The following is a 63,401-nucleotide window of genomic DNA, read 5'->3' on the forward strand; positions in this document are numbered from 1 at the left end:
AACTGGTTTTCTACTTCAGTTTTAAAAACCACAAACTTTTGTTCAACTTTGTCTTTTGATCTCAATAAGTAAATTTTCATGAAACAAGAGAAGTCATCAATAAATGTAATATAGTATCATTTTCCACCTCTACTTTCAGTGGTTTTGAAATCCGCTAAATCAAAGTGAATAAGTTCTAACACAGATGAAGTGCAGTGAATCACAATTGAAAATGATTTTTCTAGAAAATTTGGCTTCAGCGCAAGTTTCATATTGTGTGCATCCATCATTGGACAAATTTGGTAACATATTCATGTTTTTCAATCTATTTAAACACTTTGTACCGATATGTCCTAATCTATTATGCCACACATTAACTGAAACTGTAATATAACCAGAAGGAGAAGCATCATTCTTATTAAGTGGGTCTGGACCATGCCAATTTCGAACAAAGTCATGAATAGTTGGACGAAGACTAGGGCTCCCAACAATAGGGGGTTCAAGTCTAATTACAGTTACGTCTAACACAAATAATTCTCCACGTAGATATCCCTTCCCGAGGATTTTCCCACAGCGAGTCATAACCAGTCGATCAGACTCAAGAACCATATTAATCCCGACCTTATTGAGCAAGCCTCCGTAAATCAGGTTTCTACGAAGGGAAGGAACATAAATACATTATGCAACAACAGTTGCTTCCCAAAATGAAGCATTAAATCTACTTTCCCTCTACCACTTACCTCGGAGACGCTGGAGTTCCCAATGAACACTTAGCTTGTTCTCCTCCAGTGATAGGATCGAACACCTGGAACAGATCCTTGTTGTTGCAGGAGTGGCGAGACGTCCCCGTGTCCACAACCCACTCTTCTAGATCTCCAACTATATTGACCTCGGTTATCACGACAGCTATTATGTCAGAATTCTCCGTATTTTCCAGTAGATGAGCTTGGTTCTTTGGCTCATCATTGTTTGGCTTCTGGCAATTTTGGTTTGTGGCCCCTTTGCGGTGATAACACTGTGCAGCTCGGTGTCCCCGTTTTCCACAAACGAAGCACTTGCTACCTTTACCCTTTTTCTGAATTTTTCCACTTTTGAAGTGGTTATTGTTATTATTTTTCGCATTCCTCTTTTGGTTTTTATTTTGGTCACCTGCTTTAGGCCTGTCATAGCCAACAATAGTTTCAACAAAGTTAGCTTTTATATTAGTAGTAAGATTTGCAGACCTTTGTACTAGGCGATTTTCCTCCTCTATATTCTGGCTGTTGATCAGTTGCTGGAGTGTGTAATTGCGGCATTCATGCTTCATTTTGTTCTTGAATTCCAACCACGACTCAGGCAACTTGTCAATGAGTTCATCGGATAAAAATGCATCATTTACGTCAGCTCCTTCAGCTCACATATCTGAAACCAAGTTCTCAAAGCCGTGTACCTGTTCCACGATGGACTTTGAGTCGGACATTTGAAAATGCAGCCACCGTCCCACAACATACTTTCTCCTACCGGCATCATCAACGCCATATTTCTGTTGCAATAAGTCCCAAATGGCTTTGGCAAATTTTTGCCCAGAAAACATATCAAAAAGAGAATTTGTCATTCGTTGAAGGATAGATGTGCGAGCTGTTTTGTTGGCCTTCTCATATTTTGCACAAATCTCAGGTGATACACTCGCTGCCTTTGAAGCATACAACTTTGGGTCAGGTGCGTCATCCGTAGCAATGATTTGCGATGCTGCTGGCGTAGCTGGAGAAGCAGCGGGCGTACCTGAAGAGGTAGCGCTCAGCGTGAACTTCGCGGGGTCCTCATAGATGATGTAATCCATGTCTTGTTGCTCTAGCAGCATTATGATCTTCGCAACCCATCTCCTGTAGTTTAGACCGCTAGTGAGAGGCTCGACAGTGGCGATATCTGAAGACTGTTTGTTGAGCTGAGACATTGCTATCTTTTCCGTTAAATGCTTTTAATTGTTAGGTAAATAATCTGGAAAGAAAGCAATGTAGAACCCGTAGGTACAGTTGTTTGATATAGGCTGTATTTAGCGCTAGATAGTGGAAGGGATGGTTTCTGTGACGTGTTAAAAACACTATCTTAAAAGCATTTAACAACCAGGGAGAATTGTTATGCTCTCAACAGATTTACACAGAAATATACAGCTCAGGTGTTCAGAAATTGGGGAGAAGGAGGTCGAAAATTGATGTCCAGTAGCATGGAGGAAGCTGTATATATATACTATGAAATATAACAGCTTCCTTCTGTTAGCCAAAGAAAGAGGGCGAGAAACGTGGGCATGGACTGGGCATGCAGACACTTTCAGCGTAGCTAAAGGAAGAAATGGCAGACACGTTCAGCGTAGTTAAAGGAAGAAACGGACAAGGTGATCCACAAAGATAGGGAATAAAACTTGGCCGAGCAACAAAAGATTAACCACACCACCCAACAAGCTGTGCATGTGGGGTTTCCCATTATTTCCTCTCTGTAATACTTCAAACCTTCTAAGATATGTTGAGGTATAAAAGGAGGGAAAAGCTTAGATAGCTAAGCAATGTGGGACAACACATGAAGACAAAACTCACTAAAGAGCCTTTGCCTTAAATGCTTCCCAACTGCTATCTCGCTATTAAACATAAAGTTTGTCTCGTTATTCTTGAGTCTTGATCACTTCACTATTCGTTAAGAAGAACAGCTCCATCCAATGAGTTGGTGGGGGTTCTCTCTTCAAAGATTAATGGTTTGAAGATCAAAAGCTGATCGACACCTAAAGATGGGATAATTTTATTTGAGCTTTAGAGAAAGAATGCTTCATATTTATTTCTTGCTTGCTTTCTAGATTTTCAAGATGTTCATTGTCAATTCATCAACCCGTTCTCTCAGTTATAGTAACTTGTAGTAATAGTTTGCTAGAAATTTAACAAAATCGTTCCTTTGAATTCAAATCATTTTGAACTAACATTTCTATTGTATGTTGCTCTTTTCTTGGTAAAAGTTTTGCCTAAAAAGTTTAATTTATTCAATTTTTGAGTGTTCTTTTACTTGTTTCAAACATTTTTCTCTAGCTTTTCAATGCGTTTTGAGACCTTTCTTCTTTTAAAAAATAATGTAGATACAAAAACTAACTCTTCTAACTAATTAAGTCTTCTCGCAAAACTTCTCTTTTGATAGATACAAGAACTCTTCTAATTGACATTTTCTTCTGTACGACTATTTTTTATATTCATAATAAAACTCTATGATAAATCATGTCTTTTATTTAATTATCTCTTTTGTAAGACCGATACCTTCTATTATGGTTTCTCAACTCTTCTTATAATTGATGAAACTTTCTACTAAAACTTCTCTTCCATTAGGCTTTCTTTTATGAATAGTAAGTTTTGTTTAACTTTTGCAACATCTCGTCTAAAAATAAAGTCCTTTAGGAGTTCAAACATGAACTCTTATGATTTTTACCTAAGTTTTGTATGTAGTTTGCAACATAATATTTTTTGCTTTTAACAATTTATCTTTTTTTAAAAAATCTATCTAATATAGTAATATGGGAATCTATTTTATTCCTTTACACTATTGATAGAATCATAAAAATTTATAAATTACATTTATTCCTAATATCAAATAATATAAGAAATTTAATACTTAGTTACCATTTGGAATTAATACTATTTTTTTATTATAATAATGATATTTCACTTTTAACCATCAATTTGACCAAATTTAATCTATTATCTTTTTGAATTATCAAATTAAAATTAATCTAAAATATTCAAATACCATCACTTTTTGAACATTTTACCAAACAAAGACATTTTAAATTAAATTTGCTCGATTCAAAAAGTTATAAAGAAAAAAATTATTTTATCAAAATTAATACTCAACTCTATACTATAATCCAAAAATAGCTTTGCATTAAAAGCCTATAATAATTATTCAGCCAATTCCAATAAAAACAAATAATCATGTTAATAATTTGTCTGGATATTTAACATACAGAGTAGAATGAAAAGGACATGGAAGGTCGACCTCATTGTTGCAGTGCAGTACTCAACCACGTTCTCAACTTGCCATCATATATTCGTCTTCTTCCTTTGATTTCTCATATCCATTCCACACCTCAAACATCAACATCCACTGAGCTGAGGATGTGTTTCTACTTCATTTCCTGCCATTTGTCCCCCACCCCAACATTTTTTTCTTAATTTTACTTTTTTGCAATAATATATCTCTTTTCCTCTAGGGGCTTAGCGTAGTGGTTCGTCGCCTAATTTGATATCACGACTGAAGACAGTAGTGTGGGGTTTGAATCTCTCACTAAAAATATGAATGAGAAAGATGGAAAGTGTGGATTGGTACGTGAATCCTTGTGCACGATGAAGACTCGTGTCTAATTGGTAGATTGATTGTTGTGCCATTCACAATTTCTCTGACTCTAAAAACGAAATCATGTGAATTTAAAATTACTCCAACGAAACTGGTATCAACTAAATATAAAAATAATAATATACTCCTCTCATGGAAGAAGAATAATATACCTCTCTTCCCTTTCTCGTTATTAATTAGTTTCTACTTCATTTCCTGCCATTTATCCCCCACCCCCAACTTTTTTTTTTCTTAATTTTACTAATTTGCAATTATATATCTCTCTTGCTCTCAGGGCTTAGCGTAGTGGTTCGTCACCTAACTTGATATCACGACTGAAGACAGTAGTATGGTGTTTGAATCTCATTGAAAATATGAATGAGAAAAAGGCACAATATAATTGAAGGGGTACGGTGGATTAGATCAGTTGTATGCGCATGAAGACTAGTGTCTGACTAGTGAGCTTATTGCACGACTCGCCATTTGACTCTAGAAGCAAGGTCTCATAGGTTCAAAATTAGTCCAACAAAACTGGTGCAACTAAATATAAAAATAATAATATCTATTATGGTTGGGGTTCAGCCTTTTGGAAGAATAATATCTTTCATGGAGAAGGATAATATAACTCTCTTCCCTTTCTCGTTATTAATTAGTTTCTCCTGAAATCAATGATTGGAATTGATTCATGCATTAAATTAAAAGCACTTGTCAAACATAAAAGATTTCTTTTATGGGAAAATTTTTCTTGTCAAAAACACCCGGCCCAAAATTAGCCCAACTTGGATTAAATTGTTTTATTGGTAGGATAGATTTTTATTGGTTACGTTTAAGGATTTAATCAATTGTTTCTACGATCAAATAAGGTTGGAAGATTTTTATTCGGAAAAAAAAGTGATAAAGACCGACTTGTTTACTATTTTATTTTCTTTTTTTTGTTGCTTAATAATATTTACTCAATTCATTTCATTTCACATGTCTTATTCTCATTTTTAATTTATCTTAAAATATTTTCAAATCTCTTAAATTGAAATCCATTATTCTATTTCTTTCAAGAAAAAAAAATAATATATGAACTTTCATTTTCTAGTATTAAATGAAAATACAAAAAAAAAATCAGAAAATGATTCATTTTCTAAAAAATGTTCAATTTCTAGAAAATATTCTTATTTTCTGGTGTTTTTATTTAGAAAATTATATTTTTTTTATTCAGTCAAATTATAATTTTCATTTAATATATTTTAAAATGCATGGACATATATTTATTACAAAGTTATTTTTTATAAAATATTAATTAGTTTAATAATGATAATAATTATTGTTTAAATTAAAATAAAATTATAAATTAAAAGTAATAATTGTAAAGATTAATGACGACAATTATAATAGAAAACTGTAAATTCATAACTTTTAAATTTTAACGTATTCTAATAAAATAAGTATATAAATTGATAAAGATAATAATTTTTGAACTAAAGAAATTGAAGATTTTTTTTTAAGATGTGGGATTAAGATTTTTATTGTTTGACTCAGTCTGCTCCCACCAAACTCATATTTAATAAAGCATTAATCCATGTAATAGTTCTGAATTAGAGAAATTGAAGAAAATTTTAATCTTTTTTTTTTGGATCAAGGCAAGACTATATTTTAATTTATCATTGATAAATGTAATAAGTCTAAATTAAAAAATAATAATAATGGTTTTTAATATTTTGGGTTATAAGTCAAGTTAAGATTTTTATTGTTTGGTCCAACCCAATCAAACTCATATTTTAACCAAAGTACTTGAGTCTAGTTTAATAATATCTAGATGAATTGATAGACTAACACGTTCATTTGACATTACTTAGAGGGAGGGAGAGAGAATTGAGCGGTAAGATAGAAATTGGAAAAAAATGACCTTCAAGTAAAAATCTTTGGAGTGTATTAAGGAGTGTATTAAACTAATTGGCAAGACAGCTAGCTACTGATTTGAAGATGACTTCTAGCAATGTATGTCACTACCAGTTACCAACCCTTTTAATATAAATGAATAAGGTTCAAATTTGCCCTGAACGTAACCTGAAAATGTAATTAGGTCACTGAACGAAAAAAAAAATGCAATTAATACACTGAACACTCTAAATGTATGCAATATCACCTAATAGCAGGTTACCATCTATTTTATCAGGTTACCTGTTTACGTGAATGGTGAGTTGGCATTTTTAATAATTTTTAAAATAAAAATAAAAATTTTAAAAATTTATAAAAAAAAACGTCGGGATGGCCACAGGCCACCCCCTTCATCGCCGGTTGGAGACGGAGGAGGAGGGGGGCAGGGAAGAGGTGGTCGGCAGCCACCCCGGCATTTTTTTTTTTTTAATTTTATTAATTTTTAAATTTTTATTTTATTTTTGGTATGTCATGAAAGCAATGACCAAAAGAGCTCAACGATGACCGTTATATATAAGGAAGTATTTCTGAATTTGTAATATGTGATTTAATTGTTTTACATGCGAATTGTGTATTCTAATTCTAAATCTCATTAATAGCCATCATTTCTTGCTACGGGCCCGTAAGGGGGTTGTTCTTTTCAAGCAACTCAATAACATAACTTCTTTCGTTTATTATATAGATATATATAATCAAAAACATAATTTATATTATATGATGTTTACACTATATATATATATATATATATATATATATATATATAGTGGTTCTAGTGCGAAGAAGGCTGCATGTGAAACATGCAGATAAATTTCATCAGCCTTAAATCAAGTGCTCTTTAAAAAAAAAAAAAAAATCGCCGCCTACCATCTACAACAATGTGCACCGTAAGGCACAACAATGTGCTTTAGAAGGCACAACAATATGCAATGGAAGACAAAAATGTGCACTGGAAGGCACAAAAATGTGAAGCAATTATTGAAAAGACTAAATTCAATATAGGATCTTCAACACAAATCATAAACGACCATAAATAAAAAACGAGCAAACAAGAATCAACTCAAATTAGTAATGAAGATTAACTTATCTTTTTTAAAAAAAGTTTCCCACCTCTGGAAGGCTCAACAGTGTACTCTCTCTCTCTCTCTCTCTCTCTCTATATATATATATATATATATATATATATATATATATATATATATATATATGGATGAGATCTGGTGCGAAGAATCTCTTAAGTGCGAACATGCGATGAGATCTGAGTCGTTAATAAAATATAGATCAACGGCTCAAATTAATAATTTTTTTTAAAAAAAAAATGTGCGTCCTAAAAAAAGAAGTAAAATGTAAAAAAGACACACCTTAAATATTACAAAGACGCACCTTGACAATGTACTTTAAAGTTTAAGTAGATAATGTTTTTAAACTTTTTTACAGTGTTTTTATTTACGCACGGTCTAAAAGTACAATTGGGTCATGGAATATTCTTGTATGTTGATAAACGAAAAATATACTTCCACCTGAGAATAAAACAAGAAGAAAATAGAAAATACAGCAAGACAGATGATGCAGGCCCATTGAGATTGACGCAGATTGCCTAGGTTAGATTTCTAGTGGTTGACACTGCTGGAATTTTGTGCATTTATCGGCAATTAAAAAATATGTTGTTTTATGGAATTTCTTGAACCCAAAACAATGTTTCTACTTTCTAGTACACCAGGTGTTATATCGTGCACCGTGGTGCATAATTGATTATGTACCGTGTGTCAAAATCGTACTATTTTTGTAGTTATAATAAAATAATATTACAATGTGTCTAAACCAACAGTGTCTCACGTATTATTTTTATATTACAAATGAAACTGCAGTTATATCAAAATAATATTGTAGTTGTGGTGAAATGAAACTACAGTATATATAAAATGAAACTGAATAACATTTGACATATTTGAGTGTATATTGTACAATGAAGCTGTAATTATATTGAAATGATAATGAAGTTGTGTTTTAATAAACCTATAGTGTATATAAAATAAAATTAAATAACATTTTCACATATTTGAGTGTACAAATATTGAATGAAACTGTAATTATATCAAAATTAAACTGTAGTTGTGTTGAACTAAAACTGCAGTGTATACAAAATGAAACTGAAGAACAGAGTAATTTTTTGTGAAAATTCTATTTCTTTTTATTAAACAAAACGACGTCATTTTGATGCGCGGTACACGATCGATCATGCACCGCCGGTGCACGATCTAATTTGCGCTAGTACACAAAACTATGCATTATTTACATAAACCCAAAAAAGACCAAAAATGTATTGATTGGTTTTAGTGATGACTGATGAGTAATATTATATTTATTTTTACTTTTTATATTATTCTTTTACTTTTTACTCATCAATGATAACATTACTATGGGCAATTGTTATACACTTATACCGTGGATCATTATTGACATTGAAAGTAAATTACTACTATACATGTTTATTTTTAGTATATTATATGTTCATTTTTAATGTATTGCAAGTTCATTTTAATGTAATGAATTAAAATGATCATATAATATATTAAAAATAAATATGTAGTGTACTAAAAATAAATTTGTATCAATGTTTTAACTTACCATGTGAACTTGTTTAGTGAGTAATGGACCCACTGCTCCATCGAAATTTTTTAAAATACTAGTATTATATATTTTTAATTATAAATAAATACTAGAGAATTCAAAATCAGAAATTATTAGATATTATTTCATAAATAAATTATAATTTAATTATAAATGTTACATGATTAGATAATTTGTGTCTTAATTTATTAGTTAATTAGAGTTTTTTTTTCCAGCAATGCTTTGGAGTTATTTTAAAATATTATTTTTGTAATCTAATTAATTTTGAAAATATATCTATTAACCAATCTTCGTGTCTTATACTCGGTCCGTTTGAAAACTCATAAAATAACTTTCAAAAGCCATTTTCTGGATTTTTCAGTGTATGGATATTAAAGGAAAATGAAGTCAAATTAAAATATTCATTTTGGTCAATGAAAAAAATGTCTAATTTGGCGAAAAATGTCTTCCTAGATTTTTAGTCAGAATACATTTTCCAGATTCTTTATTTTCCCGTAATTATTTTCTCTCCCATCTTTTTGCGAGCTAGTTTTCAGATTATTATAACCACTACAACCACCACTAACATCACCAACACCACCACCATCATCACCACACCACCACCACCACACCACTTATTATTATTACTAGTTTTTTACGCACATTGCACAATTGTGATAATGCCCAATGTTTTTCTTAAATAAGTATTTTAAAGTATATCAATGCAAGATTATATTATAATTGTTCATGCATCGATAATTGAATGTTGAATTTGCGTATTTAAATTGGTAATTCTAAGTTTACAAATGCAAGATAATATAGTCAAGATTGATTATAATTTTCAATAAAATAATTGTATGGGTATGGTTAAAACCAAATATGGGACATAAGGGAGAGCAAATAAAAATTAAAGCATAAAATATTAAATATATACTAATATTGTTTGAGGAGATTCCGGCGGCAGTAGGATTTGTGGTTAGAGTTCTATTAAAATTTTAATATTAGAATTAGATTAATGTTGTAGTTATAATTCTATATTAGACTTTAATATTAGAATTAGACTAACGGTGAATTAACAGTACTTAATGAAAAAGTTAACGGATCGGATAATAATATAATTAAGGATAAATTAAGAAATCTCAAGGAAAAATTAAAACCTGAACAATCTGAACTATTCATTTGATTTAATAATTTGACGGTCATTTTTTCTACCCAATATTTATAATTAAATAAATATTTGAAAGTATATAAATGCATATGAGAAGTTCAACATAAGTAATTTAATGTCTAATTTATTTATTTAAATATGTAATTCATAGTATATGAATACAATGTAATATAGGAGATTCATTATAATTGTTACTAAACTTTTTTTAAATAGTAACCAAGTATTTTTGTTGCAAAGGGTTCTAATATATTTAATGAATGCACATATATACAAGATCAATGAATGAATCAATGGTACCATTCCTTTAGGTGTTTTGCTCAGTGTTCATTTAGTTCAACCATTATTGTTGAATAAATTATTATGGATAAAAAATATTCCTAATTTAAGGAATTTATATGTAGTAAAATTTTAAAATTTTTAATTATAATGTAACCCAAAGATATTGGACGATTGGTAAATATGATGTAAGCCAAAGATCAAAATGTTAAAGAAAGTGTTTTGGTTATTCAACAGTTTGAAGCAACAATTTGTTTCAAACCACTGAAAATACAAACATTGCAATTTACAATATTTTCACTTAACGTTTTTTAGAATGATTTTCCCAACACACATCTATATTTTTTTAAAAAAAAATATTATTAAAACAATTATTATTATTATTATTATTATTATTATTATTATTATTATTATTATTATTATTATTATTATTATTATTATTATTATTATTATTATTATTATTATTATTATTATACCCTTAGGTCATTTTAAATGTTAATTTAAACAGTTAATTTTTTCAAATATCTTTTTACCAATCGCTGATATAATTTGCTGGTCAAATCCGCTAACGCTAACCGCTAACTGCTGATTGTCAAACAAGGACATTGCGAGGTAGTCTCTCACTTCAATTTGTTGTGTGATTTGAATACTCTCTTTGTCAACAAATCCCTCAAATAGTTAATATAATTGACTTTATTAATTTACCTTTTTAAAATTTTTTCATGGTATTAATAAAATACTTGGTAAATAAATATATAGCATTATTTTGTATTATAAATTTGATATTTAATTAAAGAATAGTGAACAAAAAAAGATAATATACAATGTAGTAAATATAATCAATTGATGAATTTGAATGTAAAGAATTTTTACATTGGAGAAAAATAAAGACAATATAACTAATGGAATTATTTCTCTTAATTAATTTATTGATAATGAATATATTTTTTTAATAAAGACATTGTAGGGACAATGTAGCGAATATAATCAATTGATAAATTTGAATTTTGAATGTAAAGAATTTTTATATTATTGGAGAAAAATAAAGACTATAACTAATGAAATTATTTCTCTTATTTTTTTTTTGAATGCTTATTTCTCTTATTTAATTTATTTATAATGAATAAATTTTTTTGAATAAAGGCATTGTATAGACACATAATTCTAAATTAAAGAAATGCATATATAGGTATTATTTTTTGTTGTAGCTACTAAATTATTATTTTTAATTTAATAAGAGTAAAATAGAGTACTAACTATGCCAACTTTGATTGAGATGTGGTTCGAACCTAAGACCTTTCTTATTGAAATCAATGCGTAAATTAACGATGAACTAACAGAAATTAACGGAAAAGATAATATTTACCAGAAAACTTAACGGATAATCATATTCATTAAGGATAAATTAGGAAATCTCAAGAAAAAATTAAAATATAATCAATCTGAGCCATTCATTTGATTAAAAAATTTGACCGCCATTTTTTCTACCCATTATAGGCCTAACTCTTTTGGGCTCTTATTAGTATATAGTATAGTAGATTATTATTATTATTATTATTATTATTATTATTATTATTATTATTATTATTATTATTATTATTATTATTATTATTATTATTATTATTTAACAAATAATATGTTCCTTTTTCAAAAAATGAACCAAAGAAATACAATTTCTTAACTTTGAGTCAAACAAAAAAATATTATTTTCTGAACTTTAGCCAAGCAATAGAAAATTAATTTAGAAAATGAGTCATTTTCTGAAAATTATTTTTCAAAAAATATATTCCAAACAGACCCTAAAAGTTTATGTAATGTTTATTATCAATTTTTAATTCATTTTTATATGTTGTCATGTTTTATAGTAATTTTTTTTTTGTTTTTTGTTTTTTTTTTTGAAATAAAAGACCTAATTCTTTAATCATATGATGAAAAGTTTACAATAAGATAGATGGAATGATAAAACATTCTTACAATCAGACATTGAAACAAATTTTCAATGCTACACGAAACTTGAATCTCTGACTGTTTTTAAAGATTGAAGCTGAATCTGTTTGGAGAACCTGAAGCTTCTTTGATATTGTTAATGATATTGCTACCCAAGTCTGACTCTATTGCTGCTCTTCTGTCCATAGACAATATCTCCATGAACAGCATATCAAGGTTCAGATCTTCTTCGGTGCTCGGGATGAAGCAAACATACTCCATTATCAAATAAATTGTTTCATCTGATGAAAAAGAACTCGCTAAATAAATAAGAGGAAAACTCACTAAAGACACGAGAGCTCGCAAACGAAACGAGAGGGAATAACTTTAACAAAACAACATATATATATATATATATATATATATATATATATATATATATATTATTGAACCGCTGAAAAAAGGTAAAGAATCTTGGATCTGGAGTTGGAGATGGCGAGGGACGGTGGTGAAAGAGGAAGAAAATTGGTGAGGGGCCGGAAGAGATGGTGACAGTGGAAGAGAGGCGGGAAGAGGTGGCGGCAACGGAGGAGAGGTCGAAGGACAGGAGATTAAGGGACGGTCGGAGTAAGGGAAGAAACGACAGGAGGCTGACGCCGCCTCCGCAAAACGAGAGGAGGCGGCGACTGATCAGTGGAGGATGAGGGAAAACCCTTGCAAAGAGAATATTAGGTTAGAGAGCATATATTGTATTAATTAGGAACAGTAATTTTGTTTTTGAAAGTTAAATATTTTGATGGAGAATTAAATATGTTGCAAAATGGATAGATACCAAATTATTTATTGGAGGAATAATGTTATCAAAATTCTACCTATGTGTTTCTAATTTAGTTATGAAAAAATACTTCAAAAAATTTGCTTTTCATCTAGCCATTGGAGTCTATAGGGTCTAGTGTACGACCTTACCAATGCTCAACATTCTTTTTTTCTAGCTCTACCACAGCTATGTTGGAAAAAATAGCTTAAAATGACATAAAATAGCATGTTAAGTTGCTATTTTGTGGTACAATTATAAGTGGGTCCACTTTCGATTTGGGTCGGGTCAAAGTGGATTCAGATTCTTCGTAGTGAGACGAAGAGATTGATATATTGTACGCTCAAAATGGATAATGGGTGAATGGGATATTGATTCTCAAAGTAGACCCATTTGAGTTGGAAAATGAAGGGAAAATGTGAGCTTTTGTCCCACATTGGTTTGGGAAGAGGATTTGCCCAACTATTTATACAAAAGCTCTTTTTAAACTTATTGAATTATATAGCATAGAGGTTCTTTCTTGCACGCAGGGGAGGACATAATATATTTTCTAGCCTCTAGCCTCAAATCGTAGCAAATAAGGTTTATAGGAAGTTTTATCCTGCAAATAAGGTTTTAAGGAAAGAGTGATCGACTCTTCCTAAAAACCTAACACCAAACATGAGCCAATCTCTTCATCTTTCCTTCCCTTTTCTCTACAAGGAAAATAATAATTCTTCTTTTTTTTTTTTTTTGATTATTATTTGTTTTTCACCAACGGAATTCCAACAGTCTTAAAACCTTATTTTTTGTTTCCCGTTGGTTGTTTTCTCCGAATTTCCTTGAAGAAATGGAGAACCCCGTTCTGCCTATCATTAACAATGGGGAAGAGAATGTTGTCGAGGACAACAGTGGTGGGAACGGCAACAATGTTGCTAATTCCCAAGCACCACCAGTGAATGTTGGTTCACAGGACGGTGGGAGCACCGAGGGATACATTCCCATGACTCAGGTACCTTCGGTACCAAACGAATCGGCTGAAAAGCCGGAGAAATTCACCGATGTCGGATCGAACTTCAAGAGATGGCAACAAAAGATGTTGTTCTACCTAGCAACTCTCGGCTTGGAAAGGTTCTTGTCCGAGAAAGTTCCTGAGATGAAGGAACAAGATGCTCAATCCGTGATAACAGTTGGCATTTGGAAGGATTCGGATTTCCTTTGCCGAAACTACATCCTAAACGGATTGTGTGATGCGCTATACAATATATATAGAAAGATAAGCACATCAAGAGCGCTTTGGGAAACCTTGGATCACAAATATAGAAATGAAGATGCCGGCGCAAAGAAATTTGTGGTTGACCGATTCGTGGACTTCAAAATGGTTGATTCCAAGACCGTGCTAAGTCAAGTTGAAGATTTACAACTAATCTTTGACAAGATTCGTGACGAGGGCATGGTCTTGAGTGAAGCCTTCCTAGTGGGATCTGCTATCCACTTGCTGCCTCCAGGGTGGAAGGACTTCAAGAACTACCTTAAGCATAAGCGAAAGGAGATGAACCTGGAGGACCTGATCCAACGACTCAGAATTGAGGAAGGGAACAGGACGAATGATGGGAGAGCTCCTGTCATTAGTGGCGCTAAGGCCAATGTTGTGGAGCACGGTAAAATCTCCAAGAGGAACAAGAAGGACAAGCGAAAGCTAGGTCCGAAAAGTGTAACACCCCGGAAATTCATTCCCTAAAATCCGAATTAATTCCTTAATTAATTCCTTGTGGCTTTACAATTCTTATCCTAATTTCCCTTTGAAATTAGTTGAAGGACCTAGTTGACCAAATTCATTATCCTTTTAATGTGGTCAATGAGTTGTACCTTGGGCTTTAGCCCTTGTACCCTAGACTTTGTCTTTCTCCTAACTAGTTTTGGGAGGAAGGGGCCCTTTTGGTTATTTCACACAATGCTAGCATTAAAACCCTACCCTAACCAAGGAATCCAAATCATTTTTCAGGATTTCCCTTCTCTCTACATCTCTTTCTTGCCCCCTACTCCTCCTTCTCTCTAGGAAATCCTAGAGTTCATCTTCACAAGTTCTTCAAGAAATCCCAAGCCAAGATTCCAACTTTCTAACAATACAAGGCTAGCAATGGTAAGATCTATCATTCTCTATCTTTTCCTTACAAGATTCCTTCATCTTTTCTCTAAATCTTTCTTCCACCTTGTGGGTTTTGGGAGTTTGTAGAAGATCTAGTGGTGGGTGAAGTGTTAGATTGATCTAGAGGAGCTTTGGTCCTGCTTTGAGGTTGAAGAAGGTGTTCTTGGGCTACAAGAGGTAACCCATGCTACACAAAATCTATTTTCACTTGATAAGAATGATTATTGGCTTCTATGTGATATTCTTGATGTTTTTGAGTGATTGATGCATGATCTTGTGATAATGCATGTTTAGAGCTTGTATTTAGGGTTCTTGTATGCTATTGTATGAGCTATTCATGGTTCAAGTCATATCTTTGTTGTATGGAAGATTTGGGGTCATTTGGAATTGAACTTAACCTTAAAGAAGAAAAATCGCGAATTATGATTTTTGTGCATAGTTGTTCCCCGCAGGTGGGAGCCCCACCCGTGGCCCCACCCGCGGCCCCACCCGCGGGGTACATATTTGAGAAAGGGTGGGTGGTTGTCCGCCCATCGATTTGCTCACTTGTGTGTGTTTCTTTGGCCTCCATTTGATTGGATTGTTGAGCTTTTGTGTGTCTCCTTGATGTTACTTATGTCTAGAGCGATGTTTTAAGTGTACATGTTAGGATTTGGTGTCTTGGATCGTGCTAAGGGTCCAACCTTGTGATTCGTTGGACTAATATGAGTTTTGAAGATTCGTTGGGACCATTTTGGTTTACCCGTTTTGATGGGCATACTAATTTGATGTTGTTATGATAGTATGTATGGTTTGTTCCTTCTCGTTGAGGATTGGCAACTCGTGTTGCCAATCATGTTGGTGTTAGATTGTAATCCATTGTTGTTGAGTATTGCTTCATGTCCTTCATTGAAACCCCTTGCTTGGATCCCTTGATGTGATCCTGTGTTTATGATTATTCATTGATTAAGCTATTGTTGGGTTTATCCCTTGTTGTACACACTTTGTGTGGAATCTATGTGTTGTTGTATCTCTAGATTCTGTGTGTATTGACTCTTGTTGAGATGATGGATTGATGTGATGAGATGATTGAGCTGGTAAAGTGGACAGTGTGGGGACTTATGTGTGATTGCATCCGGTAGTGGGTTTAAAGCTCCGGATTGCCGTTTGGTTACTTGTGACTTGTGGGCAACATGGGAAACTCATTCCAGTTGCCAGAGATGGTAGCTAACCCATTGAGTTTGGAATCTCAATAGGGGGTGTATAGACTTAAAGTTGCTAGCTCTGCTTCCATTGGGCTGCGGTCCTTATCACTGCGATGACACTATAGCATGTGATCCGGGTCGTTGCGATGACTACGTGATACATGTTTGATGATTTGGAGCCCTCCGCACTGATCCACTATGAATCGAGCTGTGGTGCTGACTCCACGGTATATGACTTAGAGTGGTTGTGTCCTATGAGGACTTGGAACTCGTTATGGTATGAATCTTGTCTTCCATTGCTTAAGAGCATGTCTTTTATGAATCCTTCATTGTGGGTCGTACGTTGTACCTTATTGTTGAGCTTGTTGCTTGTGGTTCTATTGTCTTATTGAGTATGTTGGTCTTTGTTCTTTGTTGTGAGTGATTGATGAGTCTATTGATGTTTCCCCTCTCTCGGCTTTAAAATGATATATACTGTATTCCCAGTTTCAATTGGTTTTGATTATATCTATGTATATTATGATACTTAACGTGTGTTGGTGGGTTACCAGCATTATTCGCTGACCGAGTGTTATCCCCTTATCTTTTACAGGTTGAGTAGCTTTGGAGAGCACGCTAGTGGCCTGTAGATAGATTACATCTCTTTCTTTAATAGTTGTTGAGGCTTGTGAGCCTAAGTAGTTGATCTGTTAGACTGCTTAGTAGTTAGTGTTTGCCTGTGCACCTAATGTTGTGTAGGTGTGGCATAACATCTCCCGGATTTGTGTAGTTAGCTTCTGCTTTGCTTATTCTTAATGTTTAGACTTTACCTCTTTCATAAGCTTTAATTCGTTTTAAAAGTTGTTGAAATTCGGGGGTGTTACAGGTGGTGTTACCAAGAACAAGTTTCTTGGTGAATGCTACAATTGTGACAAGCCTAGCGACATAGCATCTGAATGCAAAGCTCCAAGGAAAAAGAACAAGAGTTCTGAAGCCAACATTGTTGGAGAGAGCAGTAAGAAGGAGGTCGAGATTAGCCTTTCGGCTATGGTAACCGAGGTGAACCTCGTGGGCTCTAACACACATGAGTGATTCATCAATACCGGTGCAACCAGGCATTTATGTTGCAACTGAGAGATGTTCAACACCTTTGAGACTGTTGAGGGTGAAAAGGTGTGGATGGGAAACTCTGCTCAGTCTGTTGTGGAAGGCATGGGCAAAGTGGTTCTAAAGATGACTTCCGGGAAGGAAATGACGTTGAACAGTATGTTCCTGAGCTAAGGAAGAATCTTGTGTCTGGCTCGCTGCTGAACAAGCATGGGTTCCGCATGGTGTTCGAGTCAAACAAAGTAGTTTTGTCTAAGTTAGGAATGTTTGTTGGTAAAGGATATGTAACTGATGGGTTTTTTAAGCTCAGTGTAATTCCTGTTATCAATAAAAGTAAAGTTAATTCAGTTTACTTGCTTGAGTCTTCCAATTTGTGGCATGTTAGACTAGGTCATGTTAATTTTAATTCTATACGTAGATTAATTAGCATGCACCATATTTCTAACTTTCAAATTAACACAAATGACAAGTGTGAAATTTGTGTTGAGGCAAAACTAACGAAAGTACCTTTCGAATCGGTTGAAAGGGAAACTGAACCACTTGAATTAATCCATAGTGATTTGTGCGATTTTAGATCGAACCATTTGTGTATTTGCTTAAGAGCAAAGATGAAGCCGTTGATAAATTCGTTCTTTATAAGAATGAAGTGGAAAAACAACTTAATTGGAGAATTAAGAAGGTTAGAAGCGATAGAGGTAGTGAGTACGAAGCACCGACTAGTGACTTCTGTGCAAGTGTAGGTATAATACACAAGCGTACGACACCTTACGCACCTCAATCGAACGGTGTTGCCGAACGAAAGAATTGTACATTGAAAGATATGATGAATACGATGCTCATAAGTTCGGGCCTACCTCAAGGTATGTGGGGTGAGGCGATTTTGACAAGTAATTACCTTTTAAATAAGGTACCCCCGCAAGAAGCTCGATAAGACTCCTTATGAGCTGTGGAATAGTATGAAACCTTCTTACCAGTACCTGAAAGTGTGGGGGTGTCTTGCTAAAGTTTTGGTGCCAACACCTAAGAAAATAAAGATAGGTCCTAAGACGGTGGACTGTATCTTTATTGGCTATGCACATAATAGTAGTGCTTAACGGTTCTTAGTACACGAGTCCCATAATCCGGATGTACATGAGAACACGACAATAAAAACAAGAAATGCATATTTCTTTGAAAATGTATTTCCTTGTAGGTCCAACGAGGGACCAAGTACGTCAAAACGGACGTTTGACGAAACTATGGATAATGATAGTGGGGAATCTGAGAAAGAACCCGAGTTCGAGCTGAGACGCAGTAAGCGGGCAAGAGTTGAAAAATCATTTGATCATGATTTTCAAACTTATTTGTTAGAGTATGATTCGGTCCTCTAACTTGTTTATTAGAAAATGAACCTAATTTTCTATCTTGTTTGATAGAGAACGAGCCTTGAATGTATGTAGAAGCAGTGACTTCTACAGAAGTACCAATGTGGAAAGAGGCTATAAAGAGTGAAGTGGATTCTATTCTACAGAATCACACTTAGGAACTTGTTGATCTTCCTCCGGCTAGTAAACCCTTAGGATCCAAATGGGTCTTTAAAAGGAAGATGAAACCTGATGGTTCCATCGAGAAGTATAAGGCTAGGCTTGTAATCAAGGGTTACAAGCAACGCGGGGGCCTTGATTACTTCGACACGTATTCTTCCGTGACGAGAATAAACTCCATTAGGATGATACTTGCCATAGCCGCGTTGCGGAACATGGAAGTTCACCAAATGGATGTGAAAATCGCTTTCCTAAATAGCGAATTAGATGAGGAAATCTATATGGAACAACCCAAAGGGTTTGTCGTTCCAGGCCAAGAAAGGAAAGTGTGTAAGTTGGTTAAATCGCTCTATGGTTTGAAACAAGCGCCTAAGCAGTGGCACGAGAAGTTTGACCATGCGATGTTAACTAACGAGTTTAAAATAAACAAAAGTGACAAATGTGTCTACGTTAAGGAAACGATAGACGGCTATGTCATTCTTTATTTATACGTAGATGATATGCTCATCGTTGGTAGTAACGATCGGATGATCAAGTCTACCAAAAACATGTTAAATGCGAGATTTGACATGAAGGATATGGGTTTGGCTGATTTAATCCTTGGGATTAGAATCATTAGAAGACCTTATGGTCTCGTGTTGAGCTAATCACATTATATTGACAAAATCCTTGGGAAATTCAACAAGGATGATGATCAATTGGCTAGAACACCGTTTGATACAAACGTTCATCTAACCAAGAACCACGAAGAAGGTATTTCACAAGTGGAATACGCTCGGGTTATTGGTAGTTTGATGTATCTTATGAGTTGTACTAGGCCGGATATTGCCTTTGCGGTTAGTAAACTCAGTAGATATACGAGTAACCCGGTGTTATGCACTGGAAGGCAATACTAAAGGTTATGAGATACTTGAGGTATACTCGTGACCTTGGACTGCACTACGGGAGATATCCCGCTGTACTTGAAGGGTATAGCAACGCGAATTGGATATCTGATATTTAGGACTCTAAGTCCACGAGTGGCTATATGTTTACACTAGCCCGTGCAGCCGGTGCATGGAAATCCTCTAAGAAAACTGTGATAGCTAGATCCACGATGGAATCTGAGCTGATAGCCTTAGACAAAGGTTGTGAAGAGGCTGAATGGCTACGCCATTTTCTAGAGGATATTCCTAATTGGGAAAGACCAGTACCTCCAATATGTGTGCATTGCGATAGTCAAGCCACAATTGGGAGAGTACAGAGTCATATATATAATGGTAAGTCTAGACATGTGCGTCGTAGACATAATACCATTAGACAGCTTCTCACAACTAGTGTTGTCTCGATTGACTACGTAAAGTCAAAAGACAATATAGCGGATCCCCTGACTAAAGGTTTAGGCAAAGAAGTTGTGGAGAAGTTGACTAAAGCCCTTGGACTAAAAAGTTCTATAGTGGATACCCAACCTAGCTGGCACCTAGGTTCAATGGGACAACTAAATTATGGAATAGAGCGTGTCACTGTGGGGGTCTCGGACTCCCTACCACTCCTCGTTGAAACAGTGACTACCGCAAGAGGCTAGCACGTTGATGCTTTAATGATTCGAATGTCGCTTGACATGTGTGAGTATGCGAGATACTCGAGAAAGAATCACCTATGTAAGAGAGAAGTGAGGGTCACTTCAAAGGAGAATTGACGGGCACAATTCTTTAGAAACTCTCGCAGAACAAGAAACGGTGACCCACGACCAAAACGGGCACAGTCATGAGAACAGAGCATGGTTGGGAGGTTCCTGTGTGAGATATGTCATCGTCTACACAAATAGCAGTTGGTTCAAAGACATCGCGTTCCACCGTACAGCCAGTAGAGTAAACATATCTTCACAAGGGAAGGTTCAAAGGGTATAGTATCCCTACCTATCCTATATAGGGATCGACCGTTAAACACAGTTGTTTCCGATTTCAAAATACCCTGAAAATCAATTTTTCATTCATGTGGGGGATTGTTGGAAAAAATAGCTTAAAATGACATGTTAAGTGGCTATTTTGTGGTACAATTATCAGTGGGGTCCACTTCTGGTTTGGGTCGGGTCAAAGTGGATTCGGATTCTTCGTAGTGAGACGAAGAGATTGATATATTGTACGCTCAAAACGGATAATGTGTGAATGAGATATTGATTCTCAAAGTAGACCCATTTGAGTTGAAAAATGAAGGGAAAAAGTGAGCTTTTGTCCCACATTGGTTTGGGAAGAGGATTTGCCCCACTATTTATACAAGAGCTCTTTTTAAGTTTATTGAATTGTATAGCATAAAGGCTTTCTCTCGCAACTTAACCTTGCACAAACACGAGCTAATCTCTTGTTAAAAACCCAATGCCAAACATGAGCCAATTTCTTGTTAAACACCAAACACGAGTCAATCTCTTCATCTTATAATAATTCTTTTTTTTTTTGGATTATTATTTGTTTTTCACCAACGGAATTCCAACAAGCTATACAGACTGACATGTTTTATTTCATTTAGAAAAAAAAAAAAAAAAAGGTCGTAATTTTTATCCACAATGTTCCAAATTGAACTTTGTGTGGGAGCTGCCTATTAATTTTTTTTGGTTTAAGCCAATCAACTATGAACAACTTAAGCTAGTTTAGGTCCTTATGGTTCTTTGTCAGTTAGAATTACAAGATGGACTTCATTCAAAACGCACCTTCAAATAGCGGCTACGAATTTTCTCATAAAAAAAATAAGTCGTAGTTTATATCGATTTACTTTCTTTCTTTAATAAAGTCTAGATACTTGGTAAATTGGCATAATTTTACCCTATGAGTGGTTGAGTACACTTATTATTTTACCATAGTGATGGATTTTTATTTTTATTTTTTCAGATTATTACTTTTGTATATATTGTTGAACTGGTTGTTGTAACAAATCAGTGATAGTTTGTTATCAAAGGCATACTAAGTTGCTTAGCAACTGATATATCTTTTAACAGTATTATGTAGTGTGAAAAGAAAAAAAAGTTGGTGTTAATTTAAACAAAATGACATAATTTTAGATCAGGGATCCATAATGCGAATTGAAAATCTTGGTTCATGATATAATTCGAGTTTTTTTGTATAAGTTGACTTTTATATCGATTAATGTCACAATATGCCCCATCTTAATTAAAAATATAAATTGATAATTAGATTGAACATTTATTATTTATATATTATATATACTCAACATCAAAAAAAAAAAAAAACAAAAAAAAAATTCATTTTAAAATATGGACTCAAAATAATTTTGAAATGGATTGAACTCATTCATGGTTAATCTAATCCATTATTCAATCTTCATAACAAAATTAATTAACCTATCCTATTAAATCTTCGAATGGATTGATATCTTGGCACCTAAAGATCATAGAGTAAAATTTAGTAAATACATTATATGCTAATATCAAAATCAAGATCTTTTAAGCACATAGTATCAAGAGGTAATATTCAACCATCAAATATACATACAATACAAAGATTTATTAGTTTAAAACAATTTTAATATTATGTTGTGTGAAAATTTTGCGCCAGACATTTTTAAATTGTTAATTTCATACCAAATTCAATTTTGTTCCAATTTTAACGGATCCTTTTAAAATTTTCAATTTCATACAAAATTTGAAACTCTGTAATTTTCACTAATTAATTTTGTATTCTAAAGTTTGATTTAAAAGAAAAACAAAAAAAAAAAAAACAAAAAAAAAACAAAAAAAAAAAAAAAAACAAAAACAAAAGTAAACCAAAAAAAACAGAAAACTCAACCCAACCTTGACTTTTGCTAACATGTGTCATTCAACTTTCAAGTTAATCACTCTTGATCCTTCAATTTTTAAATTTTAACCGTACCATCGTTGATTTTTCAAGTTTCAAATTATTTTTAGTTTCTTAATTATAATAAAATTTTCATTTTTATTCATTGGCTATTAATCTGGCCAAATTTAAATCTTTTACCTTTTAATTGAGCAAGTTTAGTTTTAAAAAAAATGCACAAAATAACTTCAATACTCTATCAGTCTATCTTGATATCTAATTTGATTATAACTATCTTTATTTATTTATCTACTTTTGTTATTCCATTATTAAATTTAAATCTTTTTTTTTTTTTTTGGAACAAAGAGAGGGCTTAAGCCCGGAGGGAAGGCAAGAAGATAAACTAAACGCCACGATACATTCTGGCCCCTGCCTTGTCCTCCCACATAACATCTTCGATCAAACGTGGCATGCTCTCCAGATGATGCGCCCCCAAATCATACATGAGGCCAGCCGAGGCAAGTCGATCCGCTACTCTGTTTTGCTCGCGTAAAACATGCCTAAACTCCAAAGCTTGGAACTTCCTCTGCTCCCGAACACACAGGTGGATGATGTTGCACCCCAACGCACTCTCCCCGGAGATTCCTTTGATGGTGTTCGCCGAGTCACTTTCCACGATGAGCTTGTCAACACCCCAGTCCGCTGCCATCCGAAGTCCAAGCAGCACCGCCCATCTTTCTGTTATATCTGCTGGGCAAGAACCAATATTACACGTAAAGCCACACATCCAATCCCCACGGTGGTCTCGCAGCACACCTCCGCACCCCGCCTTAGCCCCCCGAGTCTTTGCAACATCCGTCAACATTGAGCTTCACCCATCCGGGCTCCGGCTTTCTCCACGCCACTGGCTCCGTAGGTGGATGCCGTCCTGCGGGCTTTGGCGACCATTTCTTCTGGAAAGCCGCACGAGTCTCCTCAATCTGATTTTTAATCCATTCCTTGCGTTGAGCAAGGTTCATGCGCTTGTTCTCAAAAACTCTAGCGTTACGCCACCGCCAGCACCACCATAGGCACAGACCGAATGTGGCCGGCCAATCAGCTTTGAAACCTCCCGTCCTCGGTGCTCGCAGGTTTGTCGACAGCCAATCATCCCATGCTTTTGCTTGCATCGTCCGGGCGACATTCCCAGGCATGAACGCTTCCCAAAACCCAGCAACCTCCGGGCACTTTCTAAAGATGTGATCCAGCGTCTCCGGTGTACCTGGGCAACAAGAACACATTTGATCAGTCGTGAAATGGCACTTGAAACGCTCCACATTAGACATAAGTTTCCCTTGCTTAACCAGCCACAAGAAGTGGTTCACTTTGTTGGGGACTCTAATCCTCCCAATCCTTATCAATCTGAACTGCACTCCCCGTATTAAGCATGTCGTAGGCTGAGCGCACCGAGAAATTTCCATTCGCTTCTGCGTTCCACCCCCACCCATCCTCAACGCCTTCCTCTTCTAAAAGAACGAAAGCGTGAAGCTTCGCCTTCCATTCCCCATCCAGCACTCCCTCCAACATATCCCATCTCCAACCCCGGCCATGCTCCCAGTAATCCACGACCGGAGCATATAGCTCAGGGAGGCTCACAACACGTTTCATGTAGTCAAAGAGTCGTTTCCCATGGACCCAGTTGTCCATCCAAAACCTGGTGCTCCTTCCACTCCGGACTATCCGCGTCAAGCCTTGCTCGAGGACTGGCATAGCATTAATTATGCCTCTCCAGGTGTTTGAAGCATACTTAGCCGCATTAATAGTAGCCGCGTCTCCCTGGTAACCGTATTTGCTGGCTAACACTTTCACCCAGAAACTGTCTTGCTCGACTTTCATCCTCCACCCGAGCTTGGCCATGAAGGATGTGTTTACGTTCTGGAGCCTCTTAAGACCTAAACCGCCCTCAGCTTTGCCCGTAGTGACAGTTTCCCAATTAACAAGACTTGTCGGTCGTGACAGCTTCGAGGACGGACTTCGCCAAAGTGACACGTCCAGCAAAAGAAAGAGTTCTACTTTTCCATCCTTCGAGCCTGGCAGCAACCCGATTGATCAAACCAGCGAACGTTGCTTTCATAGGCCGGGTATGGAGGGAAGGAACGCCCAGGTAGCGGCCCAGATCGAAAGTCTGCACGATGCCAAGCTCCGCCGAGATTGCCTCTTCCAAGGCCGGCCCTGTATTTTTAGAAAAAAAATACTTGAGATTTACTCAGGCTCACACGCTGCCCGGAGGCCTCACAAAACCAGTCCAGGCACTGGCGAATGATGGCAACCTGCTCCAAAGTGGCTTCCGAGAACAGGACCATGTCGTCCGCAAAGCACAGATGTGATATCGTCGGCCCCGTATGAGACAGCCGGATTCCTTTCCAAGCCCCTCTGGCGACTTCCATCGAGATGCTCTGGCTCAATCCTTCCATTCACAAGACAAAAAGTGCAGGAGACATAGCGTCACCTTGCCGGATCCCTCGTTCGGGTTTAAAACGCTCCATGCGAGCTCCGTTCCAGATAATTTGCATATTGGCCGTTTGAACGCACTCCATGATGATGCGCGCCCAATGAGCGTTGAAACCTGCATCCAACAACGAGTCATTAATAAAATTCCAACATAGGCGGTCATATGTCTTTTCTAAGTCTATTTTAATAGCCATTAAACCAGTTTTTCCTTTTTTCCTGCGCATGGTGTGAACAACTTCCTGATAAACAACAATATTATCTGATATTTGTCTCCCATGCACAAAGGAGCTTTGGTACGGCCCAATGATCTTGGGCAGAATCCCTTTCAACCTATTAGTAATGGTTTTGGTGACCACTTTATAGGATACGTTACAGAGGCTTATTGGACGGAGCTGCTTAACAGTCTCAGGCGTAGATATCTTCGGGATAAGGACAAGCAACGTGTCATTTATCCCCTCCGAGAGCCTCCCCGTCGCAAAGGCCGAGCTCACTAGCTCAAAGATACTGTCACCCACAATGTCCCAAGATCGCTGGTAAAAGGCCGCGTGGAGGCCATCTGGTCCGGGTGCCTTCATAGGGCTCATGTCAAAGAGAGCCTTGCGTACTTCCTCCTTAGTTACTGGCCTATTAAAATGCCGCCAGTCATCCCCATTTACCGTAGGAAAAAGGCCCCTGACTGCGCTCGCTACGTTACACTCCCCTTCATTAGTAAATAGTTTCACGTAAAATTCCTGAACAAGCCGCTGTAATTGCACGTCCTCGGACACCCAGACGCCATCGTCATTCTTTAAACTAATGATCTTGTTTCTCGACTTACGGACCATTGTCGGAGCATGATAATACTTGGTATTTCTATCCCCCGACACAATCCAGTCCTCCCTGGAACGTTGAAACCAAAGTAGTTCCTCCTGATAGAGCACCTCCTCTAGTTCAGCTTTAAGCTTCTTTTCCAAAGTCCACAGCCCTCGGTGGTGAGATGACGCCAGTCTACTTTGAATTCCACCTATTCGGGCTAGAAGAATCCTTTTCTTCCTCTCCACACTACCAAAAACCTCTTTATTCCACTTGCTCAGACTTTCCTGAACCTTCCGAGTGTTTGTTTGTATATCCTGCCCTGTACGCCATGCCATTTGAAGGACATCCTTGAACGACTCGTTCGTAAGCCAAGCTGCCTGGAACTTAAAGTGCCCTCCTGACCGAGCACCCCTAGTTTCGCTAGTCTGGACCAAAATGGGCGCATGATCTGATGCGATCCTAGGTAGGTGACGGACCGTGGCCTCCGGGAAACGATGCTTCCACTCAATGTTGCAAAGCGCCCTGTCAAGTCGAGCCCCTTTCGTGGGCTGTCCATCCATCCCTTTCATCCAGGTATATCTTGGCCCGCCAAAACCCATGTCCACTAGGCCCTCACTATGGATCCAGTCCACAAAGTCGGCACTTCGTTGCCGTGCATATGCTGTGTAATTATAAGTCTCTTCCTCAGAGGTGACTGCGTTGAAATCACCCACCGCGAGCCAAGGTCCCACAATTTGCCTTTTGGTTGCTCGGAGTTCGCCCCAAAGCCTCTTGCGAAGGTGATGAGCCGGGCTACCATACACAATACCCACGAACGCCGGTTCCCCTCCGCTCTCAATAACCTGCAAAAGAATAAATTGTGGATGAGTAAACATCACTGTAACATCCAAAGGTTTGTTCCAGAGAACCCATATCCCTCCGCTAAAGCCAACCGCTTCCACTTGGACCCAATCTTCAAATCCATGCTTAGAGCAAATGCCATTAGCCTGCGCCCCAGACACCTTTGGCTCCACCAGGCCCAACATATTCGGCTTGTGAGACTTAATCAAATTTTTTAAAATGCGATGGAACTCCCTTCCACCGGCGCCCTGACAATTCCATGTTAATATAATCATAAAAACAAAATGGAGCATCAAAACCAAAGAACACAAAGAGACAAACAGAGAAAGCAATTAACCCCTGGTAGCCCCCGTCTGCTCTACGGGTCCTCCAGGGTCTCCGTCGTCTTCCATAACTGCGTCACCATCTTCATCGATATGATCAGGTTCATCATTATGATGTTCAAATATATCCTCTAGCGCACACACAGGGCTCTCGCTGTCCTCCTGATCATTTGCTACCCTTTCCGTCTCAATGTGCGCACCTCCCCGCGATCCCCGGACCACCACATGTTCATCTTCCTCAGCTGCCCGCCTTGAATTGCCCTTCTGAATGGGTCTTAACGTAGCCTCCTCCGTTCTCGCCGTCGGTGGGGCAGGCACAGTGCCGCTAGGTTGGTTCACTATCTGCTTCTCGTTAACAACCACGTTCGCCCGTCTCTGGTTCTGCCCCTTCACTGCGTTTTGCCCTACGGGTTTCATGATGGTAGCTTCCAGCGCTCGAGCCGCCTTCTCCGACCTCGGTGGTGGATCCTGTAGTCTGACGCCATTCAGCCTCTCTGTTTCCCCGTCCCTATCCTGCACCGCCGGCGTCGCCTCATTCTGCCTCTCTGTTTCTCCGTCCCTATCCTGCACCGCCGGCGTCACCTCCTCCGCCAGCCCAGCTAGCGGTAGAAACCTTGATTGTGTTTGGCGTGACTGGCCTCCTGTGATATGATTCCCACCGGAGCTTTCTGGGCGCTGCTTCGGTCGCCTATCCGTCTTCGTCACCAGCATCCACGACCCAAAGGGCGCTTTTCTCTCATCAGCGTCCGATCGAGTATTTATCGCATCGGCCGTTGCCGTCGGCTGCCTCCCTCCAGACTCCTCGGGTGCTGTATCCACCTGGCCCTGAGGTTTGCCACCAAAACGAGCTCTGTTTTCCGACGTGCATGCTTCGTGGATATGGCCATACATCCCACAATTGAAACACACAAGATGGATCCCTTCGTAGGCGATAAACCTCATGCGCTTGCGTAGTCGGAATTTGGAGATCAGCGGCTTGGCAAGATCGATTTCAACACACATGCATGCAAACTTCCCTCTTGATGCCAGACCTGTGGCGTGATCCACTCGGATAGGTCGCCCGACCTTCTTCCCAACCCTCTGCAAGAACTTAGCATTATAGTACTCTATAGGTAGACAAGGGAAACGAATCCATACCAGAACTTTCACGGTCTTGTCGGTCATAGGATCAAAATCCGGCGTCCATTCCTTCACGATGAGGTAGTGATCGAGAATCATCCATGGGCCTCCAAATTTCGCGAACTCCAGGTCGTCCGTCGATCCGAACTTAACCAGATGGTAGTCGTTGTCCAGCGCCACTAGGTCCATGCTTCCTTTTGGCCTCCACAGCGCACGCAGGCGTCTCAACAAGAACGAGTACCCCACTCGCTTTCCCCAGACCTTGACGATCACCGCTTGGCGCCATGGCTTTCGTAGCTCTTCTTTCTCCTTGGTCGTCAATCTGATGATCGGGCAAAGTGGATCATCATCCTCACCAGATTCCTCCCCATCGGAGAAGATATCATCATCATCGAGGCCGCCTGTTTGTGGATGCGGTTGGGGGTCGACCAGGCTAACCACAGTGTCCCTGTATGAAATGAGGGGCAACGCCCTGCATGGCTGTTCCTCAGTGGCCACATACGCCTGGATCACGTCCATCGGCGTTTCCTTCACCAGCTCCACCGCGTCACCTGCCTGATCCGCTTCCGATCGCGCGTCACGTTTCGATTTCTGCCATGCACCTGCTACATACACCTGCCAGAAGATCCTGATCTTGAGTCGAGAGCATCGTCGTCATTTTTCATAAAAATCCCTCAATGAATTTCTTAATCTATATTAAATTTAAATCTTTAGCAATAACAAAAAATATTATTCTTCCTTTTGGATTTTGAAATAAAAAAGGGGAATAAGAAAACAGAAAAATATAAAATCATCGTCCATGTATTGAATGTTAGACATACACATATCTATGCTAAAAAAAATATAAAATATAAAATATAAAAAATAAAAAATATATGTATATATATGTTGGGTAATAAGGTTGAAAAATCCCAAAAATAATAATCCTACAAAAAGATAAATATTATATGGGAAAATAGAAAATCTGGGAAGGAAAAGGTGGAGCGTTTGGATATAGGTTTAGCACGAGTTCGAACACGAAGTTCTTTTCCTTAAAACCTTATTTGCTACCTCCCACAAGTGCTAGGAGCGTTATAGCCTAGGTTTCCCAGGATAAAACGTGTTACGATTCCTTGTTTAAGCACCTAAACAAGGAACCCGGCAAACAAAGCAAAGCAGTGAACACAAGTTGGTAAAGAAGAGAGTAGAAGCAGAGTTTTGAGAAGCTGAAAGCTACTGGAATTTCTTTCGTTTTCTGTACTGTATAAAATGCTTCTGCCCTACCTCTCTTTATATAGGGCTGTTGGAAGGGATAGCATTCAACATGGCCTTTAATTGGTATTAAACCAATTGTGTAACACCTGTAACGGTCACCCACTAAGTAGGATTAAACTCATAATTTAAAATTGGAATTAAAACAGTATTAATTCCGTAACAGATGAGTTTAATCTGTACAACAGGCTGAACTTTCGGGTTTCAGACCGTTGGGGTGCAGGTTCACACGAGAGCACACGGACCAGGCAACACGAGAGTACATCTCTCGTGCGCACCACACCGTTGGGGTGCAGGTTCACACGAGAGCACACGGACCAGGCAACACGAGAGTACATCTCTCGTGCGCACCACACCGTTGGGGTGCAGGTTCACACGAGAGCACACGGACCAGGCAACACGAGAGTACATCTCTCGTGCGCGCTGTGGTGCAACCCGAGAGTGCACTACTCTTGTGGTCACAGATGCACGAGAGTTGTGCTCTCGGTGCACCACAACCTCTCGGACCAGGTAACACGAGAGTACATCTCTCGTGCGCGCTGTGGTGCAACCCGAGAGTGCACTACTCTCGTGATCACAGATGCACGAGAGTTGTACTCTCGGTGCACCACAACCTATCTTGCTCCTCTGTAGCACGAGAGTAGGTGCTCTCGGTTCGGTTCCGGCCGAACCAAGTGACTATACCAGTTGGAAAATGATACCGAAGTTTGGCATAACTTAGCCCGCAAGGCCAGCCAATTTCCAGACAACATTCGTGCCCGCGCACGCGAGCTCGGGCTTGAATCAAGCATTTTCGATCTCCTCTAGTTGGATTTTGATTTGCACCCCCCCCCCCCCCCTCGCCCCCCGCGCGAGAGAGCCTCTATGCTATACAATTCTATTTTCCAAAGGAGCTCATGAATACAAGGGGGGCAAATCTTGTTTCCAAACCAATGTGGGACAAAGTCCACTATTTTCCCTTCATTTCCCAACTCAAATGGGTCTACTTTGAGAATCAATATCTCATTCACCCACTATCCGTTTTGAGCGTACAATATATCAATCTCTTCGTCTTACTACGAAGAATCCGAATCCACTTTGACCCGACCCAAATCGGAAGTGGACCCCACTGATAATTGTACCACAAAATAGCCACTTAATATGCCATTTTATACCATTTTAAGCTAATTTTTCCAACAATATATACACCTTTTCTGTCACATTTTATCTATTCTATTTAATATTTACTGATTAAAACAACTACTTTTTTTGCTTATTTTTTAAATATTTTTTTATAATTTTAAATTGTAATTCTTTTGTATTTAATACTATTTTTAATGTAATTTTTAAGTATATAAATTATATAATTAATACTAAACTAAATATTAAAAAATTAAATTATATACCATAAATAACTTGAGTCAAACATCGTTAACCGAACCAAATAAATAAAATAAGACGGTGAGAATGTAAATAAGTGTGAGGGTATGTTACACTTTGGTCTTTTTTGGCAAATTATGAACATATAATTTAGTAATTATGAACATAGAATCGTGTCCACCTTGCAAAATGGACACGTTTCCACAGCATAATGATTGGTCTTTTTTTCATCCAAAATAATTTTACTTTGCATTATAAATGTTATACCTAGCCCGGCAATCAAGGTTGCTAGAATTTTTGAACAAATATTGATAGGACTAGAAAAATGTTATTTACCACTTGAATTTACTTTTTTTTTTTAAATGTGAAAATAAAATATTTATATTCATTAACTACTCATGAAATAATCGTTCTCACTTCAAATAAAAAAAAGGGTAATAATCAAATACGAGTTAATTCCAGCAATAGTCCTCCGACTATAGTGATTTTCCAAAAGTAGTCCCTGACTTTTAATTTGAACATTTTAGGTCCCTTGACTTTCAATTTCTTTCCAATTGAGGTCCTTTCGTTATAATACGGTTCATTAGACTTTAAATGAAGGGGTAAACTCGTCCTTTCACCTGCCTATGTATTATTCTTCGTATTTCTCCCTTCGTATTTCGCTGTTATACCTTGTAAACATCTCAATAATAGAGGAACGCACACACGAGTAGTCAGCAAATGGGGAACGACGAGGAACATTTTAGGGTTTCGACTAAGATTATCTTCATATATATCGCGTATACAATGGAGAAATACTAAGAATAATACATAGGCAGGTGAAATGATGAGTTTACCCCTTCATTTAAAATTCAATTAACTGTATTCTGACGAAAGGACCTCAATTGGAAAGAAATTGAAAGGCAAGGGACCTAAAGTGTCCAAATTAAAAGTCAATGACTAATTTTGGAAAATCAATATAGTCGGAAGACCATTGCTGGAATTAACTCAATCAAATAATCTGTAATATAAGATAACAAAGGTTATATTTGTTTGGTAATATAAGATTCTCATGTTTGGTTCAGGTTATGTAACTTTCTTAGGGAATGTCAGATAACATCCGCATTAAGTTTTTAGTCATTGAAAGGGAATGTGAGATATCCTTCAATTTCTTAGGTAATCTCACATTCCCTTGTCTTATTACTAATGTTGGGCTTTGGACGTTTTAATCAATTTATCTTATTACCGTTATCATATTTACATATCTTAGGGGGGTGTATTCAATCATGACTTTTGTAGAGTTTTAAAGACTTTTAAAATGATAGATTTTAATAAACTTTGATTGACTTTCATAGAGTCGTTCAAAACTTTTTAAAACTTTATAAGGCAAAGTCTATATAAAAAAACATTTATAAATTTTTATCAATTTTTTATTTTAAAAAGTCTACAAAAGTCATTGAAATTCTAAATTGAATGCATCCTTAAAAACTTTCAATGATTTTGATTCTTATCATATTTATAATTTTCTTACAAAACATTTATAATATATCATAAAGTTATTCTTATTATATAGTTTTTCACTCACATCAACATTCTCAACATTATTATTTTTATCCATAGTATGCTGAGACTTATATGCTAATTACTTATATATATTATTAATAAACATCAACAAAAAAAAAATCATTTTATTAGAAATTCATAACAATATTGAACAATAAAATTTATAATAAAAGAATTGATCAAATAAAATATTTAAAAATATAATTACAAGTTGCATAAAATAAAAAAATAAAAATATAATATTACTAATATATATATATATATATATATATATATATATATATATATATATATATATATATAAAATTATACTTCATATAGTGCTAGGCATCACGCAAAGATCTATTATTTGCAATAGCAATTTGAGATTGCGAACAACAACAAGGTGCTACTATTTTCAACCCCAAATTGTTGTTACAAACAGTAGTTCGTCATTCGTAGTAACCTATTGTTAAAAAAAAAAAAGGAAAAATATATATTACGAATATAAACATAAAAAGAATAAAAATCAAAATATATAAGTATTTATATGAATATTATGAAACATATACTAAAATTTGACGATGAAAAATTTACTTTGTTCATGTATTTAGGGAGAACTGGAGAAAGTTAGGGATAAAAAAATTCATAGAAAAATAAAAATCAATATAAACAAGCAATAATGAAGTAAAAATAATATTATTTCTAATTTTTAGAGGAAGATTGTAAAGTTTAGGAGAGAGAAAAATTGGTAGAGGTTAGGTATGATGAAAATATAGGATAATGAAGAAAAAAATAATTGTATTAAATTTATATAGGTTTATAAAGTTTAAAAGGGAGAAAAAATAGAGTTTAAACAGAGAGAGAAAATATTCAAAGTTGTTAGAAAGAAAATTTTGAAATCTTGGGGTTGATGGTTGGATTTCAACTATTTATATTTGAGAAGGAAAAGTCTACAAAAGTCCTAAAATTAAAAAGTCTACAAAAGTTCATAACTTTTTGAATACCACATTACTTTTAAAAACTCTTTAAAAGTCTTAATCGAATACCATACGACTTTTAAAGACTATTTAAAAATCTTGATTGAATACCACTTGACTTTTAAAGACACTCTAAAAGTTTGAATTAAATACCTCCAAACTTTTAAAGTTCATAAAAGTCTTTAAAACTCTATGAAAGTCATGATTGAATACACCCCCTTTAGTTTTAAACCAAACACAGGAATCTAACATTTCCAGTAATATAACATTTCCAACAATCTAACATTCCCTAAGTTAATCTAACATTCCGTGAACCAAAGGCCCCTTAAATGGAAAATTTAGGAGGGAAGTATATATGTTAGCCTTTTTTTATGCAATTTTGTTTCATCTATTGCATCAAATAACATGACATGTTAACTATTATTACAAAATGTATAATTTAATTACACATAATTGATCAAACATATTATAAAACATGGTATTTAAACCAGATTTGTATTAAATAATCCACCTAATAACGAAGCATGTAATAAGTGCTTTTTTAAAATCATTTTTATTGCTCATAAATTAGTCAATTCATCATAAAATCATATCAGATATTAAATTTTTTCCTTAATTCATACTCTTTTCATCTTATTTTATAGGACTTATTCCATATACTCATTACAAGACGAGAGTTATTTATAATATATACTTAAAAGTTTTGTTAAACATAAAAATGAAAGTAAAAATTAAACATTTTTTTAGTACTATTGACTCTATTACAATATAGTAACTATTTTCTCAACCTATCAAAGCACAAAGAGTTAATACTGGTCTCATTGAGAATCAAACTCATGACCTCCAATTTAAAAGAGTCACTCCCAAAATTAAACATTCTCCTACCAAAAATTGAAAAGAATGTAATGTCACACCAACTTTCCTAAACTTGTGGCATTTTTTCAAAAAATTCATATTTTTGTCATAATTTGAGAAAGCAAAATAGATCCCAACAACTTTATGATTCACAAAAATTCAAATACTTGTAATCTTGTATGGTATCTATAACCAGAATATATACAAAATACAAAATATAACCAAAAAAAAAAAAAAAGAAAAAAAAAAGAAAGAAAATCTCCGCCACCATTTCCAACTTCTTCGCCTTCACTCACTCCCCCTTCCTTTGAATCCTCCGCCACCACTGCTCACGCCCCTATCCAACTGAGTGGGAGGTTTCACACATTCAAACCACCGCCAGTGCCACCATGTCACGGCCATGACACGCTCCCGAGACACCTCTCCTTCAAGAACCAGTGGCGGCGGCGGCAGAGGCAGAGGTGGCGGCAGGGGAGAAGGGTCGACGACGGCGATGAGGGTGATAGTGCCCTTACAAGGCGTAGTACAAGGCCGCGGTGGGTTGGTGTTAGGCTCCGCTATACCCTGCGTTCTCTTCTACTTCTTGCAGCTCTACCTCAGGAGAAACCGGGGGGGCGGCCCAAACAGCAATAGCAATAGCAGTAGTAGCACCCCGCCGGAGACTTCGTCGTCGTCGATCCAATCGCCGGAGGTGAATTCCGGGCACGTGTTGCAGAGGGTTCAGTCTCGTTTATTGCTTTCTCCAAGAGCCAGTGGAGGGCAAGCTCAGGTGTCCTCCAGGGCTAATTCCGTCATTTCCAGACACACCGATAATAGCCCCTCTTATGTTGGGCTGCAAAGAGCTTCTGATGACCCTTATGATGAATCTTCTAACCCCAATGGCGTAATTCAACTGGGATTGGCTGAAAATAGAGTGGGTGTTTTCTATATTTACATTTAAATTCCTCAAAAAAGTTGTGATTATTAATTATTATGTTTCCTAGAACTTGTTAGCAGTTAATGACTTGTTCCCTTTTTCCCTTTTCTAGTTGTCTCTGGATTTGGTTCAAGAATGGCTGGCTGAGAATGTGAAAGAATCAATTATGGGGCCAGATATGAATATAACAGGAATTGCTACCTATCAGCCCTTTGATGGGTTGAGAGAGTTGAAAGTGGTAAAGATTATGACTCTTTGGCCCACTATTACTTTTCCATGTTGTTGTGTAATCATTGTTTTATGGGGTTTAAGTTTCTCCTTTTTTTCATTCAATGAATGGCTTATAGAATTGATTAATATGGGTGCTGGTTTTATAGAATTTGCAGATTGTTATGAACTTGAATAGCATGATTTTTGTGAGGTTTTCTGTGTGGCTGATTCTTGGCTTCTTCCAATAATGGATTAATCTTGATTCTTGATGAGCCATACAAACTATTCTTGAATTACTCTATGAATCTCTATTGTGTATTGTCATTGAAGCACAGAAAGTGCTAAGTTTTTGCTTTCATGGGTTGAAACAGTTTTCAGCAGTTGTTTGTATAATTTTTGGATGGTTAGGGTTCATTCCTCCTGTTTGGTAAATGGCTGTTAGCTGTTAGCTTATTAGGTTAATTAGATGGTATAACTAGTTGATAACATTAGCTGATTGTAGAAAGGTGTTTGGTAAATTAGCTGTTTGATATAATTTATTTTCTCAAAAAGCTAATTGAAAAAGTTGTTTTGAGCAGCTTTTTGAATTTTAGCATTTCGGAGTTACAAAAAGCTAATTAACCAAACACTTAATAGTGGTCAAATAAGCCAAAATTGGCTGATAAGCTAACTATTTTACCAATATATCTTTGCCCGAGTTTTAATTTTTTGTGGTGCTTCAGGCTGTGACAGGATTCATGTCTCAAGTCATGGAGGAGTCGGTATCCTTCAGTCCATCGCAGATAGTTCTCACGGCTGGTGCTACCCCCGCAATTGAGATTCTTAGCTTCTGCCTGGCTGATCATGGAAATGCGTTTCTTGTTCCTTCGCCATATTATCCCGAGTGAGTACCGTTTCTTGTATAAAACACTTGTCTCGTTTAGTCACGGTTTATCTTTCGTAAAACTAAACTTGAAAACACTTGTTAAGCAGTCTTGACTGGGATGTGAAATGGCGAACTGGAGTTGAAATTATACCCGTTCCTTGTCGCAGTGCAGACAACTTCGGTTTAAGTGTAACTGCTCTAGAAAGAGCGTTTAATCAGGCCAAAAAGCGAGGTCTGAAAGTTCGTGGGCTTATAATCTCCAATCCTTCGAATCCCGTAGGCAATCTGTTCAGTCGGGAGACACTTTATAGCCTTTTGGATTTCGCAGCGGAGAAGAATATTCATATTATTTCCAATGAAATATTAGCAGGATCAACTCACGGGAGCGAAGAGTTTGTCAGCATGGCAGAAATGATTGAATCGGATGATTTGCATAGGAACAGGATTCACATTGTCTATGGTCTGTCAAAGGATCTCTCTCTCCCGGGATTTAGGGTAGGAGTCATCTATACTTTCAACGAAAGTGTTCTGGCTGCTGCTAGAAAACTGACCCGATTTTCATCCGTTTCGGTTCCTTCCCAACGAATTCTTGTCTCAATGCTATCAGATACGAGATTCATTAGCGTGTTCATTAAGAACCATCGAGAAAGGCTCAGAAGGATGTATTCTGAATTTGTCTCGGGGCTAAAGAAGTTAGGTATCGAGTGCATGCAGAGTAATGGCGGCCTCTACTGCTGGGCTGACATGAGTGGTTTAATTCGCTCGTATGGGGAAAAAGGCGAAATTGAACTCTGGGACAAGTTGCTAAATATAGCCAAGATAAACGTCACTCCCGGCTCTTCCTGTCACTGTGTTGAACCCGGGTGGTTCCGGTTGTGTTTTACAACAATAAGCGAAAGGGATATTCCGGTTGTCATGGAAAGAATCCAAAAAGTGTCTGAAATTTTTAAGTCTCGCACTTGAAAAGTTTATATTGATTCATTATATTGGAAGATAATAAATTTGTGCAGATACTTTGGTGTGGAAAGTCCAAATCGAGGATTCCAATCGAGGATTATCAACTGATGCTGAAGCAAAAGAATTCGGTTTCTTCCCACTTTGATGACTCTTTGTGAATCCTGCCATTTTGCAATTTCTGGATTTTACCTTCACCTGGGTTTTTGAATACTGTAGGTAGTCAATTAGTTTGTGCAAAGGCAAATATGTAAAGGAGATCATATAATCCAGTTCCCATGTTCTTCTGCAGACTCATTGTGAGCTCATTCTTTTGTTTTTTACTTCTATAAGCTCAAGGAAATTATTTCTCTTATCCTTTGGAGTTGTACTTAAGTGTTATATAGTAGCAAAAGTGAAAGTAGAGGGGCAACCCAACCAAGTTGGTCACCAAGTTTCAATTCTTTACAGGAGTGGCCTATTGGTTAGTTAGCTATTGATAACTTAAGCTGATTTATCTCCTTGTAGCAGTGGTTGTGGGTTTCTCTCGTCACTCATGACTGTTAAAATGTTGTTTTTTTTTTTGGGTGATGTGGGAAACCCGCAATCGTTACCCGATGGTGTGTACGGAGTAAATCCTAACTTGTGACCCTAGCTGGCAAAGGACCATAAAGAGATAAATCAGCCTAGGTTGTCCATAGTTGATCGGTTCAAACCAAGAAGGTTGAGATTCAAACTTGTAACGTTGTGCCTATAAGTCTGTATCCTTAGCTAACTCTGGGCCCATAGCTGACCGGCTCAACTAAGAAGGTTGGGATTCAAACTCGTGACCTTCGTGATTATAAGTTTGTATCATTCATGACCTTGTGATTATAAATTTGTATCCTTAGCTAACCTGGCTGAAGTTAGCCCAAAATGTTGCTTTGATTCCCCCACTAGGTTGAAATTTTGCATCATGGCACTAGAATGCAGTGGATATGCTACTCTCTACTTTTATGCTACTTTTCTACTATGTTATATGTAAAAGAAATGTTCCTCTTATTAAATTGGGAACTTGAAAAAGAAGAGTTGATAAATAATCCCAAAATGAATACAAAAGAATCTTTCTACCCAAGAACACCTACATCCTCTCCTCCAATGTTGTTATGATTCTGAACCATTTCTGATGGACTCAAGCACCTGAACAACCTCAGCCATGCTTGGTCTTCTCAAAGGAATTTCACAAGTACAAATCAAGCCTAATTTCATAACTTGAATCAACTCATTTTCTACGAACCCCCGCAAACTCGTATCAAAACAGTCTGAAGCCGCGCCCCTCTCTATCAACCCCCTAACATATTCACACAAAATCACTACCTCGTTCGCTGCCGGGCTCTCCACGGGTTTCCTCCCGGTGACCAGCTCCAGCAGGATCACTCCGAAACTATAAACGTCACACTTGTCGCTCAGTCTCATACTCTGAGCCAACTCGGGTGCAACATACCCAACTGCATTGTGGAATTTGGTTAGCCCGTAATTGTCAAGAAGGGGGAGTAGCTTTACCAAACCATAGTCCGACAATTTGGCCTCGTAGTTTTCGTCCAGGAGTACATTCGTGGACTTCACGTTGAGATGGAGGACAGGAGGCTTGCAGTCGTGGTGAAGGAAGGCTAGCGCCCTGGCTGTCCCCAACGCAATCCTGAATCTTCGGGGCCAGTTTAGTTCGGGATTACCCACACCCGTGCTGGTTCCGGGATAGTTAACCCCGTGTAGATTCTCGTACAGGTTCCCGTTTTGAACAAACTCGGATAGTATTAACTGCATACTGGAAGACCAGTAGTAGCCTTGTAAAGGGACAAGATTAGGATGTTCGAGGTTTCCTAACCGTCCGATTTCTTGTTCAAATTCATCTTGGTTTCTGATTCTTCCCAGGGTCTCTAGCTTTTTAACGGAAATGGAAACCCCACCTTCGAAGCTGGATTTATAAACCGTTCCAATTGATCCCCCGCCAATCAGACACTCCTTGTCAAGCAAAGCCTTAGTGCCAACCTCCCAATCCTCGTACTTCGATGGCAAAGTTTTGCTGAAAAGAACGAGCTTTCCAATAATGACATTCGAATCGGATGAAGCGAGTGGAGTGCTCTCGACGATCATCGTCTCCTCTACTCTTCTCCGCTTACGAGCCTTCATATTGATAATCGTTATTACAATGACACCCGCAAGAATTATAGCAGCAGCAACAATAGCAACGATTGTAGAAGGGCTCAACTTAGGCTTCCCGTTCCCGCCTTCTGAAGCAGTGCCACCGGGGGAGCATGGATCGAGTGGGGGCCCACAGAGACCGCTATTGTTAAGGAACGCTGAGGCTCCAAAGCTTTGGATGGTCTCGTTCGAAGGGATCTCCCCGGATAGAAGATTGTAAGAAACATTGAAATGAGTTAGGTTTTTCAAGCTCCCGAGACTAACTGGAATTGATCCAGCTAACCGGTTTTCTGATAAATCCAAATAATGCAAGTTAGACAAATTCCCTATTGTCGTCGGAATGCTCCCATCAATCTGGTTATGATGTAGGTCGAGAATCTTGAGGTTCGACATGTTGTAAAGCTTCTGTGGTATCTCTCCTTGTATCCGATTCCCTGAAATATCCCTGCACCAAGATTCAAGAATTCAGATTTATATTCAAAGTTCAACTAAAAACTATATTTTTGGAATAAACAAACGAGCAATTGGGGATGGTTTATGGACTCACATCTCAAGAAGATACTTGAAGTTGCTAATCTGATCTGGGATTTCACCGATTAACAAGAGATTATGCAAATCGAGAACTTCAAGCAACTCAATGCTCCCTAACTGGTTCGGGATCATCCCCGTAATAGTATTATTTGCCAATCGAATAAGCCGGAGGTTTTTCAGATCTGCAATCCCAACTGGTATAGTTCCATTGAGTTTATTATACCCCAAGTCCAAATACTTTAGAGAACTGCATTTCGCAATGTCCGAAGGAATTTCCCCATAGAAATCATTCCTCGAAACATCCAGAACTTCTAATCTCTGATTACACGTCTCAATATTCCGAATCTCTCCCTGAAACTCGTTATTAGAAATATTGAAATATGTGAGGTTTACCGACGAAAGGACCTCAAAAGGGGCAATACCAGTAAACAAATTGCTTCCGAGATCCAAAAGCTCTAATCTTTGACAAGACGAGACCTGTTCTTGAACACTTCCTTCTAGTACATTGTTTCTCAAGGACAAGTACACCATTCCAGGGATATCACAGATTTGTGAAGGCAAATTGCCACCGATATTGTTAAACGAAAAATCCAACCCTTCTAAACTCTGGCAGTTCCCAATTGATTCGGGAATCGAACCAGAAAGGCCATTGTGTGAGAGCGAGATGAAACGCGTTTTGGTGCAAGTCTTGAACAAAGCTGGAGGAATCTCCCCAGTGTACTCATTTCTAGACAGATCAAGAAACCTTAAATTTGGCAGACCCCCAAGAGATTCTGGGATTGACCCGGATAAGGCATTGGAGCTCAAATTAATCTTCCATAAAGATTCAATCCCACCATAATCCCCGGGAATGTTTCCTGTGAATCGATTCCCGAACAACATAAGAGTGCGCAAGGATTTCAAGCCTGATAAGGCAGGAGAAAGCTCTCCCTCCAGGCTAGTATTATACAACACAATCTTCTCTACCTTTCCATCTGAATTGCAGGCCACACCACTATAATCTTGGCAAGGACTTTTACTAGGGTCCCAAGAACTCAAACTTTGAAATGGGTCAGTGGAAATGTTACCCTTGAATTGAAGCAAGATCTCTTTCTCAGTAATTGTAAAGACAAGATGAAACTCAGACAACCAAAAACACCAGAAAAGAACAAGGCAGTAAGCATATGTACCTATTCTTTTCATGTTCCCAGCAAAACCACCCCAGCATTATATTTGCTGGATCGAATCTTGAAACCTTATGATCTCTGGTTCTCCTCTGCATATACACTAATGCTCTTGAAACAAATAAAGCTCAATTCTTTTTTTTTTTTTTTTAAATCAAGATCTTGACCTTGACTAAACAGGAACATTTGTCACCACTCATAAAATTACTATATAATCATAGATGAAAAAGGGTTGAAATTTAAGTGCATTTATCGGCCTACTTCACATCTTGCCATAGGGTACAAGAAACAAGGGAGATTTGAGTGGTTTGTGCATCTGGGTTTGTGAAAAGACTCAAGATTTAAGAACCCTAAATCCATCCCTTCTTCTTTCTTTCCCAGAAGGATTTGAAGAGTTGAAGAAAGTGGGGTTAGAAAGAGAAAGAAGAGGTGGTGTTATGCTGGGTGGGTGGCAATGACATGCAAAGAGAGAGAGAGAGAGAGAGTGATGAAAAGAAAAATGGGGAAATTGCCTGGCTTACGCTGGAAAGGAAACCATGCTTCTCAATTTAATACTCCTCTGATCTAGCAGGAGTTCTTGCAGGAGACAGGAGTCTACCCCAAATCTTGCTTAACGTAGACTTACATTAATAAAATGTTGATTTCAACACCTCAATTCATTCTTGGGATAGATTAGTCTTTCTATCTAAAGATTCTTGAATCACCGCAATTTACCTATTTACTTTTCAAGTTTGACGGGTGTTTGGTTGGAAGGAAGGAAATGAATTGTAATTCGGTGGGAAAAGAATAAGGTAGGAATAATATAAGAATTCAAATTACATTGTTTGGTAGGGAATAATAGAATTATTGGGGATGAGAAAAAAAAAAAGTGGTATAAAGACTAAAATGTCTTTGTGTAACAATAATAATAACAATCAACAATGATATTTTTGTCATTTCTTACCATTTTTCCTTTCCCAAAAGCATTGAATTATAATTTATGGGGTTACCCTATGAATTGCAATTCAACAAAAGGAAGGAATTAGGTGGAATTGCAATTCCCTCCAACCACACTGTAATTAAAGCCTTCATTGAATTATAATTCAATTACATCCAATCAAACACCACCTAAATGTAGAGATTGGAACGAGAAAATTTCACTTTTTGCGGAGAATGAAATATTGATTCCTGATCGCATTAATATTAAATGTTGATTTATATCCAAAATTGCAAATTACTGTTATGATAATTTCATTTCGTGAATCCTACCTTTTTTTTTTATATATTAGAAAAAAGTAACTGAAAAATTTCTCTTAAATTTTCATTTTCAAGGACTAGGTGCATTTTATGTAGTTTTGACTATCAATTTTTTAAAAATCACTCATCTTCCTTTCCTTTACTATCGAGTCACATTTATGTGAGACCGTCTCACGTATCTTTTATCCGTGAGATCCGTCAAATCGGATCGGGTCAATATGAAATTTAATACTTATACTAACAAATGTAAAACTAATTAAGAATAAAATGTTTATTACTTAAATAGAAAACTGAAATACTTTTGAAAGAAAATGTAATACTTTTACATTTTGATGTAAAAGTATTATTTTTTTCGTATTATATTTTCCTTTAATGAAAAAAATAATACTTTTACATCAAAATGCAAAAGTATTACATTTTCTTTTAAAAGTATTACTTTTTTATCCATATAAGAGCATCACCATCACTGTATAATGTGGGAATAATGTCAGAAAATGAAGCCATGTGGAAGAGAGAAGCAAGAAAGAGAAAAATGGGGTGCATCTGCAAATGTGGAGAGAATTCAGAAATATGGGACCCATCTCTAATTTTGCCCATCTGTGACAGCCATGTGTGGCTGTCACCATTGCGCCCAGCGGGCGCGTGCACTGCACGGTTAAGGCGCGTCTGACAGTAATTAAAGTATTATTATTTTTTATTTTAAAATTCAATTTTCCTTTTTTTTTTCCCTTTTTTCTCTCCCCTCCCATCTTCTCTTTCCTAATAACTCTCCTACATTCTCCCCCTAATATCCCAACTGATAATGTTGCTCTAAGTAACAAACATTTTATTCCTAATTAGTATTACATTTCATCTTGACTTAACCCGTCTCACGAACAAATATATATGAGACGGTTACACACAAATTTTTGCCTAATTATATATGATTTTACCGTTCAAGCTACATCCTTTAATTGTGAAGCTAATCACCCATTTCACATGAGCATCACGTTTATTTCCTCCCATGAAATTCAGGTGGTACTAAAAACCACTAACATATATTGTCTTTGTGTGCTCAACAACCTCAAGTACTGTGTTGTAGCTTATGCTACTACATCTATCTTAACTTCCTTCAAATTCTTTCATCCTCTTAATTGCTAGAAAGAATTTGGATAGTAAACATGATTTACAATGTAACTCAACTCCATCGTAAAAGAAATTTGCTTTACAAGTGATACTCCGCAATGGGAATTGACCGTGTAAATTAAAAAGTATTTTATTAATTTATAACATTGAGAGAAATTTGTATTCTTGTGACAAAAAGGTACTAAAATCGTGCACCCCAACATTCTCACACTTAAACCGACAAGATTGTGGCATAAAATAATTATAATGACTCAATTAATCAATAGAGTCTAGACTTTTACTCACTGCGTACAAGGAGTCCTCCTCATTTTTAGAGGTTGCTCTTCAATACTGCAGCCGGTACGACTCAATCATTGGTCTTTTGTGACAAATTTCACCTCTGGTGAGAAGTTTATATTTTTGTGACAAAAGGTGGAATCACCCACTCCAGGTGCCCCACACCCCGTCCACGACAATTTGTGGAGAGATAAACCGTGGTGAGTCAATTGATCATAAAGGTTAGATTTTTTTTTTTTTTTGGGTATACCCAGAGTTTCCCCTCACTGAATTGTAGGTACCTCTTTTAAGTGGGACAGCTAACCTGGAGATTTAAGACTGCTCCATTTTCAAAGTCAAAGATCGAACCTTTGATCTTTGATTAAAGATGGATGAATCTCTTCCACTCAATCACACCCTCGAAGTTATAAAGGTTAGACTTTTGCTTATTGTTTTTTTGCCCTTCCCACCCTTCCTTTTGGTCCCAAACCCCCCATTGCTAAGAATCTCAATCTCTCTCATCCTCAATGTTTTATAACGATAATAATACCAAAATATTTGAGGTTACAAACAAAAGAAGAAGCCATTTTGTCTGCACTAACCCTCCTTTTCCTTTCACAAATGTGCCACCTTAGGGTATAGAGTATTGTATTGTATTGAATGTTGTGTCTGTTTCAATACAGAACAGAAGCATTTATTCCTTCCACCAACCAAGTCACCAAACACCGCCACCCTATTCAATACCCTGCGGGAATGATGATAGCTACCTTTCCTACCAATCAAAATTTAATTTAAACCCTCTGCTTGCCATTATTGATTCAGTTCTATGCTACAAAGGTTAAAAAACGCTTTCATAACCTCCAGTTTTAGAATGTTTCCATTTTAAAGTAGCAGTAGAAGTGTAAAATTATTCTAATATGATTAGAGATATAAATAGATTGGGGAACTAACATTACAAATTAAATTACTCCTCCTTGTTGCGATTTGTATTGAAATTTGGTTTGATTTTAACCGAGATGGGACGAGTAGTTTTACAGGTTGAGCTTAAGAGGTTTGAGTAGTGTTATGAATATAATCTCCGGAAAAGATTATTTCCACGAATTTTAACAAACACAAAATGTAAGAGACGACAATCTCTATGCTATACAATTCAACATGTCTCTCTTGTATATATAGTGGTGCATATTTTCTTGTTTTTTTTTTTAAGTGGGACAAGTGCTTGTTACAAGTCTTTCCACATCTATTTTCAATCTCAAATGGGTTACTTTGAGATTCAATTTTTTATTCGTTCATTATCCATTTTGAGCATACAATATATTAATCCCTTCATCTCACAACAAAAAAATCCAAATCCACTTTGACCCGACCCAATCGGAAGTGGACCTCACATATATTTGTACCACAAAAAAGCTATTTTAATGCTATTTTTCCAACATGTAGTAGGTGGATTTTTTTTTTTTTGAAAAAATGGAAAATAAAGTTTTATGGTTAAAATCAACAAATTTGTAAATTAGAAAATAAAAAATAAAACTAGAGAATTTTCAGTTTAATAGATTTTTTTTTAATAAATTTTTTTTTACAAAAATTTTTCCAAATATAAAAGCATACCTTTTTTTTTTTGTCCCAAAAATATCATCCTTTCCGGGTTTTTCTCTGTCAATTTAACGGTCCAAGTCCACTCAATTCGCTCTAGGGGATCGTCACGGTCCAGGTCCACTCAATTCGCTCTAGGGGATCGTCACTTGTGGAAATTGAACCCGGATCATCCCGGAATTCTTCCCCACAAAGAGAGCTCATTTGCCACTTGAGCTACCCTGTTGGGTTCACACACAAATTTACTCTAGCAACACACCCACACTCTTTTCTACCTACTATTTACTCCACCACCACTCACTATATTGTTATGGAATAAGGGTCAAATAGGTCATCGAACTGCACACAATAATATAATTAGACCACCGAACCTAAAAAAGCTACAATTAGATCCCTAAACTAACAATTTTCTTGCAATTTATCTATTTTGTAAGTTTTCTAGGTTGTTAGCAGGTCACTTTAATACAAAATATTTTTAAAAATATTTATTATTTAAATAATTATTTTAAATTTAACAAAAAAAAAAGAAGAAGAAGAAAGAAAGATGCAGATCGTCTCCAGCCATGGATTCGTCTCCATGGCCGGAGGCGGTCTATTTTTTTAATTTTAAATAACAAATATTTAAAAAATATTTTAAATATATGGTGACCTGCTAACAACCTAGAAAACTTACAAATTAGACAAATTGTAAGTAAATGGTCAATTTAGGGATCTAATTATAGTTTTTTTAGGTTCAGTGACCTAATTGCATTATTGTGTGCAGTTCGATGGCCTATTTGACCCTTATTCCTATTGTTATTTATTACACGTATTCATATTTTTACATTAAAAAAAATTTGAACTCAACTTTTTCTTATAAATTAAAAATAATTGAATTTCGCCATTTTTTTTCCTTCAATTGTGATTGAACATAAAAATTAACAAATTTGAAAAGAATTTACGTACACAGAAGTCAGAACCAATGAGGAAATGAGGATGCAATATAGTTATATATGCGGCACTAACTTCAAAAATTTTAGAAGAATTTACGTACAACATATTTCCAGCGAAGTTGTGTTATATGGTCGGTCGAATGGTATATAAGAAATGACTTTATAAATAGTTTTTATTCATCACTTTAACGTAAACAAAATGAAAAAGGCCCCACTTTTGTTTCTTTTTGTACTTTAAATTAAAATACCACAAAATTATTGTACTTGTATAGTTTAATAATAATAATAATAATAATTATTATTATAATAATATAATAACAATAATAGTAGTGGTAGATTAACGACTTTTTAAAGTATGATGTACGTACTTAGGGGAATCCTTAATTTTATTTTTATTTATTTAAATATTGTAAATATTTTAAAAATATTTTTGGGAGCATCTTTTGGTTGATGCATTGCAGGATGTCCCATAGTTACAGTTGGTTGTCAGACCTTTCCTATTCATTATAGTTTCTTTTAACTATCAACGGAAAGAAACAATTATATCAAAGAACACAAACGGTGAAGATTTATTTATTGAAATAAGGTGAAGATCTATTTTCTATCATCCAAAAATGAGAATATATATATATATATATATATATATATATATATGTTCAGGTGCATTTAAGTTTATCCTGTGCGATTGTGTGGGTGATTAATGTGCGCGAGTTTTGTACTTGCGTAAGTCTTGTACTGAATGTGCGTGAGATTTGCTCTTAATGTGTGTGAGTGTGTAATGTTTAATGTGCGTGAGTTTTGTACTTAATGTGTTGTATACGTTAAGTGCGTCAGATTAATGCTTAACACGCACACGCACACGCACACGCGCGCGCACACACACACACACACACACACACACATATAGAGAGAGAGAAAGGTTCCCGTGCGGATGTGATGTGCGGTGGATTAATGTGCGTGAGATTTGTACTCAATGTGTGTGAGTGTTGTGCTTAATGTGCCTAAGATTTGTACTTAATGTGGGTGAATGTGTAAAATGCAGCAGAATATATTGATGTCAGCTTCTTCCCCATCCCCAGTAGCCATTGTCCCCTCCCTGATGATGATGATGCGGAGGCGGGCTATGGTGGTTAAGAATTATGGGAATAATACAACAGAAATCCACACTTAGCTGTTGTGCAAATTTTACTGTGCGTGCGTCATCTATATAAACATTCAACTGCACTGAAGGTAGCTGATAATCCAGAATCCATGGCCAAATTGAAGGAAGAAGTAACAAGTAGCATGGGCGTTAATGTGCGTGAGTTTCTGTTCTGCTTCCTTCTGAGCTCATAATTCTGAAATATTCACGCACATTAAGCACAAATCTCACACACATTAAACACAATACTCAGGCACATTAAGTACAAAACTCACGCATATTAACATGATGCACATTAAGTACAAAACTCACGCATATTAACATGACGCACATTAAATACAAATCTCAGGCACAGTGAGTACAAATCTCACGCACATTAAGTATAAACCTCACGCACATTAATCCACCGCACATCTGCACGGGAAGCCACAAATGCACCCGATCCCTTCCCTATATATATATATATATATATATATATATATATATATATATATATATATATATATATATATATATATACTATACTATACTATACTATACTATACTATACTATACTAATAAGAGCCCAAGAAAGTTAGGCCTATAATGGGTAGAAAAAATGGCGGTCAAGTTTTTTAATCAAATGATTGGCTCAGATTGATCAGATTTTAATTCTTCCTTAAGATTTCCTAATTTATCCTTAATGAATATGATTATATGTTAAATTTTCCGTTAAATATTATATTTTCTGTTAGTTCACCTAACTTACTCATTGATTTTAATAAGAAAGGTCTTAGGTTCAAACCTCATCTCAATCAAAGTTGGCATAATTAGTACTCTATTTTACTCTTATTAAATTATTATATAATAATTTAGTAGCTACAACAAAAAATAATACATATGCATTTCTTTAATTTAGAATTATGTGTCTACAATGTCTTTATTCAAAAAAAATTATTCATTATCAATAAATTAAATAAGAGAAATAATTTCATTAGTTATATTCGCTACATTGTCACTACAATGTCTTTATTCAAAAAAATTATTCATTATCAATAAATTAATTAAGAGAAATAATTTTATTAGTTATATTGTCTTTATATTTCTCCAATGTAAAAAATTTTTACATTCAAATTTATCAATTGATTATATTCACTACATTGTCTATTATCTTTTTTTGTGCATTATTTTTTTAATTAAATATCAAAATTATAATACAAAATAATGCTATATATTTATTTACCAAGTATTTTATTAATATCCATGAAAAATTAAAAAAAATATAATTAATAAAGCTAATCATATTAACTATTTGAGAGATTTGTGGACAAAATTAGTATTCAAATCACACAACAAATTAAAGTGGGAAACTAGCTCGTAATGTTATTGTTTGGCAATCAGCAGTTAGCTCTTCAATATTAGTATATATTTAATATTTATGCCCTAATTTTTATTTGATCTCTCGTTATGTCCCGTATTTGGTTTCAACCATATCTATACAATTATTTTATTGACAATTATAATCAATTTGACTATATTATCTTGCATTTGTAAACTTAGAATGACCTATTTAAATACACAAATTCAACATTCAATTATCTATGCATGAAAAATTTTAATATAATCTTGCTTTGATATACTTTAAAATACTTATTTAAAAAAAAAACATTGGGCATTATCCCAATTGCGCAATGCGCGTAAAAAACTAGTATATATATATTCATTCGTACTTTTATGAATACTTTCTCTTTCATAACCCAACATTCTAAACTTCTGCCTTTATAGCCATCATTAAACTATAACATCACACAATATAATGAGTGAATGGATATGGAATATTTGGTGTGCGAATATTGAATTGTAATTTTGAGAATATTAATTGTCTTATCAAAGTTATGACGTAAGTTTCATTTATTTTCTTTTTAGATAATTTGATAATTTTAACATATTTATTGCACAATATATACTTAGGAATCCAATACTGATAATATATATATACGTAATAAGTACCGTTTATCATGTTGATCAGTAATGATGTTGATTAAGACATAGTAGCATTTGTATAATATTATAGTGGTGGCCCATAGTACTTGATTGTATCTAGTATTATTAGAAATTATTTTCAATAATATAATATTAGGTACAATAAAAAAAAGTTTTGAATAATGTTAGATACAATTCATCAATCATGGATTGTACATGGTATAATCTAGAATGAATACCGGGATGTACTCGATACAATCCATGATTGTACTTGATATTCTTGGAAATGATTTTCAATGTTACCAGGTATAATTAGAAATCATTCCAATATATACAAATGCCACTACGCGCGTTTTAGGCCTTGTTTGGTAAAAAAATTGACTTATAGGTCAATTTTGGCGTGTTTAACCACTATTAATTGTTTGATTTAGTTAAAATATCAATATAAGTGTTTAGTTAATTAGCTTTTTGCAACTCCAAAATGCTAAAATTCAAAAAGCTACTCCAAGCAACTTTTTCAATTAGTTTTTTTTTTTTTTTTTTCAAAAAAGAAATTATACTAAACACTTTTCTACAACAGCTAATATTATCAACTAGTTATACCCTCTAGTCAACAATATAATGCTGCAGCATTTTCTATACATAATAGTGCAATATACTTTTATAAATATTATATAGAGTATGTATTAACTTTGAGAATATTAGTATAATGTTTTTTTTTTTGAGTGTACCTAGGATTTTCAGCGTCGGACACAGTAATTAATTAATTCCTGAATTGTAGACAACTCTTTTAGATGAGACAACTAGCCTGGAAATTTAAGATTGCTCCATATCCAAAGTCAAGGATCCAACCCTTGATTTTTGGTTAATGTTATTAGTATAATGTTGTGTGCTAATATGAGATGATTGAATATTACACATTATTGTTGCTAGCTAGTCATACTTGAGGGATTTAGTTTAGTTTAAAATGTAGTTTTGGATGAAATGATTTTGAGAAATGATACATGTAGGATGATGTAAAGTTCAAAAGCTAAGCTATTATAGCTTCTTCGTTATTTTTACCTTAGGATTTCTCGGTAGTGTTGAAAGCGAAAGAAAAAAGAGAGTGGAGAGAGGGAGAGGGAGAGGGAGGCAAAGAAGCATGGGAACCAAAGGGACATTATTATATATTTGTTTCAATTCATCTACTACATTCTTTAATTTTTATTTTTATTTAAATTCAAATTCTTTTATTTGAACGAAATAAACACTCCTTATTAAGGATATATGAGACTCACATTTGTTATCTATGTTTTGTTATTTTTTAGCTCCTGTTGAATAGGTGTATGATAGGTTAGTTGTTGTAACTTCCTACTATCTTTCCTCCTCTGTACACTATTTATAGCTGCCTGAGTTTGCAGTGGTTAATTCATTCAGTTCTATAAACTCTATATGGTATCAAGAGCCCGGAATCTCCTACGAAAGATTTTTTTTTTTTTCCTAATCAATGGCTTCCACCAACACTAATGAGATCATCCAGCTGAATGCTCCCACTCACTTTCCTATCAAATTCACCACCACCAACTTCCCAGTTTGGCGCCGGCAGGTTCATGCCACCCTCGTTGGTCTCAATCTCCTGGGCTACGTTGAAGGTTCCACCAACGAACCGGCTAAATTCTCGGACGATGCTCAATCCGTCCCCAATCAAGACCAAATTATTGTTAGTGCACTTCTAGGAAGCTGATACAATCCAGCCGCTCATCTCGTCGGCCACGACGGCTCATGATGCATGGCAACGCCTTGTTGCAGGTTATGCTAGTACCTCCCGAGGACGGATTATCTCCCTCAAGGCAAAGCTAACCAGAAACCCGAGAGGCATGCGAGCCATAGCGGACGATCTTGCCTTGGCTCAGTGTCCGGTGTCTGATGAAGACTTGCTCGTGTACATCCTGACTCAGCTAGGAGAGGAGTACAACTCCATTATTTCTGCAGTTCGTGTTCGTGAGAAACCCCTTTCATTGGGTGAGTTAGCCGATGTCTTAACTGATCATGAACGTGAGTTGAAGGACGCAGATGATTCCCGCCAGCTGCTATTGGCAACTGTTAATGCCACTCAGCGGACCTCGTCTCCTCGGAACAACCGGCAACGAAATACCACTCGTACTGTTCGTACCAACACAAGCAACCACGACGCCCACCGGTCGACTTGGCAACAAGGGGGGACTGCCAGCTGTTATCTGTAAGTTCTGTAACTTCGCAGGTCATGAAACAAAGGTGTGCCGAAAGCTTGCTAGGTTCCTAAAAGAGCATAATGTCCTCACCGCATAGACTTCGTCTGCGGTCCAGTCCTCGCCGGCATCTCCACCCTGGCTGTTTGACAGCGGTGCGTTGCATCACGCCACCTCGAATCTCGCGTCACTACAAACACTCTCCGAGTACAGTGGGCCTGATGAGGTTCGCCTGGGTGACGGTAATTCCCTTCAAATTTCTCATATTGGTCGATCTGCTATTCCTACTCCTTCTTCTGTCCTTGCCTTAGAGAATGTTTTGCATGTCCCTCAGTTACACACTAACTTGGTTTCCATATCTAAACTCTGTCAGACTAATCACGTCTCTGTCGAATTTTTTGGCTCCCATTTTCTTGTTAAGGACCTTCGAACCGGGACTGCGCTGCTGAAAGGAGTGAATAGTAATGGTATATACTATGGACCAGTTGCTCCGCACCCAACTGTTCATGCTACACAGTTGTCGTGTCTATCTTAGTGGCACCAACAGCTTGGCCATCCGTCAAATAAGGTGTTGCAACTTGTGTTGCAACGCTGTAATGTTCCAGTTTCTATGTCGTCTCTACAACAATTCTATTGTCCGCCCTGCAACATACATAAAAGTCATAAATTGCCGTTCGCAAAAAATACTTTAGTCAGTACTAACTGCAATTAATCTACAATGATGTGTGGGGGCCAACTGAAAAATCTATTGACGAATTCCGCTATTATGTAATCTTTGTAGATTCATTTTTCAAAATACATTTGGCTATATCCCATGAAGCGTAAGTCGGATGTGTTTTCCGTATTTACTCAGTTCAAAAAATTAGTGGAAAAATTTCTTGGCCTTTCGATTATTTCCGTTTATTCAGACAATGGGGGGAGTTTATAAAACTTGTACCATTTCTAAATGATCATGGTATTTCTCATTTCACTACCCCACCACACACTCCTGAGCATAATGGTGTTGCAGAGCGACGGCACAGGCATGTCGTCGAAACTGGCTTGTCTCTTCTTCACTCTGCGTCTTTGCCATCCTCATACCGGACCTACGCCTTTCAGACAGCCGTATATCTTATTAACCGGCTCCCTACTCCAATTTTAGGTAATCAATCTCCATTTTATGTCTTGTTCCAACAATTGCCTAATTATGCCAAGTTACAACCCTTTGGTTGCTTGTGTTTTCCCTGGTTGCGTCCCTATAACACCAAGAAACTACAACCAAAGTCACGTCCATGTATTTTCCTTGGCTACTCGAACACCCAATCTGGTTATAAATGTCTAGATTTTGGTTCGAATCGTATTTATGTATCTAGGCATGTTAGATTTATGCCCCATGTGTTTCCTTATAACGATTTGCAGAAGTCATTTAACAGCTTACCTTCTGCTTCTAATGATTCAGAATCACGTCATATTTTGTATAAGTCATCTCCTTTGTCTACACAGGTGGAACCCGTGGGTGTTCCAACACCAGTTCCAACTCCAGTTCCAACTCCGGTTCCAACACCAGTTCCAACACCAGTTCCAACTCCAGTTCCAACTCCGGTTCCAACACCAGTTCCAACACCAGTTCCAACTCCAGTTCCAACTCCAGTTCCAACACCAGTTCCAACACCATCGCCGTCGGCTGCGTCCAATTCGTCTTCTCCCACTGTCTCAGAAAATGGCCAACATGCATCTCAATCCGTGTCTGACTCACAACCTGTCTCCACCTCCGAAACGTCTCAACCGTTGAATAATGTTCGCCATTCCACTCGAGAGCGTCGTCCTAATCCTAAGTATTCTGATTACGTCATTAACCACGTCACTTCCCATCCCTTGCCTCCTGCTTTAGAACCTTCTACCGTCGCCCAGGCTCTTAAAGACGCTCGGTGGAGGAAAGCAATGGATGAGGAGTTTGAAGCGCTGCAACGTAACAACACGTGGCAACTGGTTCCCCGGGGAGTGGCGGTTCCGATTGGCTGCAAATGGGTCTTCCGTGTTAAGCGCAAATCGGATGGGTCGGTTGATCGCTTTAAAGCGCGACTTGTCGCTAAGGGATTCCTGCAGACTGCTGGTCGGGATTATTTTGAGACGTATAGTCCGGTTATGAAACCGGTCACGGTCCGTATCGTGCTGACCATTGCTTTGAGTAATAACTGGGGTCTGCGCCAGCTAGATATCAATAATGCGTTCCTTAATGGAACATTGCATGAGGAGGTTTTTATGGAGCAGCCTCCCGGATTTGTTGATCCGTCCTTTCCAGCTCATGTATGCAAACTGACCAAAGCCTTATATAGTCTTAAGCAGGCTCCCAGGGCTTGGTACTTGGAACTTTCTCAGTTTTTGTTGCGTTGTGGGTTTTTGAAGTCACAGGCAGATGCGTCTTTGTTTGTTTATTCTGCTAATGATATTATTGTTTATTTCTTGGTGTATGTCGATGATATTATACTAACAGGAAACAATGTTGCATGGCTTGATCAATTTGTTGACATGTTGTCTGCTCAGTTTGCTCTTAAGGATCTTGGTCCCTTGCATCATTTCCTGGGTATTGAGGTAGTTCCAACACCTGGTGGTGTGTTCCTGTCTCAGAGTCAGTATATCATGGATATTCTGGTCCGGTTCAAGATGGATGGTGCAAAGGCTGTTTCAACACCGCTGGCTACCTCGGACAAACTGCTTCCTACGCAATCTGGTGTAGTACCAGTTAATGTCACTCAGTTTCGGCGTCTCCTTGGCTTGTTGCAATATCTTGTCATCACTAGGCCAGATGTGTCCTATGCGGTCAATCGACTTTCGCAGTTCATGCACGCACCTACGGAGTTGCACTGGCAGGCTGCTAGACGGTTGCTGCGTTATCTAAAGGGAACAGTTTGTCATGGTTTGTTCCTTCGTACCAGGCAGCCACTTATGCTAAATGTGTATACAGATGCTGATTGGGGAGGCTGCACCACTGATGGTCGTCCCACTACTGCGTACTTAGTATATCTTCGTTCCAATCTCATTTCTTTGAAGTCTACTCGCCAGAACTCTGTGTCTCGGTCGTCCACGGAGTTTGAATACCGAGCCCTGGCGAATGCTGCTGCTGAAGTTCTGTGGATTAAAAATTTGCTTTGTGAGCTCCGGTTGCAACTGATGGAATCTCCAGTCCTGTTCTGTGACAATCTTAGTGCGACATACGTGTGCAAGAACCCTGTGTTCCATTCCCGTATGAAGCATCTAGCGCTTGATTACTTCTTTGTCCGTGACTTAGTAGCTAATGGCTCACTGGTGGTTCGGCATATCCCTTCGTCCGCTCAGCTTGCTGACTTCCTTACCAAACCGTTGGGCAAGGCCGTGTTTCTTCGGTTTCGGTCCAAGATTGGAGTCTTTGATGGGTCCTCAATCTTGCGGGGGCGTATTAAGGATATATGAGGCTCACATTTGTTATCTATGTTTTGTTATTTTTTAGCTCCTGTTGAATAGGTGTATGATAGGTTAGTTGTTGTAACTTCCTACTATCTTTCCTCCTCTGTACACTATTTATAGCTGCCTGAGTTTGCAATGGTTAATTCATTCAGTTCTATAAACTCTATACTCCTAACGTACATAATGAAGTCTTTGGTAAATAGTTGTTAGCTGATTGGATTAGTGAGTTTGACTAGTTGATAACATTAGATGATTATCGAAAAATATTTGCTAAATTAATTGTTAGTTGATAGTTGATTTAATGCAAAATGACTTTCTCAAAAAGTTACTTTGTGCAGCTTTTTGAATTTTAGCATTTTGGAGTAATAAATTGTTACAAAAAGCTAATTAATCGAATACTCATATTGATTGTTTAACCAAATCAAATAATTAATAGTGGTCAAATAAGTTAAAATTAACTGATAAGCTAACTATTAATTGTAATAGATGTATAAATTATTATATGAAAGTATATAATAGGTTAATTATTACAAATACATAATAGGTGCATAATTTATTAACTAGAAATACATAATATGTTAAACTGCATATACATAATATGTTAATTCTAATAGATATATCATTTATTAACTTAAGATACATAATATTTTAACTGTAAATACATAATCTAAATAGGGTCCATCATATGCATGACCTTGTTCCACCACATAACAATTGATTAATTTTATACGCCACTCGATCTAGTAATACTAATGTTACAATCGTTATACCCTGCACCACGGTGCGCATAGCACTGTGCGCCCGCGCCTCTCAAAACGACGTCGTTTTGGTAAGTTATGTAGGGAGTTGACGTGATTATGGCACTGTTTGGTAAAATGGCTGTTAGCTGATAGCTGATTGTGTTAATTAGAGGATATAAATAATTGATAACATTAGCTGATTGTAGAAAAGTGTTTGGTAAATTAGCTGTTAGCTGATAGCTGTTTGGTATAATTTCTTTTCTCAAAAAGCTAATTGAAAAAGTTGCTAGGAGTAGCTTTTTTAATTTTAGCCTTTTGGAGTTGCAAAAAGCTAATTAACCAAACATTTATATTGATATTTTAACTAAATCAAACAATTAATAGTGGTCAAATAAGCCAAAATTGGCCTATAGGCCAATTTTTTACCAAACAGGGTCTATGTGTATTTGTTTATAAGTTATGTGTATTTGTTTATACAATTATGTACATTTTTTTTATACAATCATGTACATCTTTTTTATTTTTATTTTTATTTTTTTTATACAACTAGTATTTGCGCCCGTGCGTTGCACGGAATGAATTTGTTATAATATTTTAAAAATATTTAGATCGATATACAATTGTATAAATTATAACATCGAATATTATAAAATATAATTGAAGAATTGAGTTGCACCGATTATGTTTTATGATGTTATCAATACTTGAATTCGAGTAAATAATTGCCCAATTAATAGTTAACGTGTAGATATACGCATTCGGTGCTGCAACTTTAGAGATTTTATATATCAGTGTTTAGAATTTGTATTAATTGGACTAATTAGCTCGTTGTCTAGCAACTCAGTTATAGAAATTATTTATACGGAAGATATATTTTCTATGTAGATATATAGCAATTTTGTCATCTTTGTATATAAAAAACCATAATATCAATAACTTGAATTATACATTATTGAAAATCTCTTTGTAGACAGCATTGGTAGTAGTAACGGAATTTTATCCATCCTCGTCTAGAGTTAAAACCATCAGATCATCAAGATGGATGACTCGGAAAAAATTTACATACAATTAACCGTGATTAAAGACGAGTTTTTTTAGTAATAACTCAACGTGAGTTAGTGTTTGACCCTGACTTTTGTTGATAGTCATGGCATATGCGAGCATCAACGTGAATTGTTTTCGTTAGAACTTGAATGACAATCTCGTATCAGAAGGGCGAAAGACATTTTAATTGAAGATTTTACTTTTATTAATAGTATAAATATAGATTGGTGTAAATAATAATTAATAAATTATTATTTTCTTATAAAATTACATATAATTTCAAATGGATTTTCTCATTTATTACGCAGAATTTGTTTCCATTATTCTCACAATTATAATGGTTTAATTATTCTCAGCATTTGATAACCATCATCCATTTTTAAGTACACATTGACTTCAATGTGTGATAAAAATTCATTAGATATTAGTTAATTTTCATATAAAATTTTGTTACCAATTAAGCTTTATTAAATTTTTTTTACCAATTAATTAATATTCATATTCATTTGGGCGGGAATGTTGAAGATGATAATTTTACTTTTATTAATAGTATAAATTGGTGTAAATAATAATTAATAAATTTTTATTTATTTATAAAATTACGCAGAATTCCAAACGAATTTTCTCATTTGTTACGCAGAATTTGTATCCATTATTTTTATGATTATAATAATTTAATTATTCTCATAATTTGGTAACCATTTTTCATTTTTATATACATATTGACTTTAATGTGTGGTAACAATTCATTAGATATTAGTTAATTTTCATATAAAATTTTGTTACCAATTAAGCTTTATTATTTTTTACTAATTAATTAATATTCATATTAATTTGGGTTGAGATGTTGTAAAGGAGGATTTTACTTTTATTAAAGTCATTTCACTAAGAACTTGGAGGGTGTGGTTGAGTGGAAGGGACACATCCATCCTTATTAACCAAAGGCAAGGATTTGATCATTGCCTTTGAGAATTGAGCAACTTTAAATCTCCAGGCCAGCCCTTTCACCCAGAAGAGGGGCATTAGTCACTTTATCTTTTTTTTTTTTTTTTTTTTTTTTTTTTTTTTTTTGAAAGTAGTCACTTTATCTAATCATGTTATATTAATTTCATTTTGAAATCATTGGTTCACATATTTGATTTATTTATTTATTTTTTAATTATTCTCGTTGTAAACATAAATGATATTACAATAATTAATTAATAATATTTATCAAATTGTATTTTTTTTAAATGTAAAATTTTCTCATGTTTAGGGATTAAAAATATTTTAAAATTATTTTTTATTAGTAAGTATTTTTATTTCTAAAATATTTTCCAACAACCCAAACACTCCCTTAGTCTCTAATAAAAAACTGAAAAATAAAAGTTATTTCATTAAGAAAATTAAAACTAATTAAAGTAAATATAATTATGCTATATTTATTTGTAACTGTATATTAATTTCATTTTGAAATCATTGGTTCACATCTTTGAATTATTTATTTTTTTTCTTTAACTATTATAAACAAAAATTATGATATTTATCAAATTGTATATATATATATATATATATATATATATATATATATATATATATATATATATATATATATATATATATAAAACATTTACACATGTTATGAGGGGTTAAAAAATATTTCAAATTATTTTTTATTAGCATGTATTTTATTTTAAAATATTTTCCAGCAGGATAAACACTCCCTTAGGCTCCCATAAAAAAAACTGATAAAGAAAAGTCATTTCATTAAGAAAATTAAAACTAATTAAAGTAAATCTAATCATGCTATATTTATTTGCAATTGTACATTAATTTCATTTTGAAATCATTGGTTCACATTTTTGAATTATTTATTTTTTTCTTTAACTATTATAAACAAAAATTTGATATTTACCAAATTGTATTTTAAAAAATATATAACATTTACACATGTTATGAGGGGTTAAAAAATATTTTAAATTATTTTTTATTTGTATGTATTTTTATTTTAAAATATTTTTCAACAATCCAAACACTCCCTTAGCCTCCCATAAAAAAAACTGACAAAGAAAAGTCATTTCATTAAGGAAATTAAAATTAATTAAAGTAAATCTAATCATGCTATATTTATTTGTAACTGTATATTAATTTCATTTTGAAATCATTGGTTCACATATTTGAATTTGTTTTTAATTATTATAATTTATAAACAGAAATGATATTGTACTAATTAATTTATGATATTTATCAAATTGTATTGTTTAAAAAATATAAGATTTACAAATGGTATGAGGGGTTACAAAATATTTTAAAATTATTTTTTATTAGTAAGTATTTAAAAAAAATAAAAATTCCACCAACTCAACACTCCGTTAGCCTCCCATAAACAACTGATAAAGAAAAGTCATATCATTAAGGGAATTAAAACTAATTAAAGTAAATGTAATCATGCTATATTTATTTGTAACTATATATTAATTTCATTTTGAAATTATTGGTTCACATATTTGAATTATTTATTTTTTTCTTTAATTATTATAAACATAAATGATATTGTATTAATTAATTTATGATATTTATCAAATTGTATTTTTTAAAATATAGTGTTTTACTCGAGAATTTTTTTTATTATGAATTTAAAATTAAATTAGAAAAATAAAAAGATTTTAAAATGTACAATATAATAATATAGTTGGACTTTTATATATTTGGTGAAGTATCTATTTTCATAACATACAAAATTAAAATTAAAATATTGTATGGTTAGTATAATCTCTAATCATGTACATATTTAGATAAGTTTATAGAAAAAATTTATAAAATTAAATTGATTTATTCCAAATTGTATTTCATATATATTATAATTTAAAAAATATGAATAATAATAACTAAGAAAATTGTACTTAGAAATCAATAAAAATGTAAATTCTAAATTTTGTATGAATAAATATAAACTCTAATCGGACGCATATCCTTATATGATTGAATAATACATTGTATATACACATAATATTTATTAATATGTATATATAAAAATTCTATAATATAATTTCATTCATTATAATTTGTATTAATAGATTTATATTTAAAAATTTAAAAAGTTGTGTTATATTTTCAGTAAAATATAAACATATTCATTCGTTTTTCTTAATATTTCATTTCCTTTTGAATATATTCATTTCTTTTTTTTTTCCTTCATAAAAAGAATTAATATTGATTTCTATTCATTTTTTCTAATAATTGTCGATTAATTGGCCTGATTTCCATTTCGATTAGGATATTAATAACGGATTTCTGTTTGAAATATTCATTTCCTTTATGATTAAAAAATAATATAATTATAAAAATATAATTACTGATTATATTTCTAATAAAATATTAATATATTCATTTCATTTTTCCTTCATAAATAATTAATATAAGTATAATAATTATAATCATATAATTACTGATTATATTTTAAATGAAATATGAGTATATTCATTTCCTTTTTCACTCATAGAAAGAGTTAATATTCATTTCCATTTCTTTATCCTTCATAATTTTTTCCTAATATATCATGTGGTGGTTACTAATTTTTTCGTAGGGAAAGCGGTGTTATATTTTCAATAAATTTTTAATATTAAATCTTTTTTTCATTTGGCCTGATTCCTGTGTCTATTAGTAACAAAATATTAATAATAGATTCTCGTGTGTAAAATTCATTTTTTTCTGTTCATATTCATTTCTTTTTTCCTTCATAAATAATTAATATAATTATAATAATATAATTATTGATTATATTTTAAGTAAAATATGGATATATTCATTTCCTTTTTCATTCATAGAAAGAGTTAATATTTGTTTTCATTTCTTTTTCCTTCATAATTTTTTCTTAATATTTCATTTGGTGGTTACTAATTTTTTTTATAGGGAAAATTGTGTTATATTTCCAATAAATTTTTAATATTAAATCCTTTTTTCATTTGGCATGATTCCCATGCCTATTAGTAACATAATATTAATAATAGATTCTCGTGTGTAAAATTCATTCTTATTTCTGGTCATAAAAACAATATGGTACGTTTGTAATATTCATTTTCAATCATAAAAACAATCTGGTACAATGTTTAATAATCATTTTCTTTTTCCTTTACCCTAATTTTCTGTGTAGCAAATTTGTTATTTACTTATTAAGCATTTTTTTTTTAATTCGAGTCCATTTTTAATATTAATTTCTTTTTTCTTTTGGTCTGATTTCTGTGCCAAAAGCTGTGTTATATTCTTAGTGAAATATAAACATATTCATTCGTTTTTCTTCATATTTCATTTCCTTTTGAATATATTTATTTCTTCTTTTTTTTTCCTTCATAAAAAGAATTAATATTGATTTTTATTCATTTTTCCTAAGAATTGTCGATTAATTGGCCTGATTTCCATGTCGATTAGTAACATGATATTAATAACAGATTTCTTTGTGAAATATTCATTTCCTTTCTCGTTCATAAAAAGAATTAATATTCATTTCCACATAATTAAAAAGTAATATAATTATAAAAATATAATTACTGATTATATTTCCAATAAACTATTAATATATTCATTTCATTTTTCCTTCATAAATAATTAATATAATTATAATAACTATAATCATATAATTACTAATTATATTTTAAGTGAAATATGAATATATTCATTTCCTTTTTCACTCATAGAAAGAGTTAATATTCATTTCCATTTCTTTTTTCCTCATAATTTTTTCTAATATTTCACCTGGTGGTTACTAATTTTTTCGTAGGGAAAGCGGTGTTATATTTTCAATAAATTTTTAATATTAAATCTTTTTTTTTTCATTTGGCCTAATTCTCGTGTCTATTAGTAACAGAATATTAATAATAGATTTTCGTGTCTAAATTTTATTTTTTTTCCTTTCATATTCATTTCCTTTTTTCTTCATAAATAATTAATATAATTATAATAATATAATTACTGATTATATTTTAAGTGAAATATGAATATATTCATTTCCTTTTTTCATTCATAGAAAGAGTTAATATTTGTTTTCATTTCTTTTTTGTTCATAATTTTTTCCTAATATTTCATTTGGTGGTTACTAATTTTTTCGTAGGGAAAACTGTGTTATATTTCCAATAAATTTTTAATATTAAATCCTTTTTTCATTTGGCATGATTCCCATGCCTATTAGTATAACAGAATATTAATAATAGATTCTCGTGTGTAAAATTCATTCTTATTTCTGGTCATAAAAACAATCTGGTATGTTTGTAATATTCATTTTCAATCATAAAAACAATCTGGTACAATGTTTAATAATCATTTTCTTTTTCCTTTACCCTAATTTTCTGTCTAGCAAATTAGTTTTTTTACTTATTAAGCACATTTTTTAATTCGAGTCCATTTTTAATATTAATTTCGTTTTTCTTTTGGTCTGATTTCTGTGTCAATTAGGAACAGAATATTAATAACAAATTTCATTATTACAATTAATTCTTTAGTTTTTTTTTTTTTTTGAATTAGAATAATGATAATTGTAATTATATTAATTAATTAATTAATTGTATGGATATTTTTTTGCAATGAGATACAGATCCACTAATTTGCAATGTACCCAGATGTGTTCTTCTGCCTCAAAGCCTAATGAATCATACACATGTTGCATCTTAAATGCACGTAGATATAGACATTTAATTTTTTTTTTTTTTTTTTTTTGAGAATGCTAATCGATTCACTGATAGTTGAAGGTAAATAATAATACTTATAATATGAAATTAAACCTTTTGGAAGAATAATATGAAATTAAAACTCAAATCCAAGTTACTTTACATCTATTAACCTCTAATTGAGATTATATAAAAAGGAAACATAGATTTAAATGATTTCATCTAAGAGCTTGTAAATATGGTGACTGCTTTAGTGTTTTTAGAGAGACAACGTGCTTTACCAATTCGCCAGGAAGAACCAATCTCATGCCGGTCTGAATCTCGCGGGAAGTGATTATCGGCTTCTTGTTGTAGCGGGCCAAGCAAGTCACCTCTTGGGCGAGCTTCAAGAAGATATCGTTGATGAAGCTATTCATGATGTCCAAACTGCAAAACATATTGAAGTACGTGAGAATATAGTTAGAAAAATGTAGAAAATTCATACAAAAAGAAAGCAGAAAGATGAGTTTGAGTTTCTTTGATTGAAGAAGCTCTTGTATTTATAGGTAGAAAATACTAATTCAAAAGGAAAGTATAATAATTTATTTATTTAAGGGAAAGTATAATAATTTATTTATTTAAGGTAATAACATTATTATTATTATTATTATTATTATTATTATTATTATTATTATTATTTATTTATTTATTTATTTATTTATTTATTTAATTTCCATTTGACATTTACTTACCAAATAAGTTTTACTACAAAAGTTTTGGGGGAAAAATTTGTTAGGAGGATTTTATTTATTTAATTTTCATTTGACATTTACTTACCAAATAAGTTTTACTACAAAAGTTTTGGGAGAAAAATTTGTTAGGAGGATTTTACTTTTATATATATATAGATTATAATAGAATTTTAATGCAGAATTATTGTACGAATGGGAAAGTAGAAATCAATATATTTTATTAGGAAGAGAGATTTTTTAGGAATTGGGCGGGAAGTTAAAATTTCAGGATTTTGTTTTTATATATAGTATAGACGTAGATTGTATTACA

The 63,401-nt window shown here is 34.8% G+C and overlaps 2 protein-coding genes across 2 annotated transcripts; one reads left to right on the top strand and one right to left on the bottom strand.

Annotated features, from left to right (window-relative positions):
- Positions 1–34,462: 34,462 nt before the first annotated feature.
- On the top strand, positions 34,463–37,564 carry LOC109183534 (probable aminotransferase ACS12). Its single transcript, XM_019333634.1, has 4 exons — positions 34,463–35,177; positions 35,293–35,418; positions 36,113–36,273; positions 36,363–37,564. Exons 1-4 carry the CDS (start codon positions 34,665–34,667, stop codon positions 37,216–37,218), a joined length of 1,656 nt encoding a protein of 551 aa, XP_019189179.1. The 5' UTR covers positions 34,463–34,664; the 3' UTR covers positions 37,219–37,564.
- A 645-nt stretch (positions 37,565–38,209) lies between these two features.
- Positions 38,210–41,101, bottom strand: LOC109183533 (probable LRR receptor-like serine/threonine-protein kinase At1g12460). Its single transcript, XM_019333633.1, has 2 exons — positions 39,917–41,101; positions 38,210–39,814 (listed from the first exon to the last, which is right to left on the bottom strand). Exons 1-2 carry the CDS (start codon positions 41,080–41,082, stop codon positions 38,332–38,334), a joined length of 2,649 nt encoding a protein of 882 aa, XP_019189178.1. The 5' UTR covers positions 41,083–41,101; the 3' UTR covers positions 38,210–38,331.
- Positions 41,102–63,401: the final 22,300 nt, after the last annotated feature.

This window comes from Ipomoea nil, unplaced genomic scaffold (genome assembly GCF_001879475.1).
Source record: "Ipomoea nil cultivar Tokyo-kokei standard unplaced genomic scaffold, Asagao_1.1 scaffold1129, whole genome shotgun sequence".
NCBI classification, from domain to species: Eukaryota; Viridiplantae; Streptophyta; class Magnoliopsida; order Solanales; family Convolvulaceae; genus Ipomoea; species Ipomoea nil.

Bases quoted from the DNA above. Each gene is read 5' to 3' on its own strand.
- LOC109183534 (XM_019333634.1), top strand. From the start codon at position 34,665: ATGACACGCTCCCGAGACACCTCTCCTTCAAGAACCAGTGGCGGCGGC. The intron at 35,419-36,112 runs GTAAAGATTATG...GTGGTGCTTCAG, and splicing joins GGTTGAGAGAGTTGAAAGTG to GCTGTGACAGGATTCATGTC. The intron at 36,274-36,362 runs GTGAGTACCGTT...CTTGTTAAGCAG, and splicing joins CCTTCGCCATATTATCCCGA to TCTTGACTGGGATGTGAAAT.
- LOC109183533 (XM_019333633.1), bottom strand. From the start codon at position 41,082: ATGAAAAGAATAGGTACATATGCTTACTGCCTTGTTCTTTTCTGGTGT. The intron at 39,815-39,916 runs GTGAGTCCATAA...ATCTTGGTGCAG, and splicing joins TTCAAGTATCTTCTTGAGAT to GGATATTTCAGGGAATCGGA.